Raw genomic sequence first — 60,468 nt, forward strand, 5'->3', positions numbered from 1 at the left:
TTCACAAAGCTACTAGAAATGCGCCAATAATGAGGGTTATGGTAGTATACAATAATTTACATAAACAAACCTTAGTAGCATTATTGTAATTAAAAATTGAACCAAATTGTAATTATAAAAAAATCTTCTCACACTTTAATAAAAGAAATAATATTTTACCCATAAAGTTAGAACCTAACTTGTTCTAACTTTATTCCTTATCCAATTGTCGAGTCCCTACATTGTAAACCACAATATATAAAAACATAACAATACAACTCAAAAGAATAGCATACGATTCTCACGCAAAACAAATAAACAACAACCACCTAAAGTGTAACTTAAGAACATCACACATGAATGATGAGATGCTAGCTGCCTCGGATTAAAAAATACACATATTTTACTAATAATTGTATGTCTTAACATTTATCCTTTAAGAATGACACTAAATTAATGAAAGTTTAGAGCGCTAGATGATGATCAATCACCTATGTTTTCCTTTTATTTTTAAACTCTGTCAATTTTCTCTCAATGGCCACGCCTAAAAAATGAGGACCCCACTTTGATGGTGCACCCTTGCATGTAGGAAAAATAACACAAGTTGGTGAACGTCCCATAATTTCGTATTACAAGGAGGTGGGTCGAATTGGTTATCGGTTTTGCTTAACATAAACGTTAAACGCTAAAACCACTCACACCATAGATTAGATTAGTTTCTTGAAGCACTGTGTTTGTAATTTTCCTTAAAATTTATTATTCACCACTGACTGCTACCCTTGAAAGAGAATGCAAAGGCAAAGTCACCCTCTATGTCATGTCACTCACCAAAAACAATTACATGTGTCAGCGCGTGTTTATTACGGTTCAGTTCAATGATATAAGTCATTCCTTTACCCTGTGCCACACCAGTGTGTGTTGAGAGGAACGTGTGTTTCATCAATGCACTCAACTCTCTAATTTTAATTATCCATTAAAGTATTATTTATGTGATCAACTATGTTAAGAGTTATACTTGGCTAATTATATTTTTAAATTGGGGATGCGTTCCTCTAAAAAAAATAAAATTGGTGACGCATTAGTTGCGGATTACAATTCTAATTACAGAACCAATTTGGCAGATTCCAGTAATTACTCCCTCTGATTCATATCCAAGAAAAAAATATCTTATACATATTAAACTTAAATATAAATAAATATAAATAATTTTATTTTATTTAATGCTATTATTTCTAAAATATTTTTCATTTCATTCTAATTTTATTTTCAAAGACTCCTTTTTATTGATGATAACAAATTTCAATAAAGGATATTTTTGAAATAATCTTATTTTTAACTTGAAATTAGAAAAATTAGCTTATATCAACTAACTTTCTTAATTAGTATGAAATTAGTTATTTTTACTTATATAAGTTTGTAAAAATAATAAATGAAAGCATAATTATAAAAATTGAACCAGCCCAGACGGTTGAACTAGTTTGACCTGCATATGATATCTTGAGTGATTTAATTAAGACATAGGATTGGAAATGCAATCGATCCAGTTTGATCCGAATTGACTTGATCAAGTTTAGTCAAACCCGATAATCTCAATGGGATTAGCCCAATTGAGTCTTTTTTTCATATTCCTAATCCATGTTAAATTGTTAGTATTTCATAATTGAAAACATATAATATATTCCTATAATATTTTTTTTCTCTTGATAACAATATATAATGATTAATTATTTTTTATATTAATCATGATATGATTAAATATTATGTTTTATACATCTTCAAGAGACTTATCTATGATTATTTGATAATTTTTATATTTAATTTTGTCAAATAAGAATTTTCTTGATAATTTAATGATAATATCCAATAAAATAATAGTAATTTATAGTAATAAACAATTATATAATATTTTATAGTTTGATTATGATAATAAATTTAATTTTGGAGTATAAAAATATGAATTGATCATAATTATATTATATATATATATATATATATATATATATATATATATATATATATATTAATTTTTTTAATGTATTTACCAAATTAACCTGATTAATAAGTGATTAACTGGTTTAACCTATGATCCTGTAGCTCGAGCGGATTGATTTTCATAACAATGAGTGGAAGTGTCAATTTTGCACGCAATGGAAGAATTTTCGATACCAAACTCTGATTTAGAACACTTCATAGAAATTTAATTTGTACACGGCTTCTTTCTTTATAAAGATTTCGTACTTTATAGTTTACGCTTTTCATATACGTATTATTAATTTGTGAAATTTAATTTGTATATCAATTTTTTATACTACAATCTTATAGTAATGATTAATATACTATTGAGATTCTCCACCCGTCTCCACCCGACATTCATGTGAAACTAATCCTAGGATATAAAATTATAAAAGTGAATTTTGTCTATCTTAGTAAGGTGTTTTTGACATGCACAATTAGATAATTGAATCCTTATTAATGTGTTTAAGAAATTCATATATCTTATTAATTGTGTTAAAACTTATTTGTTATTAATAAATAGGGATGTAAGTGGATTGAATCTAATATATGAATTGTCAAATTTAATTAGATTTTTATGTGTTAGATGAGATCATGGGATTAAATTGATTTTAATTTAATAAATTGATTATAATTGAATTGGGTGATGAGGTTGAAATTTTGAATCAGACCAAAATCTAATCCAACTTTTTACAATATTATATTTTATGATGATGATTGACTTAGTTAGTTTGAATGGTAAAATAATGTTATATTTTATGATTATTAAATTCTATTAGTAATTATTGTTTATCACATAAATAATATTTTTTTTTTGTTAAACAAAATATCTTACTATTTTTTTTATTTGGATGATTTTTTTAATTTTTTTTTCATGGCTCAACCTGGATTCAGTTGAAAAAAAATTCAATTCAATCTAATCCAATTAAGGTTAATTAGATTGAGTTAAAAAATAGATAAAACTCAATCCAACCTGGATCACTTATACTCCAGTTAGTTAATAATCTCATGAGATTATTAAAATGTCTACAAATAATTAAAAATGATTAAATGTGCCAAATTAACTTTAGGTGAACATTTCTTGGCCATGCGTTTATAATTTTTCATATTTTTAACGCATCAAAATGCATATTTTTTGGTTCATATTTTGTGTCAAAATACTAATGATTTTTATGTTGAAGTAACAAGTTAAGACAAATTAATCTTTAAAAACAAAGACAAAAATTAATCAATCATTAACTTAGAATAACTCTAGAAACTTGGTGTGCATAATTCCAACGAGGTGCATAATTCAAGTTGTTTTGGGCCATTAGAAAAAATCAGTTAATTTGGCTATCGTCGAATTTCATGACCATATTCTTCTAGCTTTTTCCGCAGGGGATGTTATTAAGCAGTTTGCTTAAAAGACGTGTCCAAAAAACTGAGGAGTGGAGCAGTTATTTTTCAAAGAGACCACAACTGTCTCCTTCTTCCTCCTTTCAAATTTAGATTTTAGTCCCACTAATTTGTCACAGTCTGCATTTTTTAAACCACTCTCATCTAAATTGTGGTGGTTCAGTTACTTTCTCTACCATGATCTTCCTTCACTTCTTTTCTCATTACCACTACTCTTTATATCCATAACCAGGTGCTTTTTCATCAGGTTTAATAACTCGTACCTTTTATTTTTTCTCCCTTTGGCTTGCAAAACCTGCTTCTACTCTAAAGCTTATATCTTTACCTCCAATGAATTCAGTAAGTGCCATCAAGTTATAGATATGTTTGACATATTTTTCGGTTGGTCCAAAGCTTCCAAATGGTAACTTAACTGATCAAAGCTTGAGATCATGTTGCTTAACAACCATGCATGTATGAATTCAAGTTTATATAACCTTTTTTTTTTAACTGGTTTGTAGTAAGAAGGCGATCAAACGAGCCCGGTGCCGGCTCAGGCTACTCAAGAACAAGAGGCAGGCAATAGCAAGGCAACTGAGAAAGGACTTGGCTGAGCTAATACAAAGTGGCCATGAAGAAACTGCATTTAACCGGGTTTGTTAATGCATCATAGTTCATACTGATTTTTTAATCACTGTGCATAATTATATTCCTTTATGTCCAGTTTTTGTTTCTAATAAGAGGGAGTTTTTTACTTTTCTTTCCCTTAAGTATGAGTGTTGGAGATGATTTTCCATGAATAAAGTTGCATGGTTGTAGGTCATGTTACTGTTTTATAGCTTAATATTCTACTCTGCCTTGTATTAGTTTGCTTAATTCTCTTTGTAAATCTCAATCTACTGATACTGATAGTATGTGTATTTTACGTATATGTCTTGTGTACACATCTAATTCTTGTGGATTTTGTGTATCCCTCAAAGCCACTTCAGGAATGGTGTTGCGGTAGCATTTGTACAGGATTTATAATTAGTCCTGAATCACAGTTGTAACTAAAATATTGCTCGTGATGATTGATGAATGATATAGAACCACTTGAGCCTCTCTAATTTAAAGATCAGAAGTCTTAATCATGAAGTTTGTTACCATATAGACAATTAAGAACGCCCTGCTTGTTCTGGCTACCAAATAGAAATACAGTAATAATGACGTACCATGTATAAAATTTCAGAAGAAGTAGAACTACAATTAATTACCTTTTGAACTAAATTTTGGCTGAACTATGAAATTCTGTATGCTATAGACATGAAAATACGAATCATTGATTGGATATTCTAATTTAGTAACTTAACTCGTCACTATTGTATTTCTTTTGCTCCTATCTTCTTATTAATAATGTATCTTCAGTAAGCATCCATTTCTTCAGTCCTAAACATTAACTAATTGTTCTCAAAATTTCAGGTGGAACAGCTTATGGGAGATGAAAGCTTAGCAGCTGCGTATGAATTGTTAGATCACTTTTGCGAATTTATCCTTACGGAACTCTCCTACATCCGGAGGCACAAGTACTAACTGCTTTCTACCTATCTAATCTAAATCAAATACATTTACTAGTCCCTTATACTTATAATTCACAAAAATTTTCTGATGCTTCAACTTTCAAAAACCAGGGACTGTCCAAATGATATTAATGAAGCAGTTTCTAGTCTTATATTTGCTTCTGCAAGATGTGGGGATCTTCCTGAGCTCGGTGTCATCAGAAAGCTCTTTGGACAGCGTTATGGTGAGAGGTTTGCAACTACAGCTGTGGAGCTATCACCAGGGAATCTAGTAAACAAAAAAGTACTGTTTTATTTTTATTTTTTTCCAGCAAAGTGTAATATCTTTACTTTATGAAATTTCGTATTTATTAATGATGGATACATATTCATGGAATTTCAAAACAAAGTTGAAAGAGAACCTGTCAGCGAAGTCTGTGCCGGATGATATGAAGTACAGAATGGTGGATGAAATAGCCAGGGATAACTGCCTCCAACAACAGGTTTTAGCCATACAATACTACCCTGATTGGCAACAAGTGCAGGTCACTCTTCTTTACTAGGTTGAATGTATCAATGAATTTATAATCCTCTCATTTACTAATACCAAATTATGTTGAATGCTTTTGCACAGGAGAAAGAAAATAAAGGGTATCAGCTAGTGGAAAGTGATGCCAAAATAATTGACACAATTGGAGGATCTAAAGTCCAACCTTCAGAGATAAAAAGAGATGTCAGATGTGTTACCATTTCCAAACCAAGTGATTCTTGTTCTCTGCCAGAATCTAGCTTAGCTGATACTTCTGCTATGGTGTCTGCTGTTCAGCAATATCCCCCATATTTCCTGAGATATCCTATGGAGAAGAAAGTAGTAGAGATAGACTTTCCTGATCTACTTTCTTCTATAAATTTTGATTTGCAAAACAAGGGGGAAAGAATGGCCTTAATATCTTCTGCACAAAGAGTGAGTTTCCCTCCCTGTTCTGAAGAAATGGTAGATTATGTGGATGACATTAAGGAATTTTCTGTACCAAATAATGCTGCCTGCCAGGACCAAATGCTATTTAAGTTCAGATCTTCTGGTCTGTCAAGGAGAGAAAAAACTCAATTTGATTTTGATGATAGTGAAATGGGTCAAGATGGATCAGAGAGTGAGAACTCAAGCACAAGGACCTCTACAAAGAGCAAAAGGAGACCAGAGAAAAAATCAAGAAGGAGATCATCCTCCATGGAAAACCTTGGCCTTATGGATATTGGATACGTGATATATTATCACAAGCCATGCAAAAGTCCGTTAGCTCAGAAGCATCGTAGCAGAAAGCACCATAAGCCTTCACTAGAAGGAATTTCCCCATCAAGTTATGGCCAGAAGAGACTGATGCTACATGGTTTCTCAGAAGAGGGAAATGTTTTACAGTCAAGTCACAGCCAAGATGGCACAAGGAGAAAACTTTTCAACTTTAAAATGAGTGGCTGCAGCTTGGACCAGCCTTGTTATTTTTGCGTATATGATGATGAAGACTATTTGGAGGCTCAATCAATGAAGCAAAAGAGAGGGATCAGAGCCACACATGTTCAACAAGGAGTTTTGCATGATGAATGTTGTTGTTGCCAACCCTTTTGGGATGATGAGTTGAACCAAGGAATTGAATTGGTTACCATCCCTCAGAGACCAAATAGGAGGAATTATAGTGCTTCAGCTGAGTATCATGTATTCAACTACACAGATTGCCAAGCTGGTAATGGAAACAATGAAACAAAAGAAGAAATCTCTGCTTCTCCCAAAGTTTCCAATCCAAGGACTGGTGGTTCCTCACCAATAATAGAAACAGAAGCTACCTATTCAAGGGCCATGACCATGCCCCAAGAGAGGCACAGAAACAACAAAGATAAGATGTTAAGGACATATTCTTGTCCTTCTCCACATCCTAGTCATGTTCATCCTAAGTTGCCAGACTATGATGACATAGCTGCCAAGTTCACTGCTCTCAAGAGAGAGCGCATGGAAAACATGGACTGCAGTAAGGACCAAAACAAATAAAGGAGGCATATATACAGCATTGTATAGTACTGGCCTATTAAATTTTGAATCACTCATTCAAATATTATTTATGAGATTGTTTTTAGATATCACTATATATTCTTTGGCATTCATCCATGTAAGATTACAATTTAAATTTTACTATCTGTAAGAAATATGAGAAGGTTGCCAATCAATAGAACCAATTGACGATTAGTTTGAGATTTTCATTAATTGGTTTGTGCTTTAAATGAGTATGTCAGAAACTTAGAGTAATGCCAATACAACTATACAAGTATGTTCGTGTACTAGAATATCATACTCTTTTTTGGCTCTTGGAACCTTTAAGAACCAAAGGATTTAAAGGGTCCTAAATAATTTTATTACCTTATTACTAATGATTTTGTCATTAGAAGACAAGAATATAGCCCCTTCATCCTAAATAATTTTATTACCTTATTACCTTCTTGTTTTCCTCCTCTCTTAATTTTCTAGGCTGAAGACTTCACTATGCTTCTATCCTTAATGCTCGAGCCTAGGCACATACATAATCCATAATCGTGTTAAATTCAGGGAGCAAATTCGTACATCAGGTTATACGACAGTGTCAAAATTTTACTTTCAAGACAGTGGTTCTAACAAACAAACAAAAACTTGTGTATGGTTCAACTGATTTAGTTTCTGAAATTGTTTTGACCAGCTAATACATAACAACCGTATGTTATCTTTTTCATTGCCATTTCAAATAGTATTTGAATTATGGAAACTTGCATCCAATTCAAATAGTATTTGAAATGTGATTTGAAAGAATTAATAAAAGATAATATCTTTTCTTTGAAAAGTTAGGAGAATAATGAAAATATATTATAATCAATTTATTTTATTTGATAAGATTTCTGTTGAAAATAAAAGATAATCAGAAATTGCATCTCTTGAGCTATAAGATGGCACCCGGATACATGTTTATAATTTTTTCTATTTGTTGCGATAGTATATTTTGAACTTTTGATCTTTGGTTTCGCTTCTTGTGTTGTGAACACCTTTTTTATCAATCACATGGTCATAGAACTACCACATTTTCTCCACCCTTCAAAGAATTCACCTGCAACTTTTGTTTTAGCATTGTTGGATGGAGAAAATTCTCATCAATTTCTGGCTTCGAAAAACAAATTGAGATTCATCGATGACACTGCCGCCCCTATACCAGAGCAGAACATTGTCTCCATGAATTTCACAAAGCATACATTGGACTAATGACACTGCCAATGTTGTTTGGAGCAAACTGAAGGACTATTTTACACAAGGCGATGAGAGGATATATAGTTGCTGGTCTGCAAGAATCCATTGTCTCTTGGTGGATTATTTCAACGCTTGCAGCACTTGTGGAAGAAATACCATCTTTTGGTCTTGCCAAAGAAAAGGAGAACGTGTCTTAACTACAACATAAAAGGGAGAATGTCTTCACTATAAGAGGAAATTAGGTCAGTGGCCGAAGGTGAAGTTCAAGCATATACATGTTATGCTCATGAACTACTAAGTGGACATTTGTTACAAGTGTGCCTACAAAAGCTGCAAAGTGAAAATATTATTGTGTCTAGTTTTCAGGAGTTTAATTGTTTTTCTGTTATTAACTTTCTAGACTCTAGGAGTTGTTGATTTTTGCTTATTTAAATTTGAAATGATTGTTTGTCTTTGTTATGCCTAAAAAAGGGGATGCATCTTATTTGTGCACTGTGTAGAGCATTTTTTTAATAGATAAGGAATCAGAAATTATGGATTCCTAGGCCTTCCCATTGAAAGATGTACTCTCAGTATGCAGTGTTTTTTTTTTCTTTCTGCACCTCCCGAATTACTTCCTACACTTTCTATAATACTTCTAGAGTGATCATTCCGGAAGCAATTGGGAAGTGCAGGAAGCAATTGCATTCAATACGTCGTTCGGCCTTTTTGCAAAAGTGGCCTTTCTTGCCTCCTGGCCCGTTCCAAAACTTTTCGCACCATAGAAGGGAGGTTGTTCTTGACTTCTTGTTCACAAGAAAATTAGTAGCAGTCTTAAAAAAATGGTAGAAAACTAGTATTGTAATATGTTTATTATTGTAATAAATTATATTTTTTAAATTAATAAATTATATCATAATTAAAAATTGCAATACATAAATTTTTTAAACATATAAATTATAATTTAGATCTATAATAAATAATTTATACTGTGATGCCGATATTATCTTTAAAAATGTGAGACTATAAGAAAGTATTATCACACTATTATATTTTTAATGTAATATTTTTTTTTTCGTTTTAATAAAAAAAATTCCTTTTTAATTGTTCAAAATCAATCTTTTAAGGTTATATTAACAAAATCCAAATTAATTTATTTTATAATTCATACCATATTTTTTTTATCTTTCTTCTTTTTAACGTAAAAATAAAAAATTAGTAAACGGGACTAACAACTCAACAAGAAAGTTAAACGAGTAAAGGAGATACCTGAAAAGTTATCCATGATCAACGATAATATGAAAAATAAAGTATTTATAATTAATAGAAAGACTTTGTTTTTTTAAGTAAGAAATAGATTTTATTAATTTTATTTTCACTAAATAACCAAATAAAAAGATTTTGATTATTCAGTGAAAATGAAATTAATAAGTGTTAAATACATGTTCATTGTTCATGCTCTAATGTTAACGTTAGGAATTAGTTGTTGTTAATTACCATTTTTTTTATTCATGCAAATTAGAGACAGATATAAAAAAAGTTATAATAATTCACATATTTTATTTAATAACGACGCATACATCCTCCTGCTTAACCAGTTGAATTATATAAGATATTATATTTTATTTGCAATAAATTAATTAGTGATGCACTTTGTAATTCATGGCCTAAGGCTAGAGGGAGAAATTAAGGTTGAGCCTAAACTTGAGCTTGAGAGCACCAATTCCAAGTTGACCCGGTCAAACATACAATGAATCTGTCTGATTATGCAGTTAAATTTCTATGGGAACCTAGTTATGGATACCACGAAACAAAATTCGATCTAAAGTAAACGTGCTAAACCCAAAGATGATGATGATGTATTTTGATTATCAGTAATTAATCAGTTAAAGATGTGAAAATAAACAGAAAGTGTATTCAAATTAGTCTAATATATATATGATGCGGATGGAAATCTAAAATTTTATGTCTAATATTAAAATTAATTTTGTACAATCCAAATATAGCTGAAAAAGCAACTAATTGGTGTTGAACTAGTGATGGCAAACCGTTTGCCTTCAGGGCTTAAAAACTCCTGTGCCAACTTAGAAAAGTGAGAAGAATTGAACTAAAGTCTATATCTCATTCACTCATAGCACTACATTGATTAAATAAATATACAAGGCTTGCAGGTAACAAGCTGAAAACAAATTCCTAAAAATATGGGTAGCAATTGATTTTTATTAGGACTGCACAAGATATTAATTATCGAATACCAAACATAAAATCCTTGTAATTAATTAGTGGACCACCATTAGAGGGTGTGTAATTATGAGTGCCAACATATACCTTGAGAGTGGAAAGCAATTGATAATGGAACTATTATACCTAAATGGGGCAACAATGATTATTATGACAATACTTTGATATACGCGCACGTATGCTTCATCCAATTACCTGAGTGATACCGATATAGACAAGCCTTCTTCTAAAATTATAATATTCCTATAGTAATATTTTACACTAAAGTGGTTCTTGGACGATAACCATGCCTTACATGCCAATGGCAGGTCAACAACTTGATATAGCCATAGTTTTTGTTCACTCCATCCCTTGCTTTACTGATTAAGTAATCAGAGTAGTTAATTAATTGATTAATGTGACTCCTTTCAGAACCTCCACCCATGCTAGCTGGAGCAGCATTAGTCAAAATGGGATAATCTTTTCTTTTGGTAAGGTCTTAATTCTAAGTTAATTTACAGACAACAATGGTGCTCTAAAATGGCCCAGTTTCCGTGTTTTTTGTCCGTGAGTGCCAGCCATTTAATTTTTATATTACACAATATAACAATAACATAGCAAAAAGAAAGGCGCCGAAATGTGAAGTAGATGGATAATTTTAAATATTTGTGAGAAATTAATGTAGAATATTGTACTTTTGACATAATATAATGGATTAAACTCAACATTATTCTTCATGAACACGGAAAGTTATATATATATATTCAATATGCGCCATGTTTGGAGCACTTCCAATCCATAAACGAGTTGACTTTGTTTGAACATAATTTTGCATTCTATGGCCACTAGTGGCGATGACTTTCCCATGGATTCAAATGCTTGAAACAAGTAGGATGTGACCTCCAATATATGAAGCAAAGTCTACTCTGCTGTTTGTCCAGCTCCCTTATAAGGAAAGTCATGTTGCCTATTATGTTTAATTTGCCTATGTACTGAGTGTTGAGTCCTAATATTTCTTTGTGTCTCTAGGTCACAATCCATGAAAGAATAAATCTTCAACATAAGTAAGGTTAGTATCCTTGTAAAAAAATTCATTCAACAACACTACACATTAAAATTTAAAAACCAAATCACCAAAAAACTTTTATGATGATTATTCTTGACAAAAAATTGTAGCTCCAAAATCGTAGCCATCGTATACACCTCCAATTTTGGATCATAATTAAGCAAAGGCAAAAAAGGATGCAAGTGGCCAAAGTAAAGGCAAAGGAATGGGAATTGAAATTGAATCAAAATATGAATTAGTTTGTTTGCGCTGGTTGTGCCTAGGAACCCTAGAAGTCTCTAATTTATGGGATGGTAACTCACATTTTCCATTTGTGAGAAAGTGTTAGACATGTCAAAATAAGTGGCCGTATTTCATTCCGCAACATATTCATCGTACATACGTGTCCTAAATTAGTGCTGGGGGAAGAGAAGTAGGTGACTTGCATTGTGTTACCTGGTCAAAGAAACAGACCCCCCAAAATGTTCTTCCTTCAGTGGCATAAAAGAGATGGAAAACGCATCTCCGATGTCTCCACTTAGATATTTTTTATTGAACCCACAAATGTAGGAATTGAAGCCACGTGTTAATTGAATGATATTCTAAGTTTTGTTATTGCTCCTATGAACCATGATGTTGATATTTTCAGGAATATTTGTTTTTTGTTTTTCTGGTTGACTTGGGGAACATTTGGTAATATATATATATATATATATATATATATATATATATATATATATATATATATATATATATATATATATATATATATATATATATATATATATATATATATATATATATATATATATATATATATTGTTTTTAAAGGACATGTATTTTTTATGGAAAATAATCTGTTAAAGTCTAATAGAATTACTATAAATATAATAAAATTTTCTTATCTATATTTAACGTACTTACATAAAAACTTAAAATTGAGACACTGGTTGTCAAATTCACTAGGGGATGATTTGTGATATATACCGGAACCCATGTTTATGTTACTGTTGTTCTTATGATAACTTTTGAGTTTTTCTCTTAACTTTCACCAAATCTGCAAAAACTAGCAGTTATGTGATTGAACTAGTTTATATTTTAATGTACGTTACGTAGTAAATAATAGTACATAGAATATTTGAGTTTTGTTGTAAAAAAAAATATTTGAGACAAAGTTAAATCTATATCAAAACTGCGTTTAAAATAATGCAATCATATTTCCAGCTAATACAATGTATTTGCTTGAAAAGTTGGATATCTAAATTAATGTGACTATTAATGAAATTTATTAGAAGAAGTGTAAGCCTGTGTAGTTTGTTTTTTAAAATTGAGTTTTGCGGGCTAATCACGCTAAATCAATATCAAAATCTTTGTTTTGAATTTGATACTTATAAAGAATGACTCGTCAAAATAGTATCCAAGAATATTAGTTTGAATTAATCTTTCGTACGCTTGTGAGAAAATTAATAACTCTCTTATGCTCCTGCGGTTGAACATGCAGAAATTAGTATCATAAATAATTTAGATTAGATAAAATGTGTAGAAATACCGGGAAATGTACATGTTAAATATTCCATTAATCTTGTAATATAAAAATTGAGTGTTTATCCCTTTCCTCATGAATGTCCATGAGAGAGAAAAAAAAAATTATATAAAACTTCCATACAAGATTGTGAATTTACTCCATCGGTAAAACAGAAATTAGTATCATAAATATTTTAGATTAGATCAAATATGTAAAAATATCTGAAAATGTATTCCCTCATGATAAATTCTCATAATATCTTAATATAAAATTGGGTATTTACCCTTCTTCATGAATGCCCATGAGAGAAAACAAGATATAAAATTTTAACATAACAAGATTGGATGAAAATTCACTATGAATATTGATTCATTCACAGAATTCTAAATATAATTTACAAAATTGATGAAATTTGAAAATTAATTAAAAATAATTAAATTAAATGAAATTTGAAACTTAGTAAAATCAATTAAACAACTAGTTGGTAAATGCAAAACATAAAAAGATATGAGTGCGTGTATGTGTATTGTAGGAAAAAAAATATTTTAAGGTAAGTTTTAAGTTCTTTAATTAGTTAGTTTTGAAAATTTCTGACTTTTTTGTTTAAAAATCAAAATTTTATTAAAAGAGAAAAAATAGTGAAAATGGTGTAGTAATTAAAATATAGTATAATATTAAGAGAATATTCTACTTAAATATATAATGGTTATGTTTAGCAAAGGTAATTGAAAGCTAAAGAGTTAAGCTGGAAAACTTGCTCGTAGTTGGAAGTTGAAAAATTAATTTATTAAATTATAAATGTTCAATAAAATTAGTTGTTGAAATAGGTGAAAAATATAAAATTATAGAAAAATAATAAATTCAAGATTTGTTAAAAAAGGATAATGATAAAATTAGATAAATATATTAAGGTTAAAAATATAAAAAGTTAGAGGTTAAAAACTAATATTTTTAAAAACACTACTTTATAAAACGTTAAAAGTTACTAAAAAGAATTGTTTAAAGCTTTTCAATTAGAAAAAAAAATAAAAATTAACTAAAATGTCTTACCAAATTTAATTAATATAATAATAAAGGAGATGATAATTTTTTTTACTAAAGTGTCAAAGAAAAAAATATAAACTCATTATTAGCTATTTTAAATGGTACATTAAAAACTATATATTAATAAAATAAACATTACACCAAACACCTAATTCTAATCAAATAATCTTATAAACTAATTAAATTAATTAATTAAAATAACTTATCAAGTATCATCTCAGGTCGGTAAATTAACTTCAGGGGGTTCTTTTTACAAACTAATTACTTAAAAGAATCTATTTTAAAACTTATTTTGAGGGGATCTATTTTTACAACCATTTTACCGTCTAAACTGGCAAAACACAATAAACAGGAACATCTTGTCGTCCATGTTGGCGAAATAGGTGCAGCATAGGGGCAGGGACAGTTTTTGCATGTTTCGTTGTGGGAGCAAAATACAGGGTATTTCGCCATTCATACTGGCGAAATAGGTGATGAAATTTAAAATTTACCAATTGATTAATTTAATTGTCATATATCCATTTATTGTGTTTTGCCAGTTTAGATGGTAAAATGCTATTGTTCACGTATTTCATCATCTTGAAGACAAAATGATTGTAGAAACAAATCCTCTCAAAATAAATTTCAAAATAGTTCCTTTTAAATAATTAGTTTGTAAAAAGAATCTCCTGAGGTGAATTTGCCTCTCATGTCTGTTATCAAAAGGTTTTGGTTGGCTTTGATATTTTGTTATCCATGTCATATGACTTTGACCGATAACAATATTCAACATTATGATAATAAAAAAAAAATGTAAACAGCGCACAAATAGTAAATATATATAGTAGGAGAACAAAATGATGGAGCTCTATAATGGACCACCGACACGTGCCGATTTTCACCGACCTAAATGAAAAAACAATGTTATGGTGTTGACTTTGTAACGACAAACATATCCGAGAGTGGTTTCAGTGTTTGAATCCTTGGCATTGTTCCACCGAAAGTGAAAGTGAGGTGAGCAATACGTGGATCCTGTGCCTGACACAAACTTGCACTGTTTCACTCACCAGGTTTTCTTTACCCACATGCAAAGAAAATTGAATTGATCGCAGCCAGATGAAGAATGAGATTGACCAAATCAAATTAGCACCTAGCTTTGATTGAATTCTTTATGACACAAAACGCACGCGGAGTTATTAACGTAAGTAAGAAAATTCGATCTCTGAAAATTACTACCAATTAAGTTTTGGAGTTTGATTTAGGGATTTGAATTTCTTGATATTGGAAAAAAATTTGATAGTGAAATTAAGAGAAGATGATCATGAGCTCTCATTCTCAGTGTGTAGATATTTCCAATGGCGGTGATGGTGATGAGTTTTACAATAACTTTTTTTTAATGGTTAAACATCACAAATATTTTTCAATCTATTAAGTTAGAAACTTATGTTGTTTGTATATTAGTATTGTTGATTTAAAAAAAATTCACACAGAAAAAATTAAACATATATTTTTTCAATAAATAAATTATTTATTCTAATTTTTTTCAGACATGAACACAAGAATCTTACACTATTGTGTCAACTTTAGGAATTATATGTAAGGATTTCAATAATGAAAAAAAAATAAAAAAGGGGAAATTAGAGAGAATAATACTTAAAATGTTTTATTTGAGGTTTATATATACCTCATAACATATTTTATTACTTATGATGCTTCAAGCAAGTTGCTTTTATATGACCTAATTAAACTTTCAAAAGGAACACTTTTCAAACACTAGCTTTTCATATTTAATAACACATTCTTTCTCTCTTGCATTCTTATGTTATACTTCTCATTTATGAGCAAAAGAAGATGCTTACTTTTTCTTCTTTATAAAAATGAAGTATAGGAATAATATTTTTGTTTCGCATTAGAAAACTAACTCTATGCTGTCTAATACGTGCAACCTGATCACGAGCCTTCAATGAGTGTAATAAAAGTTTGTGGTCGATGATTTTGGTGAAAAGGCTCAACGTAAAACTGGTCATTGTCTGCATATGTTAGAAATTGAGCCAAGCACATTCCAACCTAATAAAAAGCAATCAAGAGCTTTATCCGACCCAATTCTTCGACCTTTGTTCACATGTCTCCCCAGCTTAAGACCCTTAGAGAACCATAAAGATGCATATATATCAAAAGCAGGCAAACATATCAATGAATGTGTTCTATTTCTAACATCCCACATTCACATGATGCAAAGAATATCCTAAACACTATGGAAGAAGAAACCATCTTTGGAGCAACAACCCTCATGCAATGTACTATAACCATGTCATTATAACCAATATATGTTCATAAATATATTTTAGAATTTACTTGAATTAATGCATTGTTGATTTGTTGTAGTTTTATTCATATAAAACTCTTAACCAATCACTAGGTGTCCTTTTTAATCTTCTTTAGTACTCTTGATAACGATGGAAAACTTTTTTCTTAAAAAAAAAACTTATAATGTGCTATTGTATCAATTACTTTTATAGAATTTGGTAAGAGTAGTTAATTAATTATTGTACATTGGAGATTGAGAACAAGCCATGATTCAGATGAAAATTCTGTTGGTGCTGCTAGAGTCATCTCTAGCTGAATTGAAAAATACTTCTGGATATAATTTATTTTATTTAAAAGCATAAATATCTTCCACCAAAAATATCTGTTGGTTTATTTTTATCCTTTTGCTCTGAGTGCATGAATCACCACCTTCTCCTCCAAAGCACAATCACTGTAAAATGCTTTTTCATCAAGTCATGAATCTTGTTTCAGATTTTTTTTTCATCTTTCTCATAAAATAGTATATATTAAAATAGAGTAAAAAGAGAATTTCTCTAGAGAGAAAATATCTTACCAATGATGGTGCGACCAATCAGCTTCAACACATCACGCTTATGGACAAACAGCACAGTTACATAACTGTTTTCATTGGGTGTCCTCTTGTTGCAACATGTGGAAAGCTAAAAACATAGGAGATAGTGAGATACATTAATCTCAAAGTGCGTGACCCAAACGTGACCAAAGGCGGTTGAGGCTTGTGTGAGCATGAAAATTAAAGCAAAGAAAGGAGGAGATTTGTGTTGAAGCAAAGACACAACCGTGTGGGCCCCACTTTAGCCAACCAATAAGGGAACTCTCCAACTCTATGCATGTTTTTTTTTTTTTTCTCCAATTGAATTCATAAAAAAAGAAAAAAGAAAAAGTTGGATTTAAAGTTTAAACCCCTTTCTGGCTCTCATATATAAAAACCTCTCTCCCAACACTCTTTTGTTCCTCACAAGTCACAACACAATCTCCCCTGCTTTCACCACCTGATTGAGTTCTCTTTGTCTTCCCACAAAAATTGTTACCACCAAAAGAAAAATCAATCATCGCTCTGATCCCCGCTTGCTCTCTTCTCTGATTTTTGTTCTGTTCTTTCTACAACACTAAATTTAAGATGGGTAGGTCTAAAGGAAACAACTTTGGCATCCGATTCTGTTTTTGATTTGATCGGTGTACAGATTCTAAAATTTTGTTCTTTCTTTAATTGGACGACCAAATCTGTGAATCTGAGTCCTGAACTTGGATCACTCTGATTCGAATCTTTCTTTGGCTCACACCCATCTTGTTATTTGTCATTAATTTCCTCGGAACAAGAACAAGGTTTGATTTTGAGAGAGTGAGCAGAGTGTTGTTTATTTATAGACACTCATGGCTGCAGCGAACAGTGGCAAATTCGATGTGGGAGATGAAACTCACAAGAATTCACGAAAGGGTAGTGAAAGCCAAGATTGGGAGATTGAGAAGGGAAAGTGCGTGGATTGTTCAAGCTCTCAGAGGCGTCAATGGAAGCCAGTTTTTGATGACGTTTCCATCTCATACAATAGACCCTTCAAGAAAATCCGAAGCCCCGATCGCCAAAACACAAACCAATCTTCTTCTTCCTCTTCTTCTTCTTCTTCTTCTTCTTCTATTCCTTTTCAACCTTCACCTCTCTCTAATCCTCCTTCAAGAATAGTGTTCCCTTTTGCCTTTGATGGTTCCCAACAGCACCCCATGCAATTCCCTCACCAATTTGGAACCACAAACCCACCTTTCCCTCACCCTTCTCTCCAAAACCAGCAACACCAGATGATATCATTTGGGTCTTCCCAACAACATAATAATCTCGCATATCCACCCATCATAGCCAGTGATTCTTCTTCACTTCTACATCAACATCATCATCATCAACAGCAGCATCAGCAGCACCAGCAGCAACTTCTTCAGTATTGGAGTGACGCGTTGAATCTAAGTCCAAGAGGAATGTTAACAAGATTGGGACCAGATGGAAGGCCATTGTTTAGGCTTCCAACACAGCCCATAAACACAACAAAACTCTATAGAGGAGTGAGGCAACGCCATTGGGGGAAATGGGTCGCTGAAATCCGTCTTCCACGAAACAGAACGCGTCTCTGGCTAGGCACATTTGACACGGCCGAAGACGCCGCCATGGCCTACGACCGAGAAGCCTTCAAGCTACGAGGAGAGAATGCTAGACTCAATTTCCCAGAATTGTTCCTCAACAAGGACAAAAAAGAAGAACAACAACAACAAGAACAAGAAGCTTCTTCGCCAGTTCTTTCAGCTATTGCAAAGCAGCATGAACCTTCTAGTGAACACCGTGACGTCCCCATAGAAGAGTCTAATGAGAATGATTCGGGTGACGCCACGGTGAGCGATGACCAGGTTCATGCTACTACTGAGAGTTCCGAAGGAGTTTCTCAGGAAATGGTTTGGGGAGAAATGTCTGCATGGTTCAATGCTATTCCTGCTGCTTGGGGTCCTGGTAGTCCCATGTGGGATGATTTGGATGCCACCAATAATCTTCTTTGCCAATCACACATTCCTTTTTCCAATCCCAATCAACAAGAACTCAATGATGCTGAGAGACAAGAACAAAACACTGGACCAGGTTACTTGTGGAAGGATCAGGATTGAAATTTGAAGTTAATTTTCTATATACCTTGCTTCTTTCTCTTCCTGGTTGCATATCCATGATTATCATTTATCCATCATCCACTCCTTCATTACATTTTAGGACACTTTGATGGTTCCTTAGTTACTTACTTCTCACTCACTGGTTGCAGATATTTTCACCACACAACCTGTGAACCTTGCCTACTACTACTCCTATATTCATTTCCTTTTTAACTTCTTTTCTGAAACCTTCTGCTGAACTAAGGCTCCGTGTATTTCAAGGCCTTGCAGCATTTTTTTTCTTTTACTTGACTATTTTACACTATTTTTGCTTTTGTTTTTTTTTAATATTTTAATGTAGTAAGTAAAGGTAGATTGGCATGACCAGGGAAGAAGGAGACGGTTTTGTGATTTCCTTCTCGGTTGCTCCATCCGTTATGAGCTATGTTTTTCAGCTCCAAGGATGGTTCATATATATATATATATATAATCATATTACTTCATTTGTAGTTTGTACGCTATCATGTTATGTATCATTTTTTTTGTTGTTATATTACATATCCAGCACTTTACAGTATTGCAGCATCTATATATGTGAATGTAATTCGTAATTAGCGTACTACTTTGCTTATTTATGGTCCACCTTTCGTCTTCCTATGTTTTTGTTTTGTCCAATTAGCAAGCTATGGTTTGGATATGGTTAACTTTAAGACAACTGAAAAAGAAAAAAAAAAAGGAAAATAACAAAACATTAAATATCTACTATACTTACCTTGTGTTATAAGTTGGAGTATCAGAGACCTAGGTCCCTACTCTAATATTCAAAGCAGATAATGTTGACTAACATCAATCTACTACCAGGGTTACCACTCCACCGTCTGTGGGGAAACACTAGGAATTTCTAGTTCCCATACGTTTGACCACGCAATGATTTTTGAAGAAGCATAAATTTATTAGATTTGATACCAGCCTAGCTAGCTATAGTTTGCTACCTACTTTGGCCAGAAATAGGTTTGCAGAAGAAAATAAATAAATAGGAGATAAAAAGGTTAGTGTGAGATGAATAGGAAATAACAATAAGCTCATGAATAAATTGATTAAAATTTACAGAATTATTAAGTTTGAATTCTGAATATACCATCATATTAAATATTTGGAGAAAAAAATTCATTTATATATAATAGTATTATTCAGCTCAAATAGAATTTCGTCGGTGAAGATTATATGTAATTTAGACAAAAAAAATAAATATAATTATCCTATCTAATTCTAACATGACTGTCTTTATTATAAAATATTTGTGTTCTAAAAAAAGATAAATATGTTTGATACAAAAAGGATAAATAAAAAAATGGGAGACATGTGAGGCTCATTAGTTATTTTTATTTCATTTCTCTATAATTTTAGTCATTGATTTTTTTTCTATTTTTCTTAAACTAAACACTTTTATTTTCATTTTTATTTTCACATATTTTTATTTAACTTTCCTATTTTCATGTATCAAATTTCTCACGAATTTCTTTCTTTCCTTCGAACTTCTGGGGTCAACTTAAGCACCACACATAAAATTATCATATTTTAAATCAATTATCTCATTATATTTAAACTATAGTAAAATTAACCCCTTGTTCAATTTTTATCTAATTGAATCTTTTAAATTCTCATTTTTTATTCAAAATATTGACATCAAATTTATTTGTAGTATAAATTAAAACATCGACTAAAAGTATAATTAAACTAAAATGAATTGTCAAGAGGAACATGACTGCTGGCAAGACTCTTGTCTCTTGAAATTATACTAATATTTTAAGTTCAATCATTTTCTTCTTCTTCTCTCTCTATCCATCGTTTTTTTTCCTCTCTCTCTAGTTTGAGCAAACTTGTGTATAACCAAAATAAGACTAGCTCATATTCATCTCTTCTCCCAAAACAATTAAGAAGTTTCTTAATAAAATAGTTTTTTGGCCAAATATAATAATACAAATGATTAACTTCACGTCTGAAAATATCAAACTCGCTCATCATTGAGCATGCAATCATGTACAGCTAATGTTATGTATCTTCTTTTGGTTTATTATAGTTGTTGGTGGGCATATTCTACTAAATATTATATGTGCAATATTTTAAAAGAAATCATTGTGCCTACAAAAGTATTAACAAATCACCTAATGAATATAACTCAATAAATAACATACGTTCAACTTATAAAAATATATATATCCACATTTAACATTCAATCTTTCTAATTCGATAGTAGGATTATCTTTCATAAGATGATACATGTGGAGAATAAAAAAAATAATCTCTCCCTAATAATATTTGCTTAAATTTGTTTTACAGCATAGCATTTACATCAAGGAGATGAATATTCAAGATCCCTGCAAAGATGGGAAATTCTTTACCACACTCATGATAACATTTTTTTAAACATTAAACAATTTTGTAAAATTACTAGAAATTATGTTTTCCAAGAAATATAATTGTTAGGAAGCATATATATTCTCAAGAATGAAAAAAAATTACTTGCCAAATTTGAGGTTGTAGCAAATAGAAAAGATGAAATCATAAAATGATTAGAAAATAAAATCAAAATAACTTAAAATACACTCAAAGTAGGTGTGATAACAAAAACCCAAATATTAAGGTTAGTGATAATGAGTTGTTTTTATGTGAATAATATTTTTCTTCTTGACTAAAAGTCCTTGGCACAATTAATTTGGTATTTAAATTTCTTAACTTTTACAATTTGATTCTCAGTTCAAACAAAGAATTGTAACTAAATATATTACTTTATTTCAAAGTAAACTGACCCAATAAAATAAAAATTAGTTAAGTGCTGAATAAAAGCTTTAGAAACCTCATAGCTAAAAAAATAAAATATTTTTCTTCATGACTATATACCATTTACAATACTTTCTAATATTTTTTATTTTTTATCACATTATTTATCAATATTTTTTCCCTTCTCTTGCTATTTAATTTTCCCCCTAATTATAAAAAAAAATATAAAAGGAAAAATGTTTTTTTTTTAATTTTCTCGACTATGAATCCTACCAAATATGGAATCCAAAATTGTCTCTTCTATCTTCATGACAAACGAGAACAAATAAAGGACAAAAGTAAACGCAGACTTTCCACGTTAATTATTGCAACTAATATTTTATTTTCAAAGGATAATTAAGTATGTTGAGCACAAGTGGGCCCAATCACCGGCCCATGAGATCATCACATTTCTTACTTGCGACGGCACGATAACGATGAGCTTTAACATGATTAAGTGATTAACAATGATGTTAATACAAAATCATGTGGTTAATTTAACAGCATGATAACGATGATATACATGTACAAGGTAATATTGAACGATAAACAAAATATCTAGGAGCAGGATGCTGGTGACGTTGCCATAGTTAAGTAGGTTCACTCTTGATCCTCATCTATCTAAACCAAACCTAATCTTTTAATGTCGGTGTGATGAAGGGAGCTGCCATCAGCATTTGTTCATTATAAATAAAAATATAATAAACGTTTAAAAAAAATACTTTTTTTCTTCTTCCCAACTATAATATTTTTGGTATGTACACATGTCACTAGTTTTTAATTTGATCCTTGTATAAAAATAAATTTTTAATTAAATTCCTATATATAATATTTTCAATGTCATCTTTTTGTTAGTTTGTAGAGATTGATGAGACTGAGAATTTATAATAATTCACATATTTTTATTTAATTAATTGAATTAAATCGTTTGATATTTTTAAAGCCATCTATATTTCCATTGCTTTTGCTACGTCATTTGTTGGAGTTGTTTAAAAATAAACTCGATTAATCAAATTGAAAATAAATGTTACATGTAAAAGGGACAAAGATATATCTCTCTCTACATGTTGTAGTCATTTTCAATTTGGTTTGTATACTTCAATAACTTCTAACCAATTTTAGTGTGCTATAGCATCAACAAATTATGGAGAGAAATCTGAAAATGATGATAAATGTAAAGAGTAAGTTAAAAAAAAAAATATAAAGAACATAATAAAATAGGTATTACATATGAAGACTGCTATCTAATACGAAGGTTCTCACAAATTGATTACGAAGTCGTGTGTTTGCATTTTCTTTTAACTGAAGTTAAATAAAATATTGTTAAAAAATAATTAGTTTGAGGGAAACCACTAACTAGATCCTTGAGTATAAGCAAAACTACACAGAGGTGGAGAAACAAAAACAGTAAGACATATACTTTTATTATCTTCAAGTAATTCTTTACATATCGATATATATTATATGGTGTTCTATGTAAAGAATTTTAGACTAGAAATAGACTTTTCGAATATATATCATACCATTGTGAATCATAGTTATCAGAATCATACAATTTACTACGGTTCACAGGGATAAAACTGGAAGAAGACCAGCTGTCATTGTGATGTGCGAACGAATTAAAACTACCTGAGTAAAAATTGATTCAAACGAAGATTTTGGAACATGGATTAGTTAGAACTTAGAATACGTAATCCCATGCTCAAGTTAACTCATTAAAGGAGATAAGGTTAGTTATTTGTACAGTTCTGATCAGCCAATTAAAACATCATTGCATACATCACTGATAAGGATAGTTTTGATCCCACAAAGAAGCCAAATTAGCCAACTGTCTAATCAGTTTCAATTCAAGAGTGAGGTAGTAAAAGCAAAGAAAACCTTTTCAACAAGTTCAGAGGCAAGTGGGTTTCGAAGCTCCTTGATTTTTCTCCAAGTTGCCTTGCCTACAACCATATAGCCAAAATCGTAATTGCTTTTCCTACTATTTGTACCATATCCATCACCTATTAGTTTCAATCCTGCATTAATACCTTATCCACATCATACCCAAACTTCAAGTAATTAGAAGCAATGCCTTGTTCAATTCAAACTAGCAATTACATCTATATCTACCAACACTGATGCTTACATGGTCTTCTTTGTTACCACAAACCTAGAACCATACGAAACAAAAAAGAAGAAAACGATTTCTTATTCATATAAAAACATCTGAGATTTGACTAAACTAGTGGCACGACCACCACCAAGATGGGCTTGTGGATCAACTAGAACAAAGTTGTTCTAGCTTAATTAATGATCACAAAATTGATGCCTAAATATACAACCGTATTACATACTGTTGGGTGATCAACATTCTCACAAAAATTATACCATAGTAAAAATAATAACAAACAAGAATTTAATATGGTTTGACACATCTTGTCTATGTCTATGTAACCGTCTCAAAATATATTTCACTATCACAAGAATGATTAAAAGATTGTAACTCACCACAAATACTGTATCACTCTACAAACCCGAGTATCCCACACAATAGTTACAATAAATGATAACACTTTCATACAAAGACATTTTTTTTCTCAACAAAGTAACTGTGATTCACAATTTCTCTTCTCACACAATCTCTTTTCATGTGTTATATTTCTCCACTAATTTTGTTCTCTATAATAAATAAGTTCTCTTGAAAGTTGAAACAAAAATAATTTCTAATATATCCATTCAACTAAGGTTCATCTAATAAAATACAGTATTTTACTTTACATTTAAGCCACCTTAATGTTAGTGATAAAAATTTAATTTTCAATATGATGCATGTATCTTATCTTTTGGCTTGAAAATTTACACATACTTAAAAGAAGAACTTTATCAATTATAGTAATTCTATCTAGCTACCTGGTTTGAACAAGATTGTGGTTTCCATTGAGGATATCTGTGACCTCAAACCAAAAAATTAGTGCCACAACCAATAAAAAACAGAGGAAGGTATAGTTATTTATAACTGCAGCAACTTTTTCACAAGACAATTCTTGCAGAAATAATAAAGCAATCAGGATTGGATATTTCTTAGGTGGAAGCAGGTATGCCTCTAAAAAAGCTCAAGTACTAGTATTAGTATGAATGCAGGTATAGAAATTGTAAAATTGTAATTTCCCTTGTGGCATAAACTATCTATTTCACAGAATTAGGACACTTAGTCACACTTGTCTATGTATAGTGTATACAACAGAGGATATAGGATCTCTTCTCCCTATAGAACCAAGATAATGTGTCAGTGGTCTATACAAATAGACAGTTTTATTTCAAAAGGGTTGATCATACCACACTTTAGCTAAAGGAACATGAAATTTTGAAAATGCTGATAATCAGTTGGAGACTTAGTTTCTTTTTGTAGCAAAATGATCTAACGAAAAGAGCATTAGATGGAAGAAAGTAAGACGAAATAAAATACTATTAAAGAATCCCACACCTCTTAAAATGTGCCCTCATTTTTGGGGTGAAACATGAAACACTCGTTAATTTAAAACCATTACTCAAAAATCAAAATCCTAATTGGCTGGCACCAAATCCCAGATTGAGCTATCACCATCCTTTAAATTAATCAATCAGATGGTCATACAAATTCCCTTTTGCCATTTCACTCTATATGAAAGCTTTGTTATTCAATTGGTTTCCGCTATCAAGCAATAAAAAATACTAGTATATAGATATACTGCATGCTTCATCATATTATAATGCAATAGTTTCTTAAATAGAAGCCTGCACTTAGGTGCTTCAAGCCTACAATAGTCATGCTATTGTGAAGGTGCAATCAATACATGACACTTCAAAGAACGCCACAGCGCCTGTAATTGATTCTGTCAAAATAACAGACATAATTCACTAACAACAAAAATAGCACTTCTATCACTTTGATCATGAAAACATGAAATGATATTGTTAATTTGGCTTTAATTAAACTCCAAGTAGAGGCACTTTGAGATATCCATGCATTGTTACATAGATATGTCTGACCCTTGGAATCAAAATGGCCCTAGAATTATACACTGCCTACTTTTCCATTACCATTGCTCAAGCTACCCTCTGCCCATGTGGTTCCAATGCTCATTTTCACATTTGCTTATTCGACTAACTTAAATACATACATAAACAATACTTCGTACCCCATTGTCCAGAGGCTCTTTGCTATGCGAAGGTATGGGGGAGGGATATTGTACGCAGCCTTACCCTTGCATATGCAAAGAGGCTGTTTCCGGATTCGAACCCATGACCAACAAGTCACCAAGGCACAACTTTACCGCTACACCAGGGCTCGCCCTCACAAATACATACATAAACAATACACATATATTTTTGTCGTGTTAGATGAAAATGACCAATGGCTCTTTGACGATTCCAATCGTATACTTGCTTCCTTTCTACAATCCCTATCTACTGTTTTGTCATGGATTGTTCAATCTATATATCCACAGATAAGGATCAACATTAAGATGCGTGAGTGTAGGAAGATTCAGACTATAACATGTTTAGGAAATTTTGGTTTATAGCCCTTTTCACCTATTGTACTTATCTTTTGCAAAAGATTAACAACACTCTAGATAAATTTGGCAATTGTTTTAATTGCCATAAAAGGCAAGAGAATATACAATAGTCAAGTTTTTCTTTTTACAAAGATTACATGTTTCCACTTCAATAGTGATCGATCAAACACAAGCACTTCCTTGTTGCTACTTACAAAGTGAAATTGATTCAAATGATAGATAACTTAATTTAGAAGTGCTGCAAATCACCATCCCTGGAAAGGAGAAGCACATATACGAAGTATCTTTACATGTATATTTGGTGACTAAATTTCTTACTGCTTAAAACCTCAAACATACAGTAACATACAGAAAGGAGTAATGTGATAATTAATGTATCATCAAATTGTGTTAAAAAAAAATAGTGGTGATTTCACATGTATTTTTTATAGAAAACAATCCTACTCGAGTCTACAGCTGATATGATAGGAAGAGGAAGATAATGACTCAACACTTGAAAGATTATGTTTAGTGATTATGTTTATTGATTTTGGCACCAATTCCGTTAGTGGGTTTCTGCAGCAGTGCTCTATGTTTTTGTAATTCTGTTAGTCCTATAGTGCTCTCTATTAGTGCCTTAGAGATTCTGTTATTAGCTTTTGTCTTGTAGCAAAGGCATAGGACTATATATACTGGAGGTGGAGGTGTATTAACAGAAGGGATATGCAAAATTATAAGGAATTTCCTCCCCCACTGTCTTAAGCTTCTTCCTCCTTTTGTATTCTGTGCTTTTATCTTTGATGTTCATAACAACAGCACTCAAGTAGGGTAGAAATGCTATGTAAAGTGGGATTGTTACGACAAAACCCTCTCGGAACACTTAATAGATAAAAGTACTTATTCATGATTTATTGATGCATATTATGTGAAGTATCTCATGCTATTATTAGTAAATTTTTATCTAACAATAATATCCATGTTTGAATTGATAAACATATATATTTAATGTGTGTTTGTTTCTGCGTTTTTAATACACGTTCTCCTTTAATTTTACATAAAAAATGGGAGAATGACACATAATCAAGACATTTGTCAATTCCACGTATCACCATCAAAGTGCCCGAAGCCTTACTAAATATGCTCTTATAAAAGTCTCACATTTACCAGTACATTTTTTTTTTTTGGATATACACTTACTAGTACATTGAAAGCTAATGTTTTAATACAAATTATTGTAATATTAAGTGCATATTAGATGGCTTTTTACAAGTATCCCATTGTTCACCCTTGAGGAAGCCAGTTCTTGCTACATATGTAGACACACCTTACCTGAAGTGTGAGAGCCTTCCAAGTGTTGGATCTTGTGGCCTCAATAATCTTAAGAGGGATAGGCTTAGAATGCAGAAGAAGCAACAACAATCAATTTAATAATGTTCTATAAACATGCAAGGCAAAATTGATTGCAATAACATAAACAAGATAAGGGAAGAGAGAATGCAAACACAGTTTTATACTGGTTCGGCCACAACCCGTGCCTACGTCCAGTACTCAAGCAACCCACTTGAGATTTCCACTATCTTTGTAAAATCCATTACAAAGTCTGAACCACACAGGGACAACCCATCCCTTGTGTTCAGGAATCCTTTACAACAAGAGACTCACAGTCTCTTAACCAATCTCATTGAATAAGAAGAATGGAAGAAGAATTCTCTCTTCAAGAGAAGAATATTACAATGAAGATCCATGGATGAACTCTTAATAGATGTGCAAGTGTTTGCCCAAGAGTTCTTTGAGAGAGCATTTGACAATGAAGTTCTCTTGGAATCTCTCTCATTTTCTTTTGAGAGGATAAGACATTTTGGACCAGCAAAACTCTCTCTTCAATTTCATCCCAAGTCACACATATATATAGGCCTTTGATGGCCATTCAAAATCCAAATGATAAGATGTGACTGTTGGCGATATTCCTTGAAAATCCTCTCTGGTAATCGATTACAGAATTAGTGTAATCGATTACACAGTTGTTTTTCTTGAACAGTTGTAACCTTTCATTTAAAATTTGAATTCCCAACGTTCAGAGTCTCTGGTAATCGATTACATATGATGTGTAATCGATTACACACTTTCAAACCATTGGTAATCGATTACATGTATTGGTAATCGATTACATGTGCCTTGAATGACTTGAAACCTTTCATTGTGAGGCAAGGCTTGATCTTGAAGAAATCTTGAATCAAGGCTTTGTTTGTTGAAACAATCTTGTATTAATCTTGAAGCAAAATGAGCCTTGTTTGATTCTTCTTTTGACATCATCAAAATCATGTATACATACATTCACACCAAGTATGTTTGATGATGACAAACATGTGATTTCTTCTCAACACCATCAAAGCTTGCATGATTTACATTCTCCCCCTTTCTCAAGCAAATTCATTGATGAAGATATTAATCCGCGATTTATTGGTTTAACTGTAATTAAATTGGCAATAAATAAACATATTTTTCATATTAAATAGTATATTAAGTAATAACTTAATATAAAATTACAAGGAATTAAGTTCAATTATAAAGAGTTTAATGGCTAGTTATAAAAAGATTAATAACTATGCACAAATAGTTTTTACATTGTCAACCGATGAAAAAGTTATTATTTGACTCAATTAAAAATATAATATCATTACGAATTGCAACTAACTAGCCAAGGGAGAGAGGAGCATAGCTGTTAGGAATTAAACTGGCCAGTTTTTACCTGATTCATAGGGTATTCTTGACTGATTTTCAAATTACCTATCGAAGAGGGTATGATTCAAACTAGTTGGATCAAGTCCAATCCAATTTTCTCTCACAACAACAATAATAATAATAATAATAATAATAATAATAATAATAATAATAATAATAATAATAATGTCAATCTGCTAGCCAAATTAGAACAAATGTTGCAATTTTTTTTGAAGTAATCATATTCAAATTATATTGAAAATCATTTTATTTTTATCATACGTGTACTTTTTATAGGGCTAATCTTTCATAAAATGTTGAAACGGGGTTCAAATTTTTGTTGGGAAATGTACTTTCATTAAGTGTTTGTCTCAAATAAAAAAAAATATACTGCTATAAGATATTTATAAAAAAAAAAACTAAAAAGATGAATTTAAAAGGCTACTTAGACAATCTTCTTTAAAAAAAAAACACTTAGACAATCCGTAAGTCTATATCTAGCTAATTCAATTTTTAGGAAGCAAACAAATTTGAATAGCACGATATACACTATCATACCATTAATTTTCCTGGAGGAGTTGTTACGATACCTTTCCGTGAATGTTATCAAATGTAGATTGATTATAAAGCCAATTTAAGACTGACATTTCTTAATTAAAGAAAATAATTTCGTTTAGCTGATATTTCAATGTATTTGATTTGATTAGGCGATTACGACTAACAATCCAACGAAAATAGTTTAATCTGATCCAAACGAAAATATTTTAAAGAACAATTGCCAGTTTGCCACGTGAAGAGCTAAAAGACAAAAGTGTTGAACCTGACGATCATTGATTCCACTTTGTAGACAAATAATTAGATGGTTTGGAGATTAATCTTTAAGTAGCATGTAATAGTGTAATTAATTCTTTTTTCTAAATTGAAAAACTTGAATGTTCAAAGTGCAATTGGTTCGATTATGAATATTCTATTTAATAGCACAATAGCAGCCTAGCTAGTTGATGTAGTTTATAGCCAAATTCAGTCATTGGACATTGTTATTAATGATTTTAAGATGTTGCATTGAAAGCAGCATTTAAACTTTGATAAATGTGGGAGGTCACACTCACACATGTAAGTAAATAAAATATGGTATTAGGAAGTGGGGTTGCTTTTGCTTTCATGACATAAAAAGTGCCCCCACTTGTTGCTGAGTATTGTCCTTGTATACCGTAAGGTCAATTTTCATGCCATGGTATGGTTTTAGTACTCTCATAAGTCAGAACCAAACCAAACACAATCTTCAGAGGTTACTGCAAGTTACATAGAAATAAAGATCAGATATGGGGTTCCAACAACATGGGAATATGGAAGTGGGGTTGTCTGGAATCACTTTGGGAACAAAGAACAAGTACAAGAGGATGAACTCCGAGCTTCCGGAAGGTTACGATGATGTTTTGCATCAAGAAGCAAGGAGAAACAGTACCAGGAAATATGTCATAGCCTGTGCCTTCTTTGCTTCTCTCAACAATGTCCTTCTTGGCTATGGTATGCTTTATAAGCCTAGTCTCTGATTTTTGTGTGATTCATCTTTGTATTAGTCTAAAGTTCATGAAAGAAGAACTTCCAACATTAAATAAAAAATGTTTAGTTTTTATACTGTCAACTAATCAGAAATCATCAGTAGTATCACTTTTAAGATATTTACTATAAACATCAACAAACTTATTGTACATGCGGATTTATAATTAAATGATAGTTTAAACACACTGCTGGTGCATATATTATTTATTCATAAACGTTAACATGATTTACTCTTGTCAATTTGTAGATGTGGGTGTGATGAGTGGAGCAGTTATATTTATCAAAGAAGATCTGAAGATATCTGAGGTGAAGGAAGAATTTTTGATTGGTATATTGAGCATTGTTTCTCTGCTGGGAAGTCTAGGTGGTGGAAGAACTTCAGATATTATTGGTAGGAAATGGACAATGGCCATAGCTGCAGTGATTTTTCAAATTGGCTCACTCATAATGACTCTTGCTCCTTCATTTTCAATACTAATGGTTGGAAGACTTTTAGCCGGTGTGGGAATAGGATTTGGAGGCTTGATTGCCCCTATATATATTGCAGAGATATCACCAAACACCACCAGAGGCTTTCTCACTACCTTCCCAGAGATTTTCATTAATCTAGGAATTCTTCTTGGTTATGTGTCAAATTATACTTTTTCAGGCTTTTCACCACACATAAACTGGAGGATAATGCTTGCTGTGGGGATTTTGCCCTCAGTCTTCATTGGCTTTGCTCTTTTCATCATTCCTGAGTCACCAAGGTGGTTAGTAATGCAGAACCGGATCGAAGAAGCAAGATCAGTGCTTCTGAAAACAAATGAGAGTGATAGAGAAGTGGAGGAGAGGCTAGCAGAAATACAACAGGCTGCTGGTTTGGCCAATTGTGAAAAGTATGAGGAGAAACCTGTGTGGTATGAGCTGTTGTTTCCTTCGCCTTCGCTTCGCCGAATGATGATCACAGGAATTGGGATTCAGTGTTTTCAACAGATTTCTGGAATTGATGCAACTGTGTATTACAGCCCTGAAATCTTCAAAGCTGCTGGGATTGAGGATAATGCAAAACTCCTAGCTGCTACTGTTGTTGTGGGTGTGACAAAGACCCTTTTTATATTGGTAGCAATCTTTCTTATTGACAAAAAAGGTAGAAGGCCACTACTCTTTGTAAGCACAATTGGCATGACAATTTGTTTGTTTAGCATAGGAGCTAGTCTTTCTTTGTTTCCACAAGGGTCATTTGTGATTGCATTGGCAATTCTATTTGTTTGTGGGAATGTGGCTTTCTTTTCTGTTGGATTAGGCCCTGTGTGTTGGGTTTTGACATCTGAAATCTTCCCTTTAAGAGTGCGTGCTCAAGCATCTTCACTTGGAGCTGTGGGCAATAGGGTGTGTAGTGGCCTTGTGGCCATGTCTTTCCTTTCCGTTTCCCGTGCAATTTCAGTGGCTGGAGCATTCTTTGTGTTTGCTGCTATTTCTTCTCTAGCCATTGTCTTTGTCTACATGCTAGTTCCTGAGACTAAAGGGAAGTCATTGGAGCAGATAGAGATCATGTTTAAGAATGAACATGAGAGGCAAGGAAGTGAAATGGAGTTAGGAGATGTTGAAATTGAACAATTTGTGCAGGACAAAACAGTTTTGACAAATTAATTTTATTAGCTCATGTTTTATATGATTCTGTAAGATGATTTGAAGAGGTTGTGGTATTATGCCAGGGATACATACACAAATTCCATTGGATGTGTTTATTCTGTATGTGAAATTCTGGGAATGACTTTGCTTGCATGGATGATCTTTATACTACACAGATTTGGGATCTATCAGTAAGGAACAGAAGAAAATATGAAAGAAATTCCATTCTGACTATACATTCCAAGTTGTACCGTTTTTCTTTTTTCATTTAGAATATAACAGTGGCAGTAGTATTAATCATGGAAAGAGATTTGTGATAGATTTAGTACCAGAACATCGTTATAATGTATTATTTGAAGGTATGTGATTAAGATTGGAAATTCTTTTAGCATACTGCTGCTGAGAAACTCATTATAAATCCGGTATTTCAAAATGTAATACAGTACTTCATCATAATGTGATTAAGATGGAAATTTTTGTTGTCTTTTGCTAGGAAAATCATTTCTGATGGTCCTGGAATAAACTTGTCTATCATCAGAATGATCAAGCCGTAGTCAGTAGACAAAAGGTCAAAAGATAAAAAATCTTCTATAGTCCTAAAAAAACATATAAGTCAATTGCCACACCAATACTATACTACTAGTATTTACATGCGTTTTTCATTGCAAAAAGTAAAGGATCATTTGATCTGCCCTCTTCTTTAATCTCCTGCTAAACAATGCAGTGACACATGTCAATAATCATATAGCACTAAGTATGTGTTGGAACTTAGAAGTCCTGCATCACACGACCCTTTTTGTTGGTCACCTTGAAAGCCTATAATAATAAAATAAAATAAAAATAAGTAAACTTCAACTATATCCTAATTTTTATTTTCTTTTTTATTCTGTAACTAGAAAAGAAGAAGAAACTAGGATGTTTTTTTCATCTAAATTTTCTTGGCTTCATGTTACTTTTGATCCATTATGTTTCATATTTGTTTTATTTTGGTACATTAAGTTTTAAAAGTTTCATTATGGTCCTTTATGTTTTCAGAATATATCATTTTGGTCAATTTTTTAATTTTTCATTAGAAATGTTAGTATTCTTTTAACTTTTAAAGTTTAAAATGGTTTAATTTCACTTTTGGTCCATTATGTTTTGCAGTTGTTTAGCTTTGATATATTATGTTTAAAAAGTTTCATTTTGGTCCTTTATGTTTTCAAAATGTATTGTTTTGGTGTATTTTGGTCCAATGAAACACACTATTCAACCCCTCTTTACATTGATCACCTTTGCTTAGTTCGGTTATAAATGTCAAATGAGAAATTTTCTACTTGTTTGGTCCAACCGTGCACAACAATGGAGATCTTGGTCACATACCTCACAAAGAGTCACATTGTGACTTCCTCATTCAAATATGGATTAATTAATAAGTTAAGGTTATGCTGTCTTTTGTTTAACACAACTCTTCTGATCTCTCTTACTTTTGATTTCAATAGCATAGTTGTGTGAAATTTTTTGATTTTTCAATGAGGAGTATAAGAATTTTTGTGTGGTTCCAATGAAATTATGTGTTTACGTCATTTGATCTGATCTGTGTGGTACTGCATTTTTTATCTTTTCAAATCTAGAAAAGGTAGGTGGAGATGATGATTTTTTTAGTTATTTATTTTTTAAGAAATAAAATAAAGATAATAGCGATTTTTAGTCACCACGATGTAAAGTTAATTATTTTGAAATGTTTAATGTCATTTTTGCTTTATTATGTTTCACAGTTGTTTTACTTTGTCACATCAAATTTTGAAAGTTTCATTTTGATATAAAAGATCAAAATAAATTTTTTAAAACTTAATATATCAAAAACAAAATAACTCTAAAATATAACCGATCAAAAATGATATTAACTCAATATTCTTTTATAAGTTTTGAAGTGTGGTCAAAGAAGTTAATATGATGTTGGACTTATAATAATTCTCTTAATGAAGATTTGATTAAGTATTATAGGTTGGAGCGGAAAAAATATGTTAGAAGTCTCACATTAAAATTTTTTGTCGGTCACTCTTCAAATTCTCAAAAAATGTTTAGGTGAAGCTTTAAAGTCAAGATTCATTGTTTTCTATTTTATATTATATAGCTTATTTATTTACTTAGAGAAAAAATCAGCAAAAAAATTATAATTGCTCTTGTAAGGTGAGGTGTTCATGGAACGGGTTTTTCTTTGACTTTATCAACCTAAAATTTTGATTGATTCAAATTTGTGAATTCATACTAACTGATTGATGTAATGTTTGGTAAAATAAGATGATATGAAATATAAAATTTGAATTAAAATAAAATATAAAAATATGATCTCACATTATATTTTCCTGTTCATTTCATTCTTTTTCGGCTTTCCTTTTCACTCTTACCAAACAGGGGATAAGACTAAATAAATATACAACAAAACTGGATTAACCCAATTTGTTAATAATACACTAATCTTAACATTACATATGATTAAATCGTAGAATTAAAAAACTATGTAATGTTTTATATTTTATACTAATTTATACGTTGTATTCTTACCATGTAGTGTTTTATATTTTATAAAATTTGTGCATCCCAGGTCATATCCATGTTTTCTAGTTCACAGCCTTACAAGCAACATCGTGAAGGATTATTATCACCATGTTTACCACAAGTATAATTGCAACCATAATATCCAGTAAATGAATTACTCTGCAACATTACAACACACATTATATGAACATGAATTCCTTGTATGTCAAGCAGATGGCACAAAAGAACATATATTTTAAAAAAAATAGCATTGATAAGATAACAGTATCTATTCATTTTGTTTGTATCTGCACATACACAACATGTGCAAGGGTTCTTCATTTCTCCGTTACCATTTTCTCCCCTCAAATCATAATTTCCTCTCCCTTTTCTCTCACACTCTGCGGCGAAACACCCTGCTACTAACTCACAACAGATGGAGAGCATCCAGCACAGTCACGTGAAAGTGAAAGGACTAAAGCTCCATGTTGCTAAGATTGGAAGTGGTCACTCCTTGAACACCCATATCAGAATATTGCGGATTGATTAGTTTCCTCAAACTTGATTTTCAGTGATAATTCTGCTTGTGCAGGTCAAAAGGCAGTGGTTTTCTTACATGGATTCCCAGAAATATGGTATGGAGGCACCAGATGATTGCTGCAGCAAGTGCTGGCTACCAGGCTATTGCCTTTGATTTCAGAGGCTATGGACTTTCTGAGCATCCGGCAGAGCCAGAAAAAGCAAAATTACTTGACCTTGTTGATGATGTCGTGGGTCTTTTAGATTCATTAAGCATTACCAAGGTATGCAACAACATGTGCTATACAATACAAAAAAATAAAAAATAAAAACTTTATTAATATCTCCCATATCTATAAAACTGCATGAGTGTAAGATTTATAGAATAATACAGTCATAGACAATTCTGAAATTAAGAAATTTTATCACCAAAATTTCCATTATGAACTTAGCTCAAATATAAGCAGCCCCATAGTAAAGAGAGCAAAGGTAGAAAACTGAAACCAATGGTTGGTTTATCTCAATATACTTTTGTGGTCATATCAAATTTAAAGGGGGAAAACAATATACCCTTTTGATTCAAGTGAAAACCTAGGCTAATTGCATGTACACTTTCAATTGTTTGCATCACAGGTTGTGCTTGTTGGTAAGGACTTTGGTGCCGTTCCAGCATATATTCTTGCTGCTCTCCATCCAGATAAAGTATATATTCAATCATAACATTAGGCATTCCATTCATGCTTCCAGGTTCCTCTGCTATTCAGAACCTCCCAAAAGGCTCCTAAGGCATCAAGTAGCAGGTGTAAATTCTCTCCCATCATTTTCATCTCGCTCTCTGTCAATAATGAACTGATGATCAACTAAATCCAGGAGCCAGGGAGAGCAGAAGCAGATTGTTGCCACTTTGATGTTAAGTCGGTTATAAGAAACATCTACACACTCTTTTCTGGAAGTGAGATACTAGCAGGCGATAATCAGGAAATCATGGACTTGTATAACCCATCTACTCCCCTGCCACCATGGTTCTCTGAGGAAGACCTGGCAACCTATGTATCACTGTATGAAAAACCTGGCTTCAGATTTGCATTGCAGGTTCCATACAGGTAATCAGATTCTCAGTCCCAGTACAGTACCTCTTCTAGAAATCTTGAAAAAGTGGATTCGTTTTCCTTTTATTTCAGTATTGGCATGTTATTCTCAAGGAGTGAAATCCAATTCTAAATAATTGTACGCAACTAAGGTCCTTTTATAAGAGATGTGACATTTTCCTTGAACCAGGTTTCTTAAGTTGAAGTCTTATGTTTCGATGCTCTAAAATAGTTTTCTAGTCTAGGGTACATCAGTAATATTATCACAGCTAATAATCCACACGGGACTCTTGGAGTGGATAGTGGTATAAGTGATCCTAAAATCACAGTTCCAGCACTGCTGATGATGGGTGAGAAAGACTATGTCGTCTTCAAGTCTTTTGGCATGGAGGACTACATCCGAAGTGGCACAGTGAAAAATTTTGTGCCAGACTTGGAAATCATATATATTTCAGGAAGCCATTTGGTGCATGAACAATTTCCCGAGAAGGTGAACCAGCTCATCATTGAATTCCTTAACAAACAAAAGCATCTGATTGTCTGACCTGAAGCTCAGAGTATGAGGCTATATTGTATAAGAAGCAACTCTCTTGTGGTGGGATGATTTTTAAGGAATCACTTATTTCCAAATAAGGCAACAAGAAACTTGAATAAGTACTTATTTGATAGTACTTGATCTACACTCTACAGACATAAATAAGCTCAACAGCATTTTGATAAATACTATGTAATTCGTGTAGAATTGCTTTTGTTCTATCCTCAACATTAATAATCAATCATCTCATTGATGACCAGCGACAGTGACTATAAAAGTCAAATAGCTAATATTTTATAATTAGATTATGTGCCAATCCATTTGGCTTAGTGCATGGATCATACTCGGTTGCCTAAAGTTGTTCTTAAACAGCTTCATCCTCCATCACATGCTGAGCTTCTATCTATCTGCAGAAATTGTTTATCGATCCTAATCTGATTGCCTAAGTCAGTTGGTCACGGTGTGTATAATCACCATCTTTGGTCACTGTTAAACAATCCTAATGAAGCTCGAGATCTAAGTATACAACCCATCTTCAAACAATCAATGAAGCTTGAAATCTAATACCAGTGTATGGAATTTCATGAAATTAGCATCAAAATAAATGAAGGACAACTTTAAATAACTAGCTTTGAGTTTGAGATTCTTTAGTATCTTAAATAGTCTGAACTCAGTTTCCTACACAAAGTTGCCTACAGAAGATACTCGAATAATACTATTAGTACAAGCATTTTTTAATAGGGGTGAACATATGCAATAAAGTAGAAAATCAAGAGAATGGTTAGATGACAGAAGACTAACACACAAAAATACAGAAGTTGCACATGCAAGAAAGAAAAAAGCAAAGGAAAGAAACATGGATGAGACTAATATATAAGTTCCTTCAATATTCTACAAGAGACATTAAATAATGTTCAAAGTTCTCTTCAAAACTAACCATTTATGACACAAAATCAATGTTTATTATTCTCAGCCGCATTCTCTTCTTTCCCAAGTGCAACCACTACTTTCTTCAAGATGGATTCTGTTGGTTGATGAGAATTCTCAACAGCCTTTGAGATTGCTTGCCATTTCTCTCCATGTTTTGGTTCAGCAGCAATACATCTCTTCAGTACATCCTTCTGGTTCTCCTCTGTTCCATGCTGCAGTTCAAATTTGTATAACAATGCCCAGAAATCCCCAATATCAGGCGCTAGTGTCACAGCCCTACTCAACCAAGTCCTGGCTTTGTCCACCTTCCTATCAAGCCAAAATAATTTGGCCACAGCGGCAATAACATGGGGATCATGGTCACATTTCTTGATGGCATCCGCGCTCTTGGTTTTACGTTGGGGACGAGGAACCATCTCAATTGATGCTGCCCACAGAATACCACTGTTAGGACACTCCTGCAATGCTTTTGCCATCAAAATATCAGCTTCTTTCTTATATCCATGCTTCAATTCCGCTCTAACAGCAGCAAGCCAGAGTTCAGGGTTTTGAGGATTCTTCTTGCGAGCCATTGTGAGAACTGCACGTGCTTTACTCAGTCCATTCATCTCCTCTTCAAGATTAGCAAGAGAGAGCCAAAGTGGTACGCAATTAGGACAGTTTCTCAATCCAGATTCGTAGACTTTCTTAGCTGCATTCATGTGATCAAGCCACTTTTCAGGCTGATCAAGCCTCTTTGCATTCTCAGCAAGCTGTTCCTCAAGCTGGCCAAGCATCAACCACAATTTAAAGAATGAAGGGAATTGCTTCAGACCTTCATCTAACAATCTCCTCTCCTCTTCAATGTTCCCCAGTTCTCTCTCCACAATTGCTGATTTCATCCAGACTCTTTCTGTACCTCCTCTCTCTCTGGCTTTAGCCAACAGCATCCTAGCTCTCTCAGGTTCATGGTTTTCAAATTCTAGCTTGAAAGCAGCAAGCCATATTTCCTCAGAATTGGGAATGGCAGCATAAGCTTCTTGGAGGATAGCACGAGCTGCAGGCACATCTCCAGCAAGCCACTTCTCTTTGGCACCCATAAGCCAAAGAACTTCAGCCTGTGGTCTGTAGGTAACTGCTTTACGAAGTAATGCATCAAGAGATTCCCTGGTACCATGACTCTTTTCCAGCTGGGCTGCTTTGATCCATATGCTCTTCTTAGTTAAGAAGACAGTCAAGGCATGAGCATATATAGCTCGGGCAGTCTCAATAGAACCTCTTTTCTTGCATTCCTCAGCATCAGCAACCCATGTCCTCTTCCTATCTTCTTCTTCAACTCCAACCCCAATAGTATTATGAATTATTGCTTGGCAAGTTACAACCGACCCAGCACGCTCAGCTGCCTCTGCTTCCTTCATCCAAGCTTCCCTATCAATCACCACACCTTCTCTCTGCAAAGCCCTTATACCCCTTTCAATGATCTTGCCAACCATGGAAGTATTCCCATTAGCTTCCTCCAACTTGGCAGCAGTTATCCATATAGCTGGCTCCTTGGACAGCCTCTCCCTCGCCCTATTAAGAACCTTCTTAGCATTGTCATAAGTCTCCAACCTCGCAAGCGCAAGCCACAGTTCAACATGCAAAGGACAACACTCCACAGCCCTGTGAAGCAAAAGCCTAGCATCCTCCTCATTAGCAAGCTCCACAACAGCCTTCCACAGCCTAACAGAATCAGGAATGTGCTCCAACCCCTTCCTCAAAACCCTACTCCTATTCGCATCATCATTCTCCAACTTTGAAGCCTGCATCCACAACTTCACCGAATTGGGAATGGACTTGACACCCCGCGCAATCACCGCCTTCGCCTCATCCGGATTCGCCAGCCTACAAGCCTCCAGCCACACATCCTCATTTTTGGGACACTCCTCACACCCTTTCTGTATCAACTGCCTCGCCACCTGCAGCTTCCCCGCCAACTCCTCCAGCCTCGCAGCCGCAATCCAACCCGGTGGGTGCTTCGGATTCGTCTGCGTAACACTCTTGAGCAGCAACCTAGCCTTCTTGAAATCCGAAATCTCAGCATCACTAGTAATCTTCATACTATTAAGCACAGTCAAGTACCCTTTAGGATCGACATTGGTCATCCCAGAAACCGAATCCGACAACCTATCCAACTTCAAAGACAACACAGTTCCTCTACCCTCACCAACAGCAGTCAAATCAGTAACCGGGGTTTGTGCCCAAGGAGTCTCAGTCCCATTAGCAGCCCTACTCTTAGGATCCAATGCTGTCACATGCTCTTGCTCTTGCCTTGCCTTCTCCAAAAGTGTATCAGGCACAGGCACAAAACTCTCAAACCTCTTCTTCTTGTTCCTCGACGAATACCCCCCACTCTCGAACTTCTCAAGACTCTGCCAATCATCAGGAGAAAGGGTATACAATCTCCTCTTCAAATCAGCGAATTGCTCAGTGATTTTAGGGTTCGAAGCGCGGTATTTCTCAATCTCCTGCTTCAACCTCGCTTCCCTCCTATCCTTCCTCCGCGAATCCATCCTCTTATCAATTGCTTCCCAAACCGCATCTGCTTCTTTGTCATCTTCATCGTATTCCGCCGAAGCGAATAAACCGACGTCGTTCCCTTCGAACTCATCAAACTTCTGATTCTCATCGTATCCCTTGTCCTCGCCCTCGTCGTCGTCCTCATCCTCCCCGGGCTTCCCGCGGCCACGTCCGGCGCCGGAGGTGCCGCCGATGGTGGTGGCGGACCGGTCCGGAAGGTCGGGCGCGGCACGGGCCGGACCGATATCGGACCGCGTGGTGAAGCCGGTGGCGCCACGGCCGAGACCGGCGACGTAATTCGGAGGCGGCTTGGAGTTGAGGAAGTCGAAGCGCGGTTTGGGCACCGCCGGAGGGTTGGTGCCGCCGAGGAAGGGGACGTGGAGGGTTAGGGTTGAGTAGGGTCCGACGCCGAGATCGGAGATAAGAAGGGAATCGTCGGAACCGTCATTGTCGGCGGTTAATCGGCGACTGTGGGAGAGGAAGAGGCGCTGGTGGGAGATTGGAAGGGTTAGGGTTTGTTGTATAGCGAGTTTGAGGAGATGAAGAGTGGTGGTGTTAGGGTTTAGGTCTATGGAGAAGGTTTTGTGATTGGGTGACACGATGAACACCATGGTTGTGTTGTGAGTATGGGGTCTCAACGACAAATCAGTATTATGGAGTTAACGATCTTCGGATTCGAATGGAACTACAGTTAACAGATGAAGGTGACAGAGAGTTACATATGTAGGGTTGCAGTTACACCGAATAAAAGCCATTTGTGTTTTTTTTTCTTACATATCGAATTGTTTCTTGTAAGTTACTTCCTGAGCTTATTTTTTTAAATATAAGACTCAATTATTTAATTTATTAAAATTATAAAAAAAATATAATTAATTTAATTGATAGTATTAAATTTGTTATAAATTTATATATTTTTTAAATTATACTTATTATTGATATTTATCTTTTTTCTAATTTTTTTTATCAATACATTCTTTTTCTTTTAATGAGAAATATTTTTAGTTTAAAAATAATTAATAAAAAAAATATAAATTAGATATTATAAAATAATAAATATCATTTTAAATTTAGGTCTTATAAATAGGAATTGAGAGAGTATTGTTTTTTATTTTCACTAAAATGTAATTTTAGTCTTCTTATTTATTAATATGTAATTTTTTTAAAATGTTGATACATTTAGTTTTCTTATTTTATAAAATCAGTTTTCTTCCATTCTAATGGAGGTAACAAAATTATTAATTTTGTAAGATAGGAGGACCAAAATGTCTCAATTTCAAAATAAAATGACTAAAATTGTAGATTAACAAAAATAAGATAACTATTATTGCATTTTAGCCTTTTATTTTTGGTTTGTGTATTTAATTTTAGCATATGTGAATTGGCGTCTTTCTAAATTTAATTTTTGTCATCTACTTCCATTAAAAAATAGTTGATGTGACAAACAAATAATGATGTGGTACTGCCACACCGGCTAAAGGACAAAAAAAAATTAAAATGACTGAAAGTGAAAAAATAGGTGTACTTGTATAGGGATTAAAAATGAAAAAAGAAAATTTACATAGATTAAAGGGACGAAAATGAAAAGACTTAAATATATTTTTAGTTCTTACAAGTTTTTTTTTTCTAATTTTAATTTTTGTAAGTTTGTAACTTTTCAATTTTGATTATTGTAAGATAATTTTCTCATATTTAGTCCTTTTACAAATGCACTTATTTTTATGTTTTTTTTTTCAATTTTCATCCTTGTAAGTACAAACTTATATGGACTATAAATAAAAAAATTTGAATCTTATAAAGACTAAAATTGAAAAAATATAAACTTACAAGAATTAAAAATGAGCAAAATATTTTACAATGACCAAAATTGGAACAATACCAACTTATAGAGACTAAAAATAAATGCTAAGTTATAGGGATAAAAAAACATATTCAAGCCAAATGAAAAAAGTAAAGCACTTACAAAATGAAAAAAGAAAAGGCTTAAATATGAAATTGGTCCCTAGTTGGATATTTTTTTACTTTCAGTCCTTGTAAGTTTTTTTATCAATTTTAGTCCCTGTAAATTTACGTTATTCCATTTTTAGTTCTTGTTGTTAGTCATTATTATAAAAATGTTAAATAACAACAAGGACTAAAAATAAAATAAAAGCACTAAAAATGACGTCACATTAAAAATGAAAAAACTTACACGAACAAAAAATAAAATAAAAAGCACTTACAAAACGAAAAATGAAAAGGCTTAAATATGGAATTTGTCTCTAGTTGGCTTTTTTTTTTACTTTTGGTGCTTGTGAGTTTTTTTTTATCAATTTTAGTCCCTGTTAATTTACGTTATTTTATTTTTAGTCCTTGTTGTTAGTCTCTATTATTAAAACGTTAATGTTAATGTCATAGGGACTAAAAATGAAATGAACAAACTTAGAGGAACTAAAAATGAAAAAAACTTACATGGAGGAAAAATAAAAATAACTTACACAAACCAAAAATAAAATAAAAATGCATGGAATAAAAGAAAAGAAGGACATATTTGTAGACACAAACAAAAAATTAAGTGTTAAATGTCATTATAAATTTAATTTCAAATCAATATTAAATAAAAATAAGAATGAATTAATTAAAAAAAATTACGTATGACAAAATATCCTTAAAGTTATGCATGTTCTCACTCTCAAATATTTATGTGTTACAAACAAATAATATTAAAAACAATTAATGCAAAAGATTATAGAAAAAAACTAGCAATTTTTTTTACTATAAATACAAAAAGCAAGAGACAAAAAAGCTTATGACACTATGGTTAAGGAGCCAAGAAAGGTTTTACAAAAAGCATAATCTTGAACGTATATTTTTACATGAAATAAGCAAAAATTTGATGCATATAAGTGGATCATATGATAGACATGACTAAGGGGCCAAAATTGGATTTCAAAAATATTGTTGCATCTTCACTCCATGCCCACTAAGCGAGGGTGAAGGGTTAGAAAGTGTCAAGTAAAGAGATAAGAGATTTTAGTCATGTGGAACATTAAGGCCTAGAATGATGTCTTTGGCATGCATCTTTTAATAATTTCCTTCTTATGTTTTAATTTATATTAACTTTAAATTAAATTTATACATGATATAAGGCTTAAATATTTATTTGTGTTTATAAATATGTCATTTTTTATTTTCATCCCTGTATGTTATTTTTTTTTTCATTTTTTGTCCTAGTAAGTTTCTTTTCATCTTTAGTCACAATAAGTTCATTTTTTTATTTTTAGTCCCTATGACATCAACATTAACATTTTTTTGCAATCGTCACTCGTAGCAGGGACTAAAAATGAAAAGATGCGAAGTTACAAGTTAAAGTTAGAAGAAAAAACAAAAGTGGAAAAACATCGACATATAGAGACTAAAAGAAAGAAAAAATTAATGTATTTGTATAAATAAACAAATATTTAATTCTTAAATATCACATACAAATTTAATTTAAAATTAATATATAAAATAAAATAGGTAAGAGTGAATTATTTAGAAGATTGACATATAGTAGAATATTCTTTAAAGTCATGTATGTTCTCCATAGTGACTTCACACATCATTTAGGAGATGACCAATGTTCAATCTAGTTTGATGTATATGGTGTCATATATCCATGTTAATGATTTTCATCTCAAGATAGTTGACCTTTGTCCAAATGAAGCCTAGGATCTTGACCGACTATATGTTCACTTATCCATCCATGTCAAAGTCCTCATTCTTGGCTTTGATGTCTCTCATGACTAATATATCGTATCTCTTCATTGACCTTTTTCAACCCCTCACCTTGACTTGGTGGGCATGGAGGTAGAGATGCAATTGAAAATTTCAAAACTAGCCTTGGTCCATTAATGATGTTTGTTGTATGATCCATCTATCCACGGTAGATTCTACTTATTTCATGTAGAAATATGCATCCAAGACTCTAAAAATAATAATACTGGTGGATAAAAATTCGACTTTATCACTTGCATGTATGCCACATGATTTTAGTCATGTGGCAAATATCTGGGCTAATTAAGGTATGCATTCAAGTGCCTTGGAGCAAAGATGAAACCCTCCTCTTAATGCTATCTTAAAGAAACTTATGAAAAAATTTCTCATGATGTCTTGGGCTTTCTTGTCTCTTGCCTTTTTATATTCATGCTTCATAAAAAAAAATTGAATATGCCTTAAAATTATCAAAAACAATTTCTCAACTTTTATCCAAACATCACCTTTGAGTTCTATAGTGAATCTGTGTCACAATAAATTAAGTAGTAAGGATGTAATCAAGAAAAGATGAATATATATTTATGCGATATAAACAAAAATTGACATGAAATTAAGATGTGATCCATTAAGCTTGGTCACAACAAGTCAAACAAGTTCTTCATGTAACACTTTATAATTATAACTCTCAAAGCATATAAACAAATTTGTTACATTATTAAATAAAAAAATAATATTTGAATTAATGATACACAAAATAAATATTATTTGTCATCCATAATTGTAGCACCATTGTTTTGGCTTATTTTCCTCATATTGGTGGGTATCTTTGTGTCTATTGGGGTTATGGCAAGTTGAAGTCCTTGACTTTTTGGTCTTATATCCAAATCGGAATTCATGCTAACAATAGTCTCGTTAGGTTTCACACTTTTTTTTACTATTCATAAATGATAATGGTGTCTTGATGCACTAACTTATTTTTTGAGTTCTCAAAGATGTTGCTTTAGCCTTGTGTTTTTTCCCCTGAAAATGATCATTCAAGCCTTTTTTCACTTGTGGTTGTAATCTAACACAAGGGACAACTCCATTCCTACTTTGGTTTCTTTTTCAAACTTAATGAACAATGCCCATCATCATCAATTTTAGAAGGTGACACTACTTTGCGCTTTGCACCACAATGAACAACATTTGGCTTAGCCTGCAATGGGATAATTAAACAAATCAATATACGCTTAATGACCAAATAAGAGATTCAACATTCCCTATATATTGACTCCATTTTTTGTTTAGGATGTACGAATTGTATGCAAATTTTATTTTCCTTTTTGTCATTGACTAAAATTCAAATTTCTTATTGTCTCATTTAATAGATTAAGAACATTTATAGCAATACTTTCATTTGTTTAGTGACATGAATACCAATATTTTCAACTTATGTTTTTTGTATTTTTGTTTGTTTTTTTAGGTGTATGAATATTAATGCCATGTATCACCTACTTTTAAGTGAAAATCATTTTAGCCTCATTTTAATCTCTATCAAAAAAATCATCACTTTCTAAATATATATATATATAATCCTCAGTTTTTCGTAGTATATTTTTGTGGTTTGACCTTAGCGATGAACAATAAAACTAAAAAACCTCAAACCCAAGTTAAAACCTAGGATTGATGATATAATTAATATTTTTATTTTAAATTAAAGCTATTCATTAATAAGAATTGCATATGATACTAAAATTAAAATACAAAATATAATACTTTTATGTTTCTACCCAAACCCTCCAAGCCTAGAGATAATGAGTATAAAAATATGTAAGAATTTTTAATATTTATTGGAGATAAACTTAAGAACAAACATGTAAACGACTCATTGTCGTTACATGAAACTATAAACTAACTCAAGCGAAAGACTTTATTTTAATTCATTTAAAACTCTTCAATTAATTTGATTATGAAAATACTTGGAAACTTTTCACATTTTAAAGATCAAAAGCTAAAATGTCAAACTCCAAAATAAAACATCACACGACATACACACACACATGCACAACATCATAGTAATCTAAATCTCCTTAGAACATGCATGTAAACACAAACCACACTATAAGGATAAACTACATAAACTCTAAATTTGTCAAACATTATACATAACTTTAAAAAGGAAAAAAATGGATAGTGCGTTTTCACATCCATATATGCATATCCATGAAGCCCCCAAAGACACGAGACCACCTCTTATCCATCTGCTCTCCGCGTACATCAGATGCAAGATCATCATAGGCACCAACCATACGTGCAACAATACAAGGGTAAGCTTACAAAAAACAAGCATACTAAAACATGATAAAACTTAACAATTAAAGCATGATCCACTATCATCTCGCATATAACATAAACATGTAGAAATTATACATAAAATGTAAGTCTTAAAAATTCATATAACAAAGCATCTCATGATAATCATCACCATCAACCATCCCATCAAATTCAATCATCATACACCATCATCATCAACATAATCATTATCAGTCTATCAACCATCGACACTAATGACAAACTTGACTCCATGAAGATTTCACCTTTTGAGCGATTAACCTAAGCACATCCTTTAATATAGTCACACTCCATGATCTGACCAGAAAAGACTCGAATTAACTCGGTGAAGGAAATGTGGTTTTATCGAAAATGAATAAGTGTAGGTAATGGCTTACCTCGGTAAGGCTTGTAAAGACCTTAACATATCTAGGAGTTTGGCATCCATTCTATAGTCCTTTTCACCGTTAGCTACCACCGACAGCCTCCAACACTAGGTCGAATGCCTTTTTAGCATTCTCAAACTTACGTGCTTACTCACAACAACAGCAAAACTTGAATTCCTTGATGTTTAAGATACAACACCTTCGTACCCACCATCTCACTCATGGTCAGTCTCAAGGATCAAAATTTCACCATCAATAACAATTCATCCTATATGTACTAAAAAGGTCACTAATCCCCCTAAGGAGTAGTATTGAACACCTCGACATGTCATTTGAAGTCAAAACGTAGGGGTGGTACTCAAGAAGATACCCCATTAGGCAAGACCCCTGGGTCGCTTTAGTGAGAAGGAGTTCTGTCATAGAACACAACTTCCTAAGTATATCATTTCTAACAACAATAAAAATTTTCTCAAAGGATATAGTTAACTCATTTTCACACATATGAATAGTTCTCAAAACAGGATTATCATTCATAACAATCATATGTTATCACAAATTCATTCACTGATCTCAACATCATAAAAGGTTATAATATCATAGATTCACTATTCATATGTTCATCACACTCATGAACCCACATATAATTCAATAAGCATAGCAAGACATTCCAACACCTTGAATTCTTCCAAACAACTCACCAAAAACTCATATGAATGTGAATCTCATGATCTCAACATAAAGTCAACTCCAACAATAAAATAACATCATCTCAACCGCATCTCATATCACCATAAATTCATTAAGATCCCAAAATAATTAATTTACACAAGGAAAACAAATATTAATCACATCCACATCAAAACTGATCATTAGACTCAAAAGTGATCATTGGACTCAAAACTGGTCATTGAATGTGAAATTAGTTATTGGACTCAAAACTAGTCATAGGACTTAAAACTAGTCACTAGACGCGAAACTAGTCATGGGACTTAAAACTGATCATTGGATGTGAAATTGGTCAGTGGACGTAAATTCTACAAAATTTTGAAATTCTGTAGAATTGCCTCTTATGGCATCCAAATCATCCTAAAACAAACCCAAATCCTTTTTCTATCAATTCCAATACATAAACAACATCAAAAACTCTTTACAGATAGGAATTTTTCACCAATATTCATCAATAATCAAAAACCCCAATTTCAAAACTCAAAACCTCAAATGCTCAAACTTTCATTTTTAAACAACATGATTCATTCTCAAGCAACATTTAAACCAATCCAAAGCAACCTAAGCATAGAAAAAGGGTAAAGCTTCCTTTATCTATTCAAACTCCAAAAGATGACTTTGTGAAAAGGAAGAAACAAAGGTAGGAACTTTGGATATGAGGAGGAAGTTTTCCTCAACTCCACTAACACTTCACACAACAAGGGTATTATCCATGCCCAAAATCAACCCAAAGTTAGATCTAAACCCAAAAATTAAGCCTTTTCCATGGAACCACAATGGGTGCCCTAGGGAAAAACAAAAATAGAGAATGAGAGGGGAAGAAGAAGAATTTCTTACCATTGAACTAGTTTCAAAACTTCAAAAAGAATTACTACAATGTTCCTTGAGTCAAGGAAATTCAAGGTCTCACACTCTCTAATGGTGGGTTGGTAGAGGATGAAATGAGAGGATCTGTATTTTGATTCAAATTTACAAAGGGTTTAAGAGGAGTTTATGACTCTTTGACCTCCTTTCCTTTACACTCCACATTTCAATAAATTCAATCACTTCTTTCTCATAACTCAAGGCCCACCCACTTAGGTTCAAACACTCTAAAACTCCTCAAAACATACATATAACATGACATATACATAACATAAGCATAAATATAACAACTCATCATCTGATAAGGGACACAATTAAATCTAATAAGTAAAATTTTGAATAATTATTTATGTAACCTTCTTCTATCCGAAGAAATTATTCATTGAAATAATGAGTTACTACAATGTATTCGTAATATATTAAATGTAATACTTTTAATGAAAAAGTAATTTTTTATTCTTTCACTATTAATTTTAAAGAAAATAGTAAAAAAAGATAAATATTTATATAAAATGAAGAGATAAGTGAAATTAAAAAGTGTGACTTTATTATTGTTGGACTGAATTAAATTATTTTTAAATATAACTTCTTAAAATTTTAATATTTCCTTAGTTTTTCACTTTACACATTTTTTACTGTAAATAAATTTATCATTTAAAAAATATTAAAAATATATTTTACTAGTAGTATGGAATCTATGCAATTCAAGAACCATATATACAATAAACCTATAGTAACAAGTTATATGATTCGTGAATTTTACTAGTAGTATCAGTATGGAACCTATGCAATTCAGCTGATAATAATATCTTTTTGCTTGTTTTTTGTTCTGATTAAATATAAAGGTTAGAAAAATGGTTTACTTTTTCTCCACTTTTTAAAATTGGTTATCCTTTTAACTTCCTTTACTTCTCTACTTATATGCAATTTTTCTTTTTATTGACTAAAATTCAAATGTCTCATTTAAATAGGTTAAAAATACTTATAGTAACAAGTTTCATTTGTTAAGTAAATACCATTGTGATCGTGGATATCAATATTTGCAAACTATGTATATTTTTTTAGTAACTCTGGTATTTTCTATACGTAGCTTACACATTAATTTTCATTTAAAATTATTTATAAAAAAACATATAAATAATTTATACAAATAGATAAATATAAAAAAATAGAGGTGAAAGAATAAAGCTACACCCATGATATAACGTTGGAGAGGGGGCAACTCCAATATTTTCTGAGTTTGGTAGTGATTTGTGATCCGAAGGCAACGTTGGAGAGAAGCATCCATCAGAAATGGCGTCGTTCGAGGAACAATCACATCAATCGCCGACAAGGGGACCCTTCGACGATGACAACAGCTACACGGACACGGACATGGGCATGGGCTACGAGTCTCATCAGCATTACGATTACGATGATCAACACCCTCAACTCAACGTCGATCCAAATAACAACAATTTCACCGATAACTCACATTCTCCTTCTGTTTATGGCTTTGGTGTTTCCACCCCTAACCCCGACCACGTGTCCCCCTTCGAACCCGCTACCGCCGATGACACCACCTTCACCTCCGACGGTCCAATGCTCCCGGACCCATCTCAAATGCAAGAGGAAGGCCATGCTAGACGTGAATGGCGACGGTCAGATTTATTTTCACTACATTCTTCTCATTTCAAGTGTTTTTGTTTTTGTTATTATGTATTATATGTGTGCAAGTTAATTGGTGCAGTGATGTAAGATTCATTGGGTTCATATATAAGAATGGTTTATTTAGTGGATGAGTTTGATTCCTCGGTGTGTAGAAATTTTTTGGATTAAGAACAGTTATACACTACCAGCAAATGAGTTGGGAGACACTAATAATGTCCTTGACTAAAATGTGTGCAAGGGGCAACATTCTTTTTCACATTTACAATATTTTTAGATTTCATGTTTTTTTTATTGCGAACGTGGGCATGTTTTGGTTTTGTTTTAGATTTTTTTCCCATCACAAGGAACTTGTTCCATAGGTGATCTATTTAATTCTTCTTTAATATTTTTTTTTATTGAGTTTTTCTATTTTGTGGATTAGATTGTGTTGAAAATTGAAAGAGTGATGTAGATGTTTAATTGTTCTTTGAATTGCAAGAAAATTGTATAGATTTAGTAATATTGTGCTGTAATAATGGTTGTCTTTATGTATCTCACTCATTTTATTATGCCTTTGAAGTATTAAAGGGATCTTGATTTTTGGGGTGGTGAGAAGAGTATTATTTTCTAGTTTGTGTGTGAGTATAGGTGTGTTTCTTTATTGAGCATTATCAATTATGTAATATTGCATTTGCTTTTCTGATATTATAATTTTCATGACTTCCGTTAATGCAGTCTAAATGCCATTCATCTTGAGGAAAAAGAGAAAAGAGAGAAAGAGATGCGGAATCAGATTATAAAGGAAGCTGAAGAGTATAAGGAAGCTTTCTATGAGAAAAGAAAGGTCAACTGTGAGAAAAACAAAGAGAACAATAGGGAAAGAGAAAAGGTAGAAATATACTTCCTATGCTATAATTTAATTCCTTAAGTAACTTCCTATATTATCATTCCTTTATTCCATTTTGTGAACCATGCATTCATTGAGCATTGTCATACTTCTGTATTTGTATAGAGAAAGGAGTATAGGGAATGAACTTTAATTGAGAGGCAGCAAAGTTCATTCCCTATTTGCCACAGTTAAGTAATTACTCACGCTATTCCTCTATTCCATTTTGTGAACCATGTATTCATTGAGCATTATCATACTATTTTGTTTGTACATGCAAATAAAAAGAATGAGTGTATATGCAGATATACTTGGCCAACCAAGAGAAATTTCACAAAGAAGCTCACAACCATTACTGGAAAGCAATAGCTGAGATAATTCCTCGCGAGGTTCCTAATATCGAGAAGAGAAGAGGGAAGAAAGAAGCTGAGAATAAGCCTTCTGTTCATGTTATTCAAGGTCCAAAGCCAGGAAAACCTACTGATCTTGCAAGAATGCGCCAAATGATTTTGAAGCTTAAACAGAACCCCCCTTCTCATATGATGCCTCCCCCACCCAAAGAAGAGAAAGATTCAAAAGAAGGCAAAGATAACAAAAATGCAAAGGAAGGGAAGGATGATAAGGGTGGAAAAAGCTCAACACCAACTGCAACAACAGGTGTTGTAGGAAATAAACCTACTTCCCCTGCCAAAGATGTTGCTCCTGAAGGTGAAGCACAAGATCCTGCTATTGTTGAGGGTGAGCAAGTAGCTAGTTCGGAACCAAAAGCTGCTTAGTGATGAAGGCATTATTGTTTTTTATAGCAATTCTTTTTTTAATATATTTTGTATTCTTTTGATCTTGCTAACTTTTGTTGCTATATTGATGGAGAATAAGTGGTGGCCAAATGAAGATACTTTAGGCTTTGCAGAATGCCCAGTGGAGAGCTTTAATCCAAACTGTTATCCTAGAATTGTAGGTTTTAGATGCAAATCTTTTGGTGCCATCTTACATTAATACTTCCTATTAAAGTATAATTTTTCTAGAATTCTTTTCTCTTTGCATATGGTTTTTCTTCTGTAACAAGCATTTAACTTTACTTTTGCTAATTCAAAGGGTTTTGTAATTTTGTTCATATCAACCTTGAAATATATAATTGAGGTCCCAAAGCTATAAAAATTGCTTATAGCTCGAGCAATATGAAATATGGTTGCAAGAAAAAGAAAAAGCATTTGGAGGATGTTTGTGTAGATTCACTGCTTCTTACTTCCTAGTACAAATTTTTATCATGCTAGCAGCATACAGGAGCACTTGGATCTAGAAAGATTGTAAATATGAAATTATAGTCTATTTCACTTCTATTGCTCATTTAACTTCATTTTATTGGTGATCTAGTTATATTATTTTAAGTTTAAACTAATTAAAATCAATTACAAAGAACATATAAGATATAATTGGTTTGACTACACATTTAAGAATCCTAAACGAGTTAGTTCTTGTACTAAAAAACACTATCTTTGAATTAGTCAAACTTAGGAATTCTGAGTTCATTTTTACAACTAATATAATTTACTATCTTTGTCACGTATGCAACTAAGCCAAGTTTGATCATGAATTCGTGATTTATAAGCAAATATAGGAGTAGTTAGTGTTCTCATTATTTACTCCACAAATCACATTTACAACAACAAAAGTAGGTGATGTCAGCTACTTAAATTGAACGATGTCATTATGTTCACTAAAAACCAAGTATATGCCAAAGTCATAAATTACAATTCAAATATTTAAGTTGCTTAAAACGTATAGCATCAAGGATTACGAACCTTCTCATTCTATAACTATTTTAATTCCTTCAAATGTTTGTCCAAAATGACAGTCATCAAAGGCTACACGGTAAGATATATATACGTGTTTTTCCACTGTTGATTGTTACCTCAGGGATAGAGACTGTCATTGAAGGTTCACATTGAAGTGCTAGTTTTGCTCCCAATTCCTTACCATAGGTTTAGCCATCTTGTCAAATTCCTTCACTTTCACAACAACCACTTCGCCATCAGACTCGGCATTGGTAACGAAAACTTGATAAAAGTGATTATGAATTTCAAAACATAAAATGAGAAACCACTGCAAACGGGCCCTAACTCATTGTGAATTCCAAACCACCACTTTTCTTGACCCTTTATTTAGCACAACATTCACATTAAGAATTTTCCCATAAAATTAGTTATATTAGCCAAAAGTTTAAACATTAAAAGCATGGTTTCATCTTGTACCTTCCATATTGAAATGGAACCATATCATATTTTCTCTTGGCAATTTTAAAAAATACAGCTTCTGACATCTCAAAATTTTCTCTTGGAAAATTGTACCAACTGCCATAATTAGTTGAAAGTCCATATTTTGAAGAATAACAATCTATAGCAATAAGTAAAAAAAAAAAACTAGAAATATTACTTTATCTCAAGCATCCATTTGTTGCTCTGCTAGCCTATACTAACGCAAACTTATATTACTCCTATTTGTAATTATATTAAGAAACTCATTAGAAATCCTGTTTAGAGTTTCTCTTCTAATTCTAAAAAATGGTATTTTATAACTTGGGATATTTTTTTTTTTGCCTGTATTTTATGACTTTAATTAATCAGCAACATAAACAAATTATTTTATCAATAAATTATCTTGTAATATTTAAACATTTAAATATTTATTAATTCAATTTAGACAACACAATGAGGACCACAATGCCAGGTCCATCCCAAATACTGTATTAACAGAGAAGTAAAATATAGTGAGTAAAATAGTAAAAAAATATTCACTGGTTCTAAAATTTATATATTCATTCATTTGAAGCCCACTGAGCCCAGTACACGCATTCTACGATACTACACTACACGCTCTCCCTCCTTTTTGGAGAGGGCTACCAATAATACCATGACTTCTTGGTACAAACAGTTGCACACCACAAAAATGACAAAATTATAGGTATTCAAAAGCGAAAAGATAAAACTAAGAAAAGGAAAGATCATTGGATATGGCCTTGTACACTCAACGGCTACTTTTCTTTCTTATTAAAAAACACAAAGACTCAAAGGCCAAGAAGACTCTCTGCCTTGTGGAACTTGAGCAACTTTAACTGGGTAAATGGTGATTTATTAAATTACTTTCTCCCTTTGGGAAGAAGGGCCTTGGTGTTGGTGATTGTTCAGTTGGAAACCTTGTACTAAGAAAGGAAATTTAAGCGAGAGGTATAAGTGGCTTTTGGAGTCCAATTGCTTGGAATAACATCTTTGGCAGTGAGGCTTTTCCCTGTAGATGTGCTTAGTTTAACAGAGAAAGGTCCTCTTAATGGCCCCTTAACAATGCACCAATTTGCACCCCATACATGATTCATCTGCTGCCACTCACTCGACCCTGCCTGCCAATACCAATTTCCAATCACAATAAAAGAAAATTAATCTCATTGTTCCTTCTTTTAAATTTGTATTGAATAAAACTTACATAAAATTTCAGTTTGTGTTATTCTCCTGTTAGAATTGAAGTTTCATCTCAATAATATACGAAATATAAGTTTTTATTAAATAATTATGCAAATTATTTAGATAAAACTTCAATTCTAATTAGAGAAAAACACAACCAAAGTATAAGTAACTCTATCTAAGTTTTCTCCATTTGTGTATGTGAAATTGGAAGAGAAATTGTATTTGTATATGCTTGCTGTTTTCTTTTTTTATATAATAATAGAGATAAGTGTAACAGAGAGATAAAAGAAAAAAAATAGTGTACATGTTGCAACAGTATCATAAGAATAATAATGCAATGCAAGTGAAATTCAAATTGGGGTTGATCTGACACATGCACCTATGACCTACCTAGCAGATATTATTTATTGTGGGGGAGAAATGGGGAAAGGAATTTCTTTAGAGGTCCCATGTCACATGCTTCTAGTTCAAAAGATATAGGAAAAGGGCACCACAAGAGGAACATTGGGTGCCAATGGTGACCATGATGTAAGGATAACACTCTGGATAGTGTATTTTTAATAGGATAGAAATGGGTTACAACCTTTGGCATATAATCCAATGATTCCAATGTAAAGTACAAAAGATGGAACTGCATAGCACCGGCACGTGATCTGAAAAGACATCCACAACATTTGGAATTGGAATTGGAATTGTCCACCGAATCATGTCCTAACCATGTCCAAGCTTTCTCTGCTCTTTTTTATTCTTTAGGATCACCAGCATGGTACTACATTTTTCATCTTAATTTTTAATGTAACTACATTTCCACAATTTTAAACTTGAAATCGATGGATAATTTAATAGCTCCACCTAATGTACGCAATCAGTTTGATGGTACGAGTATGACAGTTCCTTGGGCCCAGATGTTATTACTAGTTTACTATGTATTCCACTTTAATTAAGTAAAGCATTTGTACGTTCTAGCTATATATGAAATATTAAAATATAGGGAGTATCTCATCACGTTCTTGTAGATATCAGATGCTACTACCAGTAGTTGCAATATGATTTTATGGACACCAGAAGTTCAAGATTTCTTCTCTCTCACTCTTATGGGGTTCAACTATCTTTCTTCATTTTGCTATTCTGGTAGTAGTATATATTCTTCTAGCTAGATATGAATGTTGGTTGGAAATTGAGATTTTAAGGAATAAATTAATGTATAGTGAAAAATTAAGCAAGTAAATATCAACAAAACAGAAAAGAGAAGCTTACTTCTTGTATATGCATGGAGCCAATGTCCCCATCTCCATCTTCAAACTCCACCAGAAGGGATAGCCAAAAAGGAGTGGAGCCTTCATTGACATGGAAGGCAATGTTTTTGCCAGCATACTTGCACGGTGTTCTGCCAAAAATACAATAACAGAGGACAAAGGTCATTCAGTGTAAATCTTCCTTTCCTTTTTAATCCACAAAACAAAAGGGTAACTTCAGCATGCTTTTTTCAACCCATCCTTTGAATTCTACCTTTTATCCATCTTTTTGAATCCACAAATAGAAAAAGAAAAACAAAACAATAGTCAATGCTGCAGCAACAAATACCAAAAGACAAACCGCAATACTTCTGACTTCCCAAGCAAATTATCAATTGAAAAATGTCGTACAACTACATTCTAAAATATCTTATGATTGGAGACAAGTAATTAATATGTGAAAATTAAAGTTGAATTATTTGAGTAGTATTTAAATTTAATTTTTGGTGAAAATAATTATTAGTTATATTATATTTACTTATTTTTTGACTGAACTAAATTTTAGATTAGTTAATATTTTTTTTCACCGTTGAACCAGAGAATTAAAACTAAAAAAAAATACAAAACATGCCTTCTTAGCATTTTTTTCATCTTTCTTTATCACATCAACCATGTTCTTACATTTCTGTATCCCCCTCTTTTTAGTGCAAAAAAATTATACAAATTTATCTTACAAACACAATTTCTCTTTCAGCCCGAGTTACTTGACTCGGGTTAAAAAAGTGTCCTTGTGAAAAACTAAAAATCACTTGCTAACCAAGACAAAAGAGTCAGTCATTCTGATCATGCTAACGTTTTTATCTTTTTTGTCTTCTGTTGAACATTTCTACTGCACAGATTGACCAAAACTCATCATATAAAATTCTTCTTCCATATCACAACTCAATTTCACTGATACCAATGATTATGTAACGGCTCTTTCAAGTGCAACAAGGTTAAGAAAAGAAAAAAAGAGAAAAAAATGTACACATTATGTCATGTCATGCGTACCTGCGGTAAATGACTGGGATTTCACCTCGGTTCCTGAGCTGACCGTTTTCACCCACAACTGCCATGCGGCCAAAGGCAGAGCCACTGAGGTCGAAGTGCGTCCGGTCAGACGGGCAGCCCGGGCACTCATCCGTTATTATAACCGTCACTGCCCGCTTCGAACATATGCTATGGTCCAAACACTTCACCTTGTAGCAAGCACCACACCCTTCCCCCTTCTTAAACAGCACTGACCCCACTGCTCCCACCCTTGCCTTCAACGGCTTCACGTCCACCAACGTACCATACCCACATGCCCCTCCTGAATTCACCAATTTCAGTTCCCACACATTAACATTATTCACGTAACCAAACACTAGTGTTAGCTTCTCACATACATTTTATTATTCATTGAAATATACTAGTTAAATAAGACGTACGACTCTATTTTCTACTATTTGTAATAAATTTTAACACATAAAGTGTATGTGTTCGTAAGTGTATTTTAATAATGTTAATTATCAACCTTTTAACATAATTAATTTATGAGGTTGCATGTGTAATTCATATAAGTAACTATAGTCTATTGTTAGTTGAACTTTGGTGTTGCATTTGCATTATTATTGATTAAACTCGGCGAGTCAGTGTTTTAGTCCTTACCGGTGCTACCGTCACCTTCGGGGTCGCCGTACCACGTGGCGGTTCCCGGGAACCAATGTTGGTCCAGAGCAGTGAGATGAGGCTCTCCTTGCGCGTATACTAGCGCAATTCTAAAGCATAAGCTTAGAAAAAGCACGGCGGAGACGCGGTGGCACTGCATTTTGAGTGAGGGTGAAGAAATGGGCGGTGCGCCGCCGTGAATGTTAGCTCCGGCGAGCTCGGAGCCCGAGAAAAACAGTTAGAGGAAACGTGAGACTGCAACGGTGATTCGGATATGTCGCCGACAGTTATTGATTGATTGCGGCAAAAAAAAAATGCTTTGTTTTTTTTTTTTTTTCAGTTTGATTGTATGAGACCGTTAATGGCTTTTGGGTTTTTTATAGTGCAACGCAGCCGGGTCCATTCAACGGAATAACTGTCATGACCTTATTGTCCATTTGTTTGGCGTCTATTTACGAAAGATGCCACTGTATTGGGTCCCACCGGCGGTTGAACTGTTAACTCCGCATGTGCGTGCCCTTAAGGCAAAGCAAGTGGGTATATTGGTCCATTGACTCCATTCCATATCAGAATTATTTATTTTTGCTACCGTTAACCTCGTTTTTTTTTTTTTTTGTTTAACGATCGAATGAACGTGAAAGCGAGAATGTAGCGTTTTTTGAAAACGACGTTGTTTTGAGGACCCCAGTTGCCGTTTGCCCGAAAACGATTCGCACAAGTACACTGTTCCCACCTTGCTGCAGTTGGTGCGAAACTGTGGGTGGAATATTTTGACTTAATTGTGTTTTGAATTTTTGATTTTATTGTGTATTAAGATTAGATATTTTGTTATATTATCATTGGCTTTGTTTAATGAATTCAAATATAAAAGGCAATGATCGCACGTGTAGAAACATATTATTTAAGAAAAAAAAAAGTTCAATCAAACAATTAGCTATTGGTTTTTCTTCTCTTCTTTTTTGAAATAAAAAATGGTCCCCTTTTTTGGAAATATTTCCTGGATATTTATGGTATGATAAAAGTTAGAAAGACTTGCTTGGAATTTTCAGATAATAACATGGGTGTGTGGAGTCTAATCTGTAGTGGATGCCATGTCTCCCGGCCCAGTGGAGAAAATTGTGAGCAGATTTGAGAATGATTATTGGCCATTGAGGCCCTATGAGGCAACTATCACTTGTAATATTGTGATTATTGTCCTTGTTTTTGTGTTTTATGGACTTTGGTGGACCATATCTATATATATAGATAGATATAATATTATATATAAAAGTAAAATAAAATCACACGAATATGCTGCTTCTGTACCTTAAGTGTAGTCTGTGTTAGGAATTAGGATATGACATAATATGAGGCAATAATTTGTTATATGCCTGCTTGTATCACTGGTGTCTAATTAAGTTTAATTTTGAGAGTAAATTCAATTTTATTGAATTCAGTTTTACTGATTCGTAAAGGTAAAGCAATTAATGGAACTGGAAGAGGGAGTTTAGTTAGTTGGCACTAATTAATATCCTAATTATTGTGTTTTTTGCTTCCTATATCTTGTCATGCTTATAGTTAAACTTATCTCTAGACCTGATTAATTATTCATGAAAGACACTTAACAGAAAATATGTGCATCGTTAGCTTCATAAATTGTAGTTGGTCCAAGGTCAGCAATTCTGGAAGCTGGTGCCGACTAGTAAGGTAGTAGCATAATGATATGTAGGAAAAACGAATAAAAAACTAGCTAGCATTATAAATAATGTCTCAATAATTATAAGAGTCTAATATTTATGTATTAATAGTGTAAAATAATTTTAAATTATTTTAAAATAAATCATTTAAAAATTATCATTGATTAGATAATTGGTTAAAATTTTCTTCCCTCAGTGCATAATTTTTTTTCTGTAACTATAATAATAATAATAATCATGAAGACACTAATTTTAATAACATTAATTATTACAGCCGATTTTAAATAATTAAAAGTGAAAAATTATTTTAAAAAATTATGTACTTCGAGATTAATAATATTTTTAATGATTTTTATTTTTAATTAGTTAAAATAAATCTAAAAACTGATATTAGCATTTTAAACACAGAAACACATGCAACAAGAGCCGGCAGGCTCACAAATTTTCTGAGAACAACTTATATATTTCAAACGATGGCTCCTATTTTACTTTTGACAATATCTACTTAATTAGTATTAGTGTAAATGGATATTAATTGCATCATTGTCCATTTGTAGAAATTGTTTTGTGTACTCTTGATTCCTTAGTTATCGGAACATCAAGTTTGAGTGGGATTACCAAATCACTTGTTCGTATACAAAGCTTTTAGAACCAAAGGTCTAAACTCTAAAGCATCAAATCAAGCAAAGATAATGCTTTTAAAAAGAGGATTCGATATAGTGAAATTTAATCCATGTAAAGCTTTGTTTGGCAGTTGTAAAGGCTAAACATAAAGTCATTGATTTCAAAAATATACAATAGCTACCATGTACACGGATACTTAATACTTAATTCAATTTACACAGAGAGAGATTTAAAATTTAATTTAATTGACAATATTATTTAAATGATGAAATGTAAATATGTCATTAAACTTTAAGTCCCATAATAAAGAATAAAAAAATAAAGAAACTAATTATCCTTTAATCATACATAATTAAAGAAGAGAAAATATTAAGGATAAAATTTTTTGAATTAAAAAAAAGGTATTTAAAAAGTACTCATTTAATTTTCACAGATTTTTTTGAAAATATAAGTTATTTTTGTTCATACGTTGCTCAGCATAAATTTTTTAAAAAATCAGAAAAATATTTTTCTAATTCTCTTTTATTAAAGCTTAAACAAATATATAAAAAAATTAGTTTTATTAGTTCATCTTAAAACCAATTGACATTTGTACAAAAGATATATAAGCTCGAAGGATTGAGCCTGATATCATGTTAGATTTATTTTAAAATTAATTGGCATTAAGTGAAAATTGTCCAATAAATATAAACTGCATTTGAAGGATTAAGACAGTTAGAGCTGATGTGATACTCGGGTATTTTCTAATAATTAGTTTCTTTAAAAAAAACAGTTTTCCTTAGAAATATAAAACAAATAAGTTCAAAGATCCGTTCGGTCGATGACTTTCTGGTTTCAGTGACTCTCGCAGTTTCACCACCTATGTGAATGCAGAACTTCACGCAATCATGGTGGGTCTTCCAGTAGCTTGGGATTCAGGCTCTCGCAGTGTTGTTTGCGAATCAGATTCATTACTAGCTCTTCAAATG

The 60,468-nt window shown here is 32.5% G+C and overlaps 8 protein-coding genes across 11 annotated transcripts; 6 read left to right on the plus strand and 2 right to left on the minus strand.

The window, feature by feature from the left end:
• The first annotated feature begins 3,317 nt into the window (after window positions 1-3,317).
• Window positions 3,318-7,143, plus strand: LOC102669589 (uncharacterized). Of its 3 annotated transcripts, XM_014765048.3 has the most exons (7): window positions 3,318-3,634; window positions 3,728-3,790; window positions 3,888-4,020; window positions 4,825-4,928; window positions 5,034-5,205; window positions 5,312-5,446; window positions 5,536-7,143. In XM_014765048.3, the coding sequence occupies exons 2-7, from the start codon at window positions 3,750-3,752 to the stop codon at window positions 6,940-6,942; spliced, it is 1,992 nt and encodes a 663-aa protein (XP_014620534.1). In that variant the 5' UTR covers window positions 3,318-3,634; window positions 3,728-3,749; the 3' UTR covers window positions 6,943-7,143. The 3 variants fall into 3 exon arrangements, with proteins under 3 accessions (XP_014620534.1, XP_006592837.1, XP_014620537.1); XM_006592774.4 differs by having other exon boundaries at window positions 3,319-3,790; XM_014765051.3 differs by lacking the exon at window positions 3,728-3,790 and having other exon boundaries at window positions 3,319-3,726.
• Window positions 7,144-17,672: 10,529 nt separating this feature from the next.
• On the plus strand, window positions 17,673-18,941 carry DREB5 (dehydration-responsive element binding protein 5). The gene has a single exon (NM_001248171.2). It carries the CDS (start codon window positions 17,673-17,675, stop codon window positions 18,939-18,941), a length of 1,269 nt encoding a protein of 422 aa, NP_001235100.2.
• An 11,321-nt stretch (window positions 18,942-30,262) lies between these two features.
• On the plus strand, window positions 30,263-32,278 carry LOC100778511 (probable polyol transporter 4-like). Its single transcript, NM_001252775.2, is given in 2 exon segments — window positions 30,263-30,505; window positions 30,789-32,278. Coding segments are annotated over 2 exon segments (1,590 nt in total). The 5' UTR covers window positions 30,263-30,300; the 3' UTR covers window positions 32,174-32,278.
• A 2,632-nt stretch (window positions 32,279-34,910) lies between these two features.
• On the minus strand, window positions 34,911-41,043 carry LOC100779042 (protein STABILIZED1). Of its 2 annotated transcripts, XR_005887630.1 has the most exons (3): window positions 37,755-41,043; window positions 35,292-35,495; window positions 34,911-35,188 (listed from the first exon to the last, which is right to left on the minus strand). XR_005887630.1 is itself a non-coding variant. In XM_003540308.5 (2 exons), the coding sequence occupies exon 1, from the start codon at window positions 40,894-40,896 to the stop codon at window positions 37,771-37,773; it is 3,126 nt and encodes a 1,041-aa protein (XP_003540356.1). In that variant the 5' UTR covers window positions 40,897-41,043; the 3' UTR covers window positions 34,911-35,495; window positions 37,755-37,770. The 2 variants fall into 2 exon arrangements, 1 of the variants encoding a protein (XP_003540356.1); XM_003540308.5 differs by having other exon boundaries at window positions 34,911-35,495.
• On the plus strand, window positions 35,308-36,826 carry LOC100817171 (epoxide hydrolase A). Its single transcript, XM_006593227.1, has 4 exons — window positions 35,308-35,478; window positions 35,828-35,896; window positions 36,065-36,297; window positions 36,523-36,826. The coding sequence occupies exons 1-4, from the start codon at window positions 35,308-35,310 to the stop codon at window positions 36,824-36,826; spliced, it is 777 nt and encodes a 258-aa protein (XP_006593290.1).
• Window positions 41,044-49,527: 8,484 nt separating the features above from the next.
• LOC121173215 (clathrin light chain 1-like) lies at window positions 49,528-50,982 on the plus strand. The gene has a single exon (XM_041007599.1). The coding sequence runs from the start codon at window positions 49,597-49,599 to the stop codon at window positions 50,038-50,040; it is 444 nt and encodes a 147-aa protein (XP_040863533.1). The 5' UTR covers window positions 49,528-49,596; the 3' UTR covers window positions 50,041-50,982.
• A 135-nt stretch (window positions 50,983-51,117) lies between these two features.
• LOC100817703 (clathrin light chain 1) lies at window positions 51,118-51,866 on the plus strand. The gene has a single exon (XM_003539483.4). The coding sequence runs from the start codon at window positions 51,118-51,120 to the stop codon at window positions 51,592-51,594; it is 477 nt and encodes a 158-aa protein (XP_003539531.2). The 3' UTR covers window positions 51,595-51,866.
• A 2,151-nt stretch (window positions 51,867-54,017) lies between these two features.
• On the minus strand, window positions 54,018-57,360 carry EXPB8 (expansin-B3-like). Its single transcript, NM_001261431.1, has 4 exons — window positions 57,201-57,360; window positions 56,562-56,862; window positions 55,534-55,663; window positions 54,018-54,212 (listed from the first exon to the last, which is right to left on the minus strand). The coding sequence occupies exons 1-4, from the start codon at window positions 57,358-57,360 to the stop codon at window positions 54,018-54,020; spliced, it is 786 nt and encodes a 261-aa protein (NP_001248360.1).
• Window positions 57,361-60,468: the final 3,108 nt, after the last annotated feature.

Source organism: Glycine max, chromosome 12, assembly GCF_000004515.6.
Source record: "Glycine max cultivar Williams 82 chromosome 12, Glycine_max_v4.0, whole genome shotgun sequence".
NCBI classification, from domain to species: Eukaryota; Viridiplantae; Streptophyta; class Magnoliopsida; order Fabales; family Fabaceae; genus Glycine; species Glycine max.

Bases quoted from the DNA above. Each gene is read 5' to 3' on its own strand.
- LOC100817703 (XM_003539483.4), top strand. From the start codon at position 51,118: ATGCAGATATACTTGGCCAACCAAGAGAAATTTCACAAAGAAGCTCAC.
- LOC121173215 (XM_041007599.1), top strand. From the start codon at position 49,597: ATGGCGTCGTTCGAGGAACAATCACATCAATCGCCGACAAGGGGACCC.
- LOC100779042 (XM_003540308.5), bottom strand. From the start codon at position 40,896: ATGGTGTTCATCGTGTCACCCAATCACAAAACCTTCTCCATAGACCTA.
- DREB5 (NM_001248171.2), top strand. From the start codon at position 17,673: ATGGCTGCAGCGAACAGTGGCAAATTCGATGTGGGAGATGAAACTCAC.
- LOC100817171 (XM_006593227.1), top strand. From the start codon at position 35,308: ATGGTATGGAGGCACCAGATGATTGCTGCAGCAAGTGCTGGCTACCAG. The intron at 35,479-35,827 runs GTATGCAACAAC...TTTGCATCACAG, and splicing joins ATTCATTAAGCATTACCAAG to GTTGTGCTTGTTGGTAAGGA. The intron at 35,897-36,064 runs GTATATATTCAA...AACTAAATCCAG, and splicing joins CTGCTCTCCATCCAGATAAA to GAGCCAGGGAGAGCAGAAGC.
- EXPB8 (NM_001261431.1), bottom strand. From the start codon at position 57,360: ATGCAGTGCCACCGCGTCTCCGCCGTGCTTTTTCTAAGCTTATGCTTT. The intron at 56,863-57,200 runs GTAAGGACTAAA...TGGTGAATTCAG, and splicing joins CGAAGGTGACGGTAGCACCG to GAGGGGCATGTGGGTATGGT. The intron at 55,664-56,561 runs GTACGCATGACA...TATTTTTGGCAG, and splicing joins ATCCCAGTCATTTACCGCAG to AACACCGTGCAAGTATGCTG.
- LOC102669589 (XM_014765048.3), top strand. From the start codon at position 3,750: ATGTTTGACATATTTTTCGGTTGGTCCAAAGCTTCCAAATG. The intron at 4,929-5,033 runs GTACTAACTGCT...TTCAAAAACCAG, and splicing joins TCCTACATCCGGAGGCACAA to GGACTGTCCAAATGATATTA. The intron at 5,206-5,311 runs GTACTGTTTTAT...TTCAAAACAAAG, and splicing joins GGAATCTAGTAAACAAAAAA to TTGAAAGAGAACCTGTCAGC.